Here is a 72,089-nt window from a genome sequence, read left to right as displayed (position 1 = left end):
TGATCATTAACCTGGAGTCAGACATCTGGGACTGTGAAGTCAAGTGGGCCATAGAGAGCATCACTACAAACAAAACTAATGGAGGTGATGGAATTCCAGTTGAGCTATTTCAAATCCTGAAAGATGATGCTGTGAAAGTGCTGCATTCAATATGGCAGCAAATTTGGAAAACTCAGCCGTGGCCATAGGACTGGAAAAGGTCAGTCTTCATTCCAATCCCAAAGAAAGGCAATGCCAAAAATGCTCAAACTACCGCACAATTGCACTCATCTCACACACTAGTAAAGTCATGCTCAAAATTCTCCAAGCCAGGCTTCAGCAACATGTGAACCATGAACTTCCAGATGTTCAAGCAGGTTTTAGAAAAGGCAGAGGCACCAGAGATCAAATTGCCAACATCTGCTGGATCATAGAGAAAGCAAGAGAGTTCCAGAAAGACATGAATTTCTGCTTCACTGACTATGCCAAAGCGTTTGACTGTGTGGATTACAACAAACTGTGGAAAATTCTGAAAGAGATGGGAATACCAGAACACCTGACCTGCCTCTTGAGAAACCTGTAGGCAGGTCAGGAAGCAACAGTTAGAACTGGACATGGAACAACAGACTGGTTCCAAATAGGAAAAGGAGTATGTCAAGGTTGTATATTGTCACCCTGCTTATTTAACTTCTATGCAGAGTACATCATGAGGAACGCTGGGCTTGTTGAAGCACAAGCTAGAATCAAGAGTGCTGGAAAAAATATCAATAACCTCGGATATGGAGATGACAGTACCCTTATGGCAGAAAGTGAAGAGGAACTCAAGAGTCTCTTGATGAAAGTGAAAGAGGTGAGTGAAAAGGTTGACTAGAAGCTCAACATTCAGAAAACGAAGATCATGGCATCTGGTACCATCAGTTCATGGGAAATAGATGGGGAAACAGTGGAAACAGTGTCAGACTTTATTTTTGGGGACTCCAAAATCACTGCAGATGCTGATTGCAGCCATGAAATTAAAAGACGCTTACTCCTTGGAAGGAAAGTTATGACAAACCTAGATAGTGTATTAAAAATCAGAGACATGACTTTGTCAACAAAGGTCCGTCTAGTCAAGGCTATGGTTTTTCCCATGGTCATGTATGGTTGTGAGAGTTGGACTGTGAAGAAGGCTGATCGCTGAAGAATTGATGCTTTTGAACTGTGTTGTTGGAGAAAACTCTTGAGTCCCTTGGACTGCAAGGAGATCCAACCAGTCCATTCTAGGGGAGATCAATCCTGGGTGTTCATTAGAAGGACTGATACTAAAGCTGAAACTCCAATACTTTGGCCACCTCATGCGACGAGTTGACTCACTGGAAAAGAGTCTGATGCTAGGAGGGATTGGGGGTGGGAGGAGACGGGGATGACAGAGAATGAGATGGCTGGATGGCATCACCGACTTGATGGACATGAGTTTGAGTGAATTCCGGGAGTTGGTGATGGACACGGAGGTCTGGCGTGCTGCAATTCATGGGGTCTCAAAGAGTCGGACACGACTGAGCGACTGAACTGAAATGAAACCCCAAGGAAAGTGTTTTTATGTATATATAAAAGTTTTCTTGAAATGTTGAACTGCCTTTGATAATGGATTTTAAGTTTCTTTACATCTGGCGTGATCTGTTCTATGTTTACCTTTGAAATCTTCTTTGTTACTTTGGCTAAGTGAATATATTATTTCACAGTGATCTACATGATTCTCTCTGACTGAGTGTTATAAACCCTTTTGATATTTATTGACAAAACTGCCTAAATAGCTACATTTCTACCTGACTTTGGGATGCTTCAGAGGGCCCCAGAGACATCCCAAAGAGCTATTAAACTACCTGAGTTCATCTGACATGTTAAATTGCAGGGGAAATATTGTTGGAGTTGTGATAAGTCTTCTCAGGATACTGCATGGGTAATGCTATTTATATAGATACCCTAGAAATTATGTGAGATGAGTTCAATTGTGCGGTAGTTTGAGCATTCTTTGGCATTGCCTTTCTTCGGAATTGGAATGAAGACTGACCTCTTCCAGTCCTGTGGCCACTGTTGTGTTTTCCAAATCTGCTGGCATATTGAGTGCAGCATTTTCACAGCATCATCTTTCAAGACTTGAAATAGCTCAACTGGAATTCCATCACCTCCACTAGCTTTGTTCATAGTGATGCTTTCTAAGGCCCACTTGACTTCACATTCCAAGATGTCTGGCTCTAGGTCAGTGATCACGTTATCGTGACTATCTTGGTCGTGAAGATCTTTTTTGTACAGTTCTTCTGTGTATTCCTGCCACCTCTTCTTAATATATTCTGCTTCTGTTAGGTCCATACCATTTCTGTCCTTTATCGAGCCCATCTTTGCATGAAATGTTCCCTTGGAATCTCTAATTTTCTTGAAGAGGTCTCTTGTTTTTCCTATTCTGTTGTTTTCCTCTATTTCTTTGCATTGATCACTAAGGAAGTCTTTCTTATCTCTCCTTGCTATTCTTTGGAACTCTGCATTCAGATGCTTATATCTTTCCCTTTCTCCTTTGCTTTTCGCCTCTCTTCTTTTCACAGCTATTTGGAAGGCTTCCTCAGACAGCCATTTCGCTCTTTTGCATTTCTTTTCCATGGGGAGGGTCTTGGTCCCTGTCTCCTGTACAATGTCACGAACCTACGTCCAGAGTTCATCAGGCACTCTATCAATCAGATCTAGTCCCTTAAATCTATTTCTCACTTCCATTGTATAATCATAAGGGATTTGATTGAGGTCATATCTGAATGGTCTAGGGGTTTTCCCTACTTTCTTCAATTTAAGTCTGAATTTCGCAATAAAGAATTCATGATCTGAGCCACAGCCAGCTCCTGGTCTTGTTTTCGCTAACTGTATACAGCTTCTCGATCTTTGGTTGCAAAGAATATAATCAATGTGATTTCGGTGTTGACCATCTGGTGATGTCCACGTGTAGAGTCTTCTCTTGTGTTGTTGGAAGAGGGTGTTTGCTATGACCAGTGCATTCTCTTGACAAAACTCTATTAGCCTTTGCCCTGCTTCATTCCGTGCTCCAAGGCCAAATTTGCCAGTTACTCCAGGTGTTTCTTGACTTCCTACTTTTGCATTCCAGTCCCCTATAATGAAAAGGACATCTTTTTTGGGTGTTAGTTCTAAAAGGTCTTGTAGGTCTTCATAGAACCGATTAACTTCGGCTTCTTCAGCATTACTGCTGGGGGCATAGGTCTGGATTACTGTAATATTGAATGGTTTGCCTTGGAAACGAACAGAAATCATTCTGTCATTTTTAAGATTTCATCCAAATGCTGCATTTCGGACTCTTTTGTTGACACAATTGCACTCATCTCACATGCTAGTAAGGTCATGCTCAAAATTCTCCAAGCCAGGCTTCAGCAGTATGTAAACCGTGAACTCCCAGATGTTCAAGCAGGTTTTAGAAAAGGCAGAGGCACCAGAGATCAAATTGCCAACATCCGCTGGATCATGGAGAAAGCAAGAGAGTTTCAGAAAAACATCTATTTCTGCTTCATTGACTATGCCAAAGCCTTTGACTGTGTCGATCACAATAAACTGTGGAACATTCTGAAAGAGATGGAAATCCCAGACCACCTGACCTGCCTCTTGAGAAACCTGTATGCATGTCAGGAAGCAACAGTTCTAACTGGACATGGAACAACAGACTGGTTCCAAATAGGAAAAGTTGTACGTCAAGGTTGTATATTGTCACCTTGCTTATTTAACTTCTATGCAGAGTACATCATGAGGAACGCTGGGCTGGAAGAAGCACAATCTGGAATTAAGATTGCTGGGAGAAATATCAATAACCTCAGATATGCAGATGACACCACCCTATGGCAGAAAGTGAAGAGGAACTAAAAAGCGTCTTGATGAAAGTGAAAGAGGAGAATAAAAGGTTGGCTTGAAGCTCAACATTCAGAAAACAGAGATCATGGCATCTGGTCCCATCACTTCATGGGAAATAGATGGAAAAACAGTGGAAACAGTGTCAGACTTTTTTGGGGGGGGGGCTCCAAAATCACTGCGGATGCTAATTGCAGCCATGAAATTAAAAGACGCTTGCTCCTTGGAAGGAAAGTTATGACCAACCTTGATAGTATCTTAAAAAGCAGAGACATTACTTTGCCAACCAAGGTCCGTCTAGTCAAGGCAATGGTTTTTCCCGTGGTCATGTATGGATGTGAGAGTTGGACTGTGAAGAAAGCTGATCGCCGAAGAATCGATGCTTTTGACCTGTGGTGTTGGAGAAGACTCTTGAGAGTCCCTTATACTGCAAGGAGATCCAACCAGTCTATTCTAAAGGAGATCAATCCTGGATGTTCATTGCAGGGACTGATGCTAAAGCTGAAACTCGAATACTTTGGCCACCTCATGTGACGAGTTGACTCACTGGAAAAGACTCTGATGCTGGGAAATGTTGGGGGCGGGAGGAGAAGGGGACGATGGAGAATGAGATGGCTGGATGGCATCACCGACTCTGTGGACGTGGGTTTGAGTGTACTCCGGGAGTTGGTGATGGACAGGGAGGCCTGGTGTACTGTGATACATGGGGTCGCGGAGAGTCGGATACGACTGAGCGACTGAACTGAACTGTACTGAGAAATTATGTGAAATTCATGAAAATCTGATATGTCCTGGTAAAGTGTTGTCAGTTGTAATTCTAGTTATCATGTTAAAGTGTTACAAGTCACAGCAATGACAAGGTTACTTTGTAAATTATAATTTAATTAGATTTTAAACATGCCTTGTATGGTTTCGCTCTCATGCCTGTAGAAAAATACTGCTAGTTCTTCAAGATTTATGGGAAAGACTTTTCTAAGACTAACTGATAAATTTTGTTTGTTTGCTATCTGGGAAATTGGTAACAGACTGGAATTTAGTCTACTCTCTGTGTTAAGAGAACAAATTTTTCTTAGAATGAATCTTTCAATAACAGATTATGAATTTCTTTTCCTTTAAGTAATTCATAGTTGTTTTTAAAATCTTGTGTTACTTTAGTAAAGTAAATGAACGTTATTTAAGATTATGATACATGTAAAAGCTCATTCTGCTTATATATAAACTCTGTTAGAATTGTGCTATCCTAATGTCCTTAAACCATGACAACAGCCTACTCCTAAATTGGGGAATTAAAAATGGGTGAACAATAGCTGAAAATCACAGTCAGGGTTATGGGAAATCCAAGACGGCCACCTGGCTTTTCCCAGCTCTCTGACAAACCTCATTTTTATTTGATGGGTTAAAGCCTTCCTGGCTACAGGATTAATGCCTCCATAATTGAAGAGGAACTAAAAAGCCTCTTGATGAAAGTGAAAGAGGAGAGTGAGAAGGTTGGCTTGAAGCTCAACATTCAGAAAACAAAGATTATGGCATCGGGTCCCATCACTTCATGGGAAATAGATGGGGAAACAGTGGAAACAGTGTTAGACTTTATTTTGGGGGGCTCCAAAATCACTGCGGATGCTGATTGCAGCCATGAAATGAAAAGACGCTTACTCCTTGGAAGGAAAGTTTTGACCAACCTAGATAGCATATTAAAAAGCAGAGACATGACTTTGCCAGCAAAGGTCCGTCTAGTCAAGGCTATGGTTTTTCCCATGGTCATGTATGGATGTGAGAGTTGGACTGTGAAGAAAGTTGATCGCCGAAGAATTGATGCTTTTGAACTGTGGTGTTGGAGAAGACTCTTGAGAGTCCCTTGGACTGCAAGGAGATCCAACCAGTCCATTCTAAAGGAGATCGGTCCTGGGTGTTCATTGGAAGGACTTATGCTAAAGCTGAAACTCCAATACTTTGGCCACCTCATGCGACGAGTTGACTCACTGGAAAAGAGTCTGATGCTAGGAGGGATTGGGAGTGGGAGGAGTTGGGGACGATAGAGAATGAGATGACTGGATGGCATCACCGACTCGATGGACATGAGTTTGAGTGAACTTCGGGAGTTGGTGATGGACAGGGAGGCCTGGCGTGTTGTGATTCATGGGGTCACAAAGAGTCAGACACGACTGAGCGACTGAACTGAACTGAACTGAATGAAAAATCACTGGATATTAAGTTTTGTAAATTTTTAAACTAAGTTTCTAGTTTTGTTAATTAAAGTCTAGTGTTTACTTAGAGTCACTGCTGAGACAGTTCCTTGTTACGTGATATTGCTAAAAGATTTAATTAAATTATTAAAAAGGACACTCTAAGTTTGTTTCTAAGGCTTATCTCAGTAACCAATCTTCAGATAAAGATCAGATGCTCCATAATGTACAACCAGGAGATTGAATCCCAGGGACAGTGGAGCCTGGTTGGTTGTCATCTATGGGGTCACGCAGAGTCGGGCATGACTGAAGCGACTTAGCAGCAGGAGCAGCAGTCATCTAACAAATGAAGTCAGATGACTTGGGGTATGCCAGGCTTTACCTAATGAAAGTTCTTGACTTATAATTCTTACTTATGACTTTACTAATAACTGCTGCTGCTGCTGCTGCTAAGTCGCCTCAGTCGTGTCCGACACTGTGCGACCCCAGAGACGGCAGCCGTCCAGGCTCCGCCGTCCCTGGGATTCTCCAGGCAAGAACACTGGAGTGGGTTGCCATTTCCTTCTCCAATGTCTGAAAATGAAAAGTGAAAGTGAAGTTGCTCAGTCCTATACGACTAGTAGTGACCCCATGGACTGCAGCCCACCAGGCTCCTCTGTCCATACGATTTTCTAGGCAAGAGTACTGGAGTGGCTTGCCATTGCCTTCTCCAATAACTGTTAGCTATGGCTATATTATTTTCTATGTCACTTGCTTCAGAAGATTATTTCTTACTTTAACAAATGTGTGACTGAGCCTGTCATATAATGCTGATATGCAGTTCCATATGAGATCAATGATTGTAATAATGTAACTCTAGATATGGGAAGAAGCAAAAAGAGAGAATATTTTCCTGGACCAAGAGGCTAGTAAGACAGTGGTCCAGAGATTTTTGCTACTTACAAGGCCTGGTCCAATTTTAGCACACTGAGTGGCCCATCGATGGAATCTTCCCTAGACCTGTGAGTGAGCCTTCCAAGCAACGTGGGACACAATGGCCATGAAATGACCCCCAAACATGGTCAAATATCTGGCTATGAAGGGACCCTGCTGACTGGAAGTTGGTACTTGCCAGCTACCTCTACAAAGATTACATCATGACCACTGCAAGCTGCTGACCTTCAACACCCCCTGAAAGGAGTTCAGGGTGGAGATCAGAAAAAATGTACTCAGTGCTCGGGGAAAAACCCAGGAGAAGAAGCCTTCAGATAGTCAGATATTTTCAGGTAAAGATTTTATGAGCCCACATTCTTGCATCTTCTCGTACCTAGAGAAACATTAACGTCATGAACATCTGGTCCTGGTTCTCCTGGTAGCCCCTGAGCAGCTTTTCTACTTCTATTAATTGCTGGGCCACGTACATTTAACTTTCTTGTTAAGTTTGTTTCTTCCAGGATGCAACAAATCTCCAAGTGGTATTATGACAAGAATATTCCCTGACCAACACCTAGACAATGCTGAAACTAGTCACCTTATCATTCCATGGACTCTCATCTCCCTCTGTAAGTGCACCCTGGCAGAGAGCAGGCAAAGGGAACCCAGAACTCCACGACGTCCCTTTTTCAGCAGGAAGTAGTCAGGGACAACAATGTCGCTCCCTATCCTATCAAAAGTGTCGGAATGTAAGGTCGGACCTCAGTGGCCATTGTTGGACTTCTCTTCCCCCTCTTCCCTTTCCCGCCAGAGGGAAAAAGTCCCGCCAGACGCTGACTATTCTGCTCTATTCTCTCATTCCCTCCCCCACTACTGAAGTGTCCTGGTAGAAATCAGCCCTCTCCTAACCTCCCCCTCCTAACCTCCTGTCCAGAAACAGCATTCTGCCCAGAAACAGCAAGAACTATTTTGCTGCGTCAGCACAACTTGAGCAGACTGGGCAACCAACCTGATCTTGCCCCCTGGCTAAGTGACCTATAAGAGACCATCATTCCAAATCTTGCCTAAAGTTATATAAGTTGAATCTTGCCTTTGTTCAGCGCGAACTTCCGCGACCTCACTCTGTTAGGTCTGGGAATCCTGCCCAGGGGCGCCTAGCCATTAAAGCCTGTTACATTATTTATTTGGCATCTGGGTTATTTTATGTAATATCATTGGGCCATTTCAGCCTTACAGTTGATGCCATCCAGCCATCTCATTCTCTGTCCTCCCCGTCTCCTCCTGCTCCCAATCCCTCCCAGCATCAGAGTCTTTTCGAGTGAGTCAACTCGTCGCATGAGGTGGCCAAAGTATTGGAGTTTCAACTTTAGCATCAGTCCTTCCAATGAACACCCAGGATTGATCTCCTTTAGAATGGACTGGTTGGATCTCTTTGCAGTCCAAGGGACTCTCAAGAGTCTTCTCCAGCACCACAGTTCAAAAGCATCAATTTTCGGTGATCAGCTTTCTTCACAGTCCAACTCTCACATCCATACATGACCATGGGAAAAACCATAGCCTTGACTAGACGAACCTTGGTTGGCAAAGTAATGTCTCTGCTTTTTAATACACTGTCTAGGTTGGTCATAACTTTCCTTCCAAGGAGTAAACGTCTTTTCATTTCATGGCTGCAATCAGAATCCGCAGTGATTTTGGAGCCCCAAAAAATAAAGTCTGACACTGTTTCCCCATCTATTTCCCATGAAATGATGGGACCAGATGCCATGATCTTTGTTTTCTGAATGTTGAGCTTCAAGCCAACCTTTTCACTCTCCTCTTTCACTTTCATCAAGAGGCTCTTTAGTTCCCCTTCACTTTCTGCCATAAAGGTGGTGTCATCTGCATATCTGAGGTTATTGATATTTCTCCTGGAAATCTTGATTCCAGCTTGTGCTTCTTCCAGCCCAGCGTTCCTCATGATGTACTCTGTATAGAAGTTAAATAAGCAGGGTGACAATATACAACCTTGAAGTCCTCCTTTTTCCTATTTGGAACCAGTCTGTTGTTCCATGTCCAGTCCTAACTGTTGCTTCCTGACCTGCATACAGTTTCTCAAGAAGCAGGTCAGGTGGTCTGGTATTCCCATCTCTTTCAGAATTTTCCACAGTTTGTTGTGAAACACAGTCAAAGGCCTAGGCATAGTCACTGGTAGGTAGAATAGGAAAAGGGAGTCCAGAATGGCGGTGGATAAAAAACAAGGAAGGGCAGAGCCCGCAAGGATAGAACAAAGGAAGGTCCGAGGACCTCAGAGGACCTCAGATAGAACAAACAGCACTCCTGGCTAGCCCAGTTTACATGAGCAAGCCCAGGGGGAGGAAAAAAATATATAAAAAGAGAAGCCAAAGGGCTGGGGGTCTCTCTCCCATGCGTGTGCGCTCTGTCTCTGTCTCTCTCTCTTCCTCTCTTCTCTTTGGGTCTTTTGGGTCAGCAGGTCCAAACATCCAGGATGTATTTTCCAAATTCAACTGAGCTGTAACTCGGAGCTGTAACACTGTCTGAGAGCTGTGATGCGCCAAGTGCTTTAATGTCCATTGCTTCAAATTTTTGCTGTGACAAGACAGAACTGAGGAAATTACACACTCCCCTGACAACCTTAGTAGATAAAGAAAAGGTGCATATTGGAGTGGTGTTTCTGACAGCGAACTACATGCTCCATCAGCTGTGCAAGTCTCAGCTGCCAGAAAACAGAGAAAGCAAACACGGTAGAGAAGAAGCCCAGAGCACTCAGCCCTGGGCTACCTGGGCACTGACATTTCCAAAATTAGATGTTGTGGCAAAATCTACCGTGTGCTGACTCCTTTTATGCCACCTACAACCAAACAGTATTTCTCAGAAAGGTGTGTGCATTCTTCCTCTGACCATAGTAAGACGAAACATGACAAAGAGACTTCGGAGAAAGTAAATTCCCTTAGGCTAGCATGTAGCACACCTGAGAGTGGGTCACAGGAGTAAATTTAGGATTTTGCTTCTAGTTGGGAGACCCAGGTAGACATCTAGAGATTGCCTTCTCAGAATGTGGCTTCCTAGATATATTTTCCCATAGCTCTGAATTCTTAAGTATTCGTTATAATATATATTCAGTATGACTCCAAGAGTCCCTTTGAAGCCCGATGCTAAAATATTTCTTGTGTTTTCTATGACTTTATATATTTTAGAATTGGCTAAATTCTATCCCAGTGATAATGGGAGTCATAGGAAATTTGCTACATAGTACCTCCTCAGTTGCATCGGTCTAATATATCAACTTGTTTTATTTTTTGTAATGAATTAATAGTTTAGAAGGAATGCTGGTTTCAAGGAGTGCTGTATCATTTAAAAGCAGTATATAGAAAAGCAATTCTTATTCTACTGGGATGCCCAGTCTATTGAGTAACCACATCAAATATGTGTTGTCCATAAATACCAAATAAGTTAGTGCCTTCAATCAGTCATACGATCAGGGCTATAGTAAGAAATCATACGCTGCTTCTTTTTTCACTCCTATCGTGTTTTTTTTTTTTTTTTTTTTTACTTTTCTTTCCTCACCTGTAGAAGTTACCTTTGCATTTACAAAAGATTCTCCGTTATCTCCTAGAATAGTGACTACAAGCTATAAACTCAAAGTGGTTTTTGTGTGTGTGTGTGTGTGTGTGTTTTTCACACCTCTACAAGTGACTTGTTTGCTCTTGTTTCTCAATGAGCTTGGTAGGTCCAAGAAGCAGAAATTCAACTAAAACACCTACACGAATCCTTTCAACACTGGAAGATGTGACACAGGAAAAACACCAAATAAATAGAAGCAACTTCAGACAGTTCATGCAGATCATTTCTCTTCTCAGTCGATAGAAGAACCGGCAGAGTCTACTCCTTCAGGGTCCCAGGTTTTGTACATGTACTGATTTCATAAAGATTTATTCTGTACTCAACCCAGAAAGTTTTATATTCTAAATATTTCTGGAAATACTCCCCTAGTTCAGGCCGGCATCCCCCTTTTTTTTTTCCCCATTATTAATGCTTTCATATTTTTCTCCCTCCATTTATTTGTATGCCCTTCAAATTCCATCTCCTGTAGTGTTTCGAGTCACCTGTCTCAAAAGTACATGTGACCATGAACCACTCATCCAATCATATTAATATCTAGACATCGAAAAGTGATGCATGATGCTTTCATAATCTGACTTCTGCCTGACTCTCCACCTCTCATCCTTTCTGTCCTTTGCTCTGGAATCCTGAACTACTGCTGATGCCCTCCTCACCTGTCCCTGTACTCTGGGCAAATATTTATCTTCTCGTGTGTGTGCCTCTCTCCCCGTCTTGCTGCAGGCTTCCGTGCTCTCCCTCACATTCCCTCTGTTCCCTTGAAATGCCTAAGTCTGCGCTAGGGCAGTATCTCTAGAAAAACCATCACTGACACATTTATTTACATTTTTGCTTAAACTCCAGTGTCTTGTACTGAGCAGGAACCCAAAAAATAATTATTGAGTAAAAGAACTGAAGACTTATGTATACCAGGGTGATTTTTTAAGAGCTTGTCCTCTGCAGTCTAAGAGTCAAGAAGGTAGACATGTGAAGAAATAATTTACATTCAGGTGATGAAGATACACCTGAGAAATCTATAAAGTCCTCAGATAGCTACAAGGAAAGAGATACCTGTTTTTCTGGGGAAAGACAGCTGTCATCAAGGACAACTTTACAAAGCAGGCTGAGACTTAAAAGGTGAAAAGTAGTTTGTTGGGAAAGAAGCATTTCAATTTAAGAAATTGAGAAAAGGAAAAAAAAGTAACAGAAATTTTGTAAACCATGAATAGTGTTGCAGCTGAAGCTTGGTGTGTTGTTATAAAAAGTCCTGTTATGAAGTAGAGAAGAGAAGATATTGTGGCCTTATATGTCTGTCCTGTGTTTTGAAATTTTGTTTGGTTTCTGATTGTTTTTTTCACTGCTGTTTGGATGAATTTGTAAATGAATCCTTGAGATGTTTGTGTGCCTGTTACCTGATGAATTCTGGTATTTCCCAAAAGGTTTCTTGAAGTTTTAGATCATTGGAAGTATTTCTTAAAGAAGTAAATATTCAGCTGAAGATTAAGATTGATATCAGCTGTCATTTGATACAATGTTTTAAATCTATGTTTTGAATATTCTGTCTTTTATCTAAACATTCTAAGTAATTTTAACAAAACTTACAGATTTGTCAGCGGAACTAGACTTAGAAATGACATGAGAGGAAGAACAAGAAAAATGTGATGGAGATGAAAAGAACCATTCACAGGTATGTAAAAATGTAAATTTAAATTTCTGGTTTAATACTGCTTTCTATTCTTTAACAACATAATACAGTTTGCAGCAGAGTTCATAACAAATAAAATTACCTTTCAAAAATAGCCTTTTAGAATCAACAGATGATCGCTCAAGTTTTTATACCACGTCAATGAGAAAACTTAAAATATTTTTAGAATCCATTATAATTTATAGCTTGTCTTTGGAATTGAAGCAAAAAACTCTCCTGACTGTTGTTTTCTTCTTCCATTTTTATAATTTCTTTACATGATGAAGAAGGTGAGATCAAATACTGAATCATATAAGATTAAAGAGTTGAATTTATGAACAATAGAAAAATGATGGTCCCTGACCTAGATACATGTAAAGAGAAATCACTGCCACTGGTCAAGGTTTTCTGTTGAAACTGCCAGTCACTGATGCCAAGACCAAAGATTCATTCTGTCTGATATCTTGGCATAGTTGACTTCAGTTCAGTTCAGTCGCTCAGTCGTGTCCGACTCTTTGTTACCCCATGGACTGCAGCACGCCAGGTCTCCCTGTGTGGCACCAATTCTCGGAGTTTACCCAAACTCATGTCCATTGAGTCAGTGATGCCATCCAACCATGTCATCCTCTGTCGTCCCCTTCTTCTCCTGCCTTCAGTCTTTCCCAGCATCAGGGTCTTTTCAAATGGGTCAGCTCTTCGCATCAAGTGGCCAAAGTATTGGAGTTTCAGCTCCAACATCAGTCCTTCCAATGAACACTCTGGACTGAGCTCCTTTAGGATGGACTTAGGGATGAACATTCAGCGACAGAGTAGGTCATAGAATCAGCCCAACTGCCTATTAAAAGAACTGAACCTTCCAGACTGGACCTTTGTTGTTAGGGTACAAATAATAACTTTATAACTTATTTCCTTTCCAGGTGGGAAATCAGTGAATTTTATTTAAAATGCTTTATCCACTCTCATCGGTGGCTGTTAGGATTTAATCTAACTGAATGTAGGGGCTTCCCAGGCAGCTCAGCTGGTAAAGAATCCACCTTCAGGGCAGGAGACCCTGGTTCAATTCCTGGGTCAGGAAGTTCCCCTGGTGAAAAGGATAGGATACCCAGTCCAGTATTGTTGGGAGACCTGGGTTCAATCCCTGGGTTGGGAAGATCCCCTGAAGGAGGTTGTGGCAACCCACTCCATGTTCTTGCCTGGAGAGGCCCTATGGACAGAGGATCTGGGCAGACTACAGTCCTAGGGGATGCAAAGAGTCACAGACAGGACTGAGCACACACATAACTGAATGTCAGCAGGTAATATGTCTTGATGTGTAACATTATCATAATATATATAATTTGCATTAATTTACGAATTGGTTCCTCTTTCTGATTGGTGTTATTAGATTTTGGCTCCTAATAATATAAAGTTTGTCTGTTCTCCAGATATTTGTCCTTAGAAAAGAAAAAAAAAAAAGCTTTCAAATGTGCTGTAGGGACTCCCTGATCAAGATATAGTGAGGGGAAATATTTTTAAGGGGAGCCAGCCTTTATAGCATTAAAAATCATTTCCTAATTCACTTTTGGTAGATGTGATATACATGATTTAATTCAAACATGCAGGGACAAAATTGGGTTTTGAGTTTATGTTTTTCTCCTATTTTAGGGTAAGGCAAGTTATTTTTTTCTTAACCGGGAAAGGGTAAGGTGAGGACGAGTGCCTTTGGCCAGAAATCATTTCAGCGACTAGTCCCCTTGGAAGCGGAACTGTAGCGAATACACAGCTCCATAGGCGCTATTTCCTGGGACAGGCAATGGAGAACTGGATGGTAACTGAAGAAGAATGGGGAGTTCAAAGGAGTTTCTTGTTTTATATTCAGAGGGTAGCTATTAGCGTATATATGCTGTTGGGAATGAGCCAGCAGAGGACGTGTTTATTGAGTTGAATCTTATTTCCATTTCCAATACTAGAAAGCTTATTGACACTGTGGCATTATCTTTAAACTATTACAGTAAACTAATTGTACATAATACCTCTGTTCATGTATAGTTTTATGGTAAGGACTTGTTCATTGGTTCTGAAGTGTAATATTCTTATGTAATTGAATATGCAGATGATTACTTCAATTAATTCTATCATACATAGATTTTTAAAAATTATAGAATCATGAATATACAAATACTTAGGCTACACTGAATAGGATTGAATCATTCCTTGATGATTCTGGCTGATCGTATCATCGTGAGTAGCTACGGTTTTGTAAGGTACTCTGAAACATCACAGCATATTAACTTCATGTTGTTTATAGATTTTTGGAAAAGGGAGAAATTTTTGCTTATATTCAGTAGAAAAACCTATTGACAATCTTTCATTAATTATTATTTTTGGATCATACAGTTCTAAATGACTAAAACCATTCTTCCCACACTCAGAGTGTCGTTAACACATTTTGTCTGCTCCATAAGTGCATGTCAGATGCATGAAGAAACAGCAGGATGGTTCCATGAATGTCTGTTGATGAATTTATTTACAAAAAGTGAGTCCTTATTACGAGTAGATATCCAATATTGCCTCCATGGAAAGATGTTTGATTTTTTTTTGAAATATGTTAAGATTGGGAAGTTATTATTTATAGTTATTGGTAGACATGGAATAATAATATAGATTCATCTGTTATCATATTACTTAGAAAGACTTATTTAAATCTTACTTTCTCAGTATGTTTTGACAACGCAGTGTTGAGGCCAGATTGCCTGGGTTTGAATTCTGGGTCTGTTGGTGACCTGCTGTGTGGGCGTGGGCAAGATCCTCAGCCTTTCCGGGCTCCATTTCTCCCTAAGTAGAGGGCCTAATGCATTGCCTATCTCCGAGAATTACTATGAGGATTAAAAATGCCTTAAGACATGTCAAGTGCTTATAATAATGCATCGCAGTTGCCTAGGAAGTCCTCAGAAGGCTAATATCATGGTTACTATGGTTTTCTTAAAAATGGACTTCTTTCTTATAAAGAATGAAGGAATACCTCCTAGATAAGTTTTATTGCCATAAAAGGTAGTTCTTATTGAAAATGGCAATAGCCAAAAACCCTGGTATACTGCTTCCTATCAAATAACACAGGTAACGTTATGTTTTTCCTTTTCGTTTGATCTAAATTCAATGCTTTATGAGTATTATTCATATATTTTCATTGTCCATTAATGCTACTCTTATTTATTATTTAATTCTTCAGTAAAAAATTACTTCCCAGTGCAAAGGTTTTATGTAAAAAGGCAAAGTTTAGGTATTGTTTGTATTTTTAAGTATTTAATATTAGCCTGAAAAGAATCATTTGTCATTTTAGGGCTGTATAAGAAAACATCTAATGAGAAGAACACGGTATAATACAAAAGTTAATTATAAAAAATATTCTCCTAGGAAAAAATATTTTGTAAAAGGAATAGTGGCAAAGCAGAAAATCTTCATTTGTTGTAGAGACATACACTTTGAGAACTTAATTTAGAAACACTCTTGATCAAATTATCCTTTTGATAAAAATCTGTCCTTTTAAGAAGTGTCTGTTTTTCGTTTAATGACCAGCTATTTATCACCTTTGTAGTTAGTATATTTTATAAATAGGTTAAGGACACTGGGAAACAGGATTATTTATGTGTAGGTCAAAGCACAGATTAATGCTGTGAGCTACCTGAATGACTTCACTCAGTCATCTGAAAGTGCTTCCCAGGATGGTGATGTCTTTACTCTAAGAATTCCACGTTGCAAGTGGAACCACTTGGCTTGAGGTGTAAAGGTAGGACCGTGGTGTGAATATCAATACGAAGCCTGTTTGTGTATAGTGTAGTAACGCATGCTCACCTTGTCTAGCACTGCTCTAGAGCTACGGATATATTACGGTGCTGTGCATCTTGGAAATATGTTTTGTGTTGAAAGACAGTGACAGAGAGTGTATCCACTGAGCCTCTGATCGTCCTTGCTGTACCTGAATTTATAATGATTATATGTACATGTTTGTAATTATTTTATTTCTCTTTCTCTTCTGCTAGACTGCAAGCCAAACAAGAGCCAGGGTCGTCAGTTTTATCTGGAGAGCTTCCAATACTGTCTTCCACGAGGTCGACACTCAGTCTTTGCTCAGTGTATGGAGATGTGACCATGAAAGGCGCATCGTTTATGCTCAGAGATTCCTCACATCAGTGGGTTTCTATTTCTGTGTGTTTTCTTCTTGTTGCAGATTGTGTTAGCTTGTGGAAAATTCGGGATGCAATTCTTTGGTGTGAAAGATAAATGGAACTTTAAAAAAGCCACTGTGAACTACTCAGAGGAGAAATTAAAAAACTGGAGAATAAGGTTGGCGAGCTTCAGAAAGAACCGTCGCAAAGAAAAGAGGTGAGTCACAGTTAGGGATCAGAAAGTGGAGTGGCAACGAAGGCTCGGCAGCTGGAGCTACTGCACATTCTTAGTTTTAATGATATATTTGAACTGTTATTTACTTTGATACTGCAGAGACGTAGCTGTGTTATAATTTTTAACTTACCCTCTGGGATTTTACAGGGGAGAACACGTTGTTAGTATTGTGGAGTGTGAAATGCATGGAAATAATGTAAGTTCTTAACAGTGAATGCTTCTCATGACTTAATGTATATTTTTCCAAATCCTCATTTTCGTGATCATACAGAAGTCCACCATAAGGGAAACCTCATTCATGATTCAACAGATTGACTTTCGGTTGTTTTTCACTTTTCTGTCTTATGTTTAATACTACAAGGAACATCTTTTCTACAGATTCATTTCTACGTTTCTAATGATTTTGAATTCATTTTCTTTAGTTATAGTGTATTATTTGTTAAAGTATGAGAACGTTTGGAAACGGTCTTTGATCCATATTTCTAAACTATTCTTAAGAAAGTTTAGATTGCTTTTCATCCCCACCCACAGAAGTATTAAGTAGCCATTTTTCTCAAGATAGAAAACAAAAATTTATGCTGTTTTATTCTTAACCCTCTGCATGAAAACAGTGATCATTCTTAAGTGTTCTTCATTGTATTTCCACCCATTTTACTATTTTAAACATTACGAAGAGGGAATGAAAGTTACTGCAGCAGCGAATAGTCTCATGTTTTTTTAAGAAGAGCTCTAAATTTTGCAGACTGACTTTCAAGCAAGAAGAAGAGAATAGAAGCAATGTTGATATGTTATATGAAAATATTAGGGAGCAGTTAGGAAGAAAGGAAGACCAATATAGTAAAGAAGTTGAAATGAAACAGCAACTTGAACTCACTCTCAGAGCACTAGATGGAACTGAAGACGGAGAAATGATCTGAATCAGGTAGAGTAATCGTTGGTGAAACTTTCAAATTTCTAACACCATTTCATCTATATTATTTATACTATCCCTTTTATTTAATATGTATTATTTAGATTTCAAACAAAATGTTATCTCAACCTAGGTATGAACTGTGACATTCAGAGTTTAAGTGATTAGTTTCTTGCCATTCTTGGCTTCCAGTAGATGCTCTGTATGTGTTTTCTGAGTGGAGGAATGGATGTGCTGCTGAAGCTAAGTCGCTTCAGTCGTGTCCGACTCTGTGCAACCCCAGCCCACCAGGCTCCGCCGTCCCTGGGATTCTCCAGGTAAGAACACTGGAGTGGGTTGCCATTTTCTTCTCCAATGCATGAAAGTGAAAAGTGAAAGTGAAGTCGCTCAATCGTGTCCGACTCTTAGCGACCCCAGGGACTGCAGCCTACCAGGCTCCTCCGCCCATGGGATTTTCCAGGCAAGAGTACTGGAGTGGGTTGCCATTGCCTTCTCCGAGGAATGGATGTAACTTGAGCTTAATTATTAACATAATGATTGGCACTTTTGATCCCTTAGACAAAGTAATCTTCTTAATTCCAATCCATGTATTAATTTTGGCTTTTTTAATGTTAAAAGAGGCTAACTTGCCTTGAGACTGTGAAGGAACTAGGTAAATGCTTTGTAAAGAAATTTCCTTTCACAGTACTATATCTGCATGGTTTTGCTCTGTGATAAATTTATCTGACATTTAAATTAAGATCCGAGTTAATCACATGGGATAAAGATCCGTGTGCTTTAAAAGGCTACTTCCTTTATTCAGTTTTATTTCATTGTATATTCTAAGCTTTTAACTGTTTTCCCTTTTTTTTTTAATGTTATGGGCCCAAAAACTTCATATAGTGTCTCTCCAGGTTATGGAAGAGCGACATATGACACTGAGAAGCAGCTTTCTGGAGAACGGAATGCAAGAATCTTACAGGAGGGAATCCTGGCCAATCAGCTTGCCAAACAGAAGCAGAAAGAAATGGCTCATAAGGAAATGAACTCTGAGGTATTTTCTGTAGTCATGTATGTGTGTATGTATGTATCTGTGTATGTATGTATGTTATAAACGAAGAGTATGTACCATAGAAAGTATAGAGGCTTGTGAAAGCCCATACATCTATATTTTGAGGAGGGATGACATTTTTCATGTGTCGGATAAAGTAACATTTGTAATTCTGATCGATTTGTCTACAGCGGTCAGGTAGGGACATAGGATGAGCTCATCCAAGGAGAGGCCTTTAATATTTTCCGTAAGAATTGATCTCAAAATTCTTGCAACTATATCGGAAGAGCCGGCACCCTCCTCCAATTGCACTTTAGGCCAGGAAGACGGCGTGTGCTACCCCCCCCCCCCATCGACTGCGCTACACACCCAAGTCCCTCTGCTTTGCAGTGAGCGTGTGCGTCACTCTGTGCACGTCCTCACCTTCAGTGTCTAACCCAGCGTCCGTTCTTGGCTCCACTGTCATTTCTTTAACTGATGCCCTGTCAATGACCTTTGCACATCATTTACAGTTTTCCAATTTGTAAAAACTGCAAGATCAGTTGTAAAAGCATTTTTGAACACTAAAAAGTAACTTCTTCAGAGTAAACTTATACAAGTCCCGCCTCCTCTGCTCCCCGCCAAGGAAAACCACGCCTCTTGCTCCTAGCAATAGATACTTAGTTTTTGGCACTGATTTCCTTCCTTGATGGATCATTGGGGTGTTTTGTAAGTCTTGCTGATGGTTAGGAGGGAGCGTCTGGGTGGTTCAGAGGCTGTGCTGTGGATGCCGTTCTCATGAGAAAAGCAGCACTGTGCTCTCTGTCATGTCCTATTTCAGTGCAAGGGACTTTTGGAAACAGTGATGGATGCGACATAACATGTATTTAGTGACAAGTAGTAAGTGTTTTTTGTTGTCTTTTGCCCTACCTTACTATTGTAAACATTATGAAAAAGTATTGAAAGTTATGGCAGCAGAAATAATCTCATGCTTGTCTAGGAAGTGCTCTCTAAATTTTACCCATCTCCCATGAGTGTCTGCACCGTGAGTGAAGGTGGAGGCTTATTTTGGATTGATATATTTGTTCTAGAGAAGTGAGTGTGGTTTGATGCAAGAGGACTAGTAGAGTCAGAAAACCTGGTGAAAAGCCTGCAGCTCACTTATATTTCTAACTTCTTCCTTTCCGGGCTCATTACAGCTAATGAGTTAATTGATGTTTGTAGAAGTGCTTAGTGCAACTATCAATAGGTATAATTCTTGTAGTGGACTATTACAATGTTAGAACGGTAGCATATTCTCAAGAAAAAAATTTTTTACAAAATTTAATCCGTTTAGATATGTACAGACATGGGGTCGCAAAGAGTCGGACACGACTCAGCGACTGAACTAAATTGAACTGAACTGAAGCCTCTTTTTTGGGGTTGCTGTATAGGTTAGGTATCAGATGTATTTTTTTTTAAAGCTAAGAAGCAAGTGGTGATGTTTATTGCAGGTATTTGTCATATTTCTTGGGATAATTTTATTTTTCTTCATGTCAATTTAATTTGGGAAATATTTCAGCCTTGAATCATTTATTCTTATGGCCTGTCAACTGTTTAAAAGCATCTACTTGTCATTCACTCATAATTAGGGTCTCAAGTGGTGAGCTTTACCAAAACACTTCTTGATTTACTCTTCCATCTGCTATTTATGATTTACTTAGAACATTTTTGCAAACAATTTGCTCATAATTGTGATTTTCAATTCAATCACTTCAGTTCAGTTCAGTCACTCAGTCGTATCCGACTCGTTATGACCCCATGGACTGCAGCACACCAGGCCTCGCTGTCTGGCACCAACATTTGGAGTTTACTCAAACTCATATCCATTGAGTTGGTGATGCTGTCCAACCATCTCATCCTGTGTCGTCCCTTTCTCCTCCTACCCTCAATCTTTCCCAACGTCAGTTCAGTTCGGTTCAGTAACTCAGTCGTGTCTGACTCTTAGCAACCCCATGAACCGCAGCACGCCAGGCCTCCCTGGCCATCACCAATTCCCACTGTCTACCCAGACCCAGGTCCGTCGAGTCGATGACGCCATCCAACCATCTCATCCTCTGTCATCCCCTTCACCTCCCACCCTCAATCTTACTAAGCATCAGGGTCTTTTCCAATGAGTCAGCTCTTCATGTCAGGTGGCCAAAGTGTTGGAGTTTCAGCTTCAGCATCAGTCCTTCCAGTGAATATTCAGGACTGATTTCCTTTAGGATGGACTGGTTGGATCTCCTTGCAGTCCAAGGGACTGTCAGGAGTCTTCTCCAATACTACAGTTCCAAAGCATCAATTCATCTGAGCTTAGCTTTCTTATAGTCCAACTCTCACATCCATATATGACTACTGGAAAAACCATAGTCTTGACTAGGACAGTGTAATGTCTCTGATTTTTAATATGCTGTCTAGGTTGGTCATAACTTTCCTTCCAAGGAGTAAGCGTCTTTTCATTTCATGACTGCAGTCACCACCTGCAGTGATTTTGGAGCCCAAGAAAATAAAGTCAACCACTGTTTCCCCATCTATTTGCCATAAAGTGATGGGACTGGATGCCATGATCTTAGTTTTCTGAATGTTGAGTTTGAAGCCAACTTTTTCACTCTCCTGTTTCAATTTCCTCTACAGGATCTTTAGTTCTTCTTCACTTTCTGCCATAAGGCTGGTGTCATCTGCATATCTGAGGTTATTAATATTTCTTCCGGCAATCTTGATTCCAGCTTGTGCTTCAACAAGCCCAGCATTTCTAATGATGTACTCTGCATATAAGTTAAGTTAGCAGGGTGACAGTATGCAGCCTTGATGTACTCCTCTCCCAATTTGAACCAGTCTGTTGTTCCATGTCCAGTTCTAACTGTTGCTTCCTGACCTGCATACAGATTTCTCAGGAGGCAGGTCAGGTGGTCTGGTATTCCCATCTCTTTAAGAATTTTCCACAGTTTGTGGTGATCCACACAGTCAAAGGATTTATCATAGTCAATAAATCAGAAGTAGATGTTTTTCTGGAACTCTCTTGCTTTTTCAGTGATCCAGCGGATGTTGGCAATTTGATCTCTGGTTCCTCTGCCTTTTCTAAAGCCAGCTTAAACATCTGGAAGTTCACGTTTCACGTAGTTTGAAGCCTGGCTTGGAGAATTCTCATTTGAAGGATGAATAACTATCGTTTGGATACTCGCATGTCCACTAAGACTGAAGGGTGGCAGGATTTGAGAGCAGCAGGGATGGAGTGAGTCAGGGAGTGGGCTGTAGGGGCTGCGGTCCAGAGGGAGGTGGAGGCCAGGTTATCGAGGCACCTTGAAGACCATGGGACCTCATTTTTTAAATTTCATTTTTCTTTTATGTTGGAATGTACTTGATTTGCAATTTTGTGTTAGTTTCTGATGTACAGCAAGTTGATTCAGTTATATGTATACATATATCCCATCTTTTTTAGATCCTTTTTCCCATGTAGGTGAGCACAGAATGTTGAGTAGAGTTCCCTGTGCTATGCTGGTCCTTGTGGTTAGCCAAGGGCAAAGGTGGGGAGGAGGGATAGATTAGGAGTCTGGAATTAACATAGGCACACCACTAGTTATAAAATAGATAAGCCACAAGGGAATGGCCTCATTTTTTCACTGAGATAGGAATGTATTGGAAAGATTTGAGCACTGGATAGAATATGTGACTATCTCTGAAGTTTATCAAATCTCTAATAAGAAGGGCAAAATGTTCCACTGCGTGGAATTTTCCACCACTTGTCCAATTCTCACATCCGTACATGACTACTGGAGAAACCATAGCTTTGACTAGATGGACCTTTGTCGATAAAGTAATGTCTCTGCTTTTTAATAATGCTGTCTAGGATTGTCATAGTTTTCTTGGAAGAAGCAAGCGTCTTAATTTCATGGCTGCAGTCACCATCTGCATTGACTTGGAGCCCAAGAAAATCAAGTCTGTCACTGTTTTCAATGTTTCCCCATCTATTTGCCATGAAGTGATGGGACCGGATGCCATGATCTTTGTTTTTTCAGTGTTGAGTTGCAAGCCAGCTTTTTCACTGTCTTCTTTCCCTTTCATCAAGAGGCTCTTTTGTTCCTCTTTGCTTTCTGCCCTAAGGGTGTTGTCATCTGCATATCTGAGGTTACTGATATTTCTCCCCAAAATCTTGATATCTGCTTGTGCTTCCTCCAACCCGGCTTTGGCATGATGTCCTCTGATCTAAGTTAAATAAGCGTGGTGACAACATACAGACTTGATGTACTATTTTCCCAGTTTGGAACCAGTCTGTTGTTCCTTGTCTAGTTCTAACTGTTGCTTCTTGATCTGCATACAGATTTTTCTGGAGGCAGGTAAGGTGATCTAGTATTCCCATCTCTTGAAGAATTTTCCACACTTTGTTGTGATTCACAGAGTCAAAGGGTTTGACACAGTCAATAAAGCAGAAGTAGATGTTTTCCTGGAACTCTCTTGCTTTTTCTATGATCCAGTGGATGTTGGCAATTTGATCTCTGGCTCCTCTGCCTTTTCTCAATCCAGCTTGAACATCTGGAAGGTCTCGGTTCACGTACTGTTGAAGTCTGGCTTGGAGAATTTTGAGTGTCACTTTGCTAGCGTGTTAGATGAGATCAAAGTACATATGTTGGCGTTGTGTATTATTAACATCACATAATAGTAAAGTGATTTATAAACTCAGTGACAGAGCATCTCATTAGGCAGTTGTGAGACAACTCCGACAAGAACTGGCTGACACCCTAAGAAAGCTGACACCCTAAAAAGTCTATTTTGGGGGCTTCACTTTAGGTCACGTCACGTTACTGTCCTAACTTAGAAGTTGAGGCACAGGGTTTAAGGAACAGCTGACTTCAACTCACAAGTCAGGTAGGTGTGAAATTTGATGTGTCAACCGTCAACACATAAGATAAAGGGTTTTAAGACACTGATTTTCTTTGTATTTTCATTACAAGTAATTTACTACACTTTTATTATCTTTAAATGCACTGTTTCTTAAACTCTGACTTTCATCCTGCCGTTTGCACTATATCTTTTTTTCTTATATTACATACCCTTAGAAAAGTTGGGAATTGTGCCTCATTCTTCACAGAAGTTGATAGACGTTTTTTAGTGATAGCCATATTACCGTGATAAGGCAAGCCAGATAAAATCAGAGGATAATGTTTAATGAAATGTTCCAGAAAATTGTCATTTCGCATCTTTACTGTTGTGAAGGCTGTAGAATTCTGTATATATTTATTTTGTGCAATTAAGAATAACTTGTGCAGAAAGGGTATTAAGCAAATCAGTTGAAGTCAGGCATTGCCTTCTTTTCTTTTCATTTTATATATATTATAAAGGCATGGAGGTACTCAGATGATGTATAGTACGTTCATCCAAACTGGAGAATTAAGATTATCTAGATCCTTCCACTGAAGTGTTTTAAAAAGCTGTTGAGATATAATTCAGGTATCATGGAATTCACCCCCTCATCATGTGTAGTTCAGTATCTCTTAGTCTAGATGGGTGTCACCTGTGACCACAGTCAATTTTAGAGCATTTCCCTCAGCCCCCATCAGAAACCCTGCATCCCATAGCCACCACCTATACCCCGCCCCATCTTCCTCAGTCCCAGGCAACCCCCAGGCTATCATCCGTCTCTGGAGACGTGCCTGTTCTGGGTATTTTGTGTAAATGGAATCATACAGTCTGTGCTCCTTTGGGATTATCTTTTGTCATTTGGCGTCATGTTTTCGAGGTTCATCCATTGTGATGAACCCCTGGGGGCCCCTGGATGGGTTCTCCAACTAGTTTTGCATTTTCCAGAATGTCATATGAATAGAATTTTGTATCTTGCTTTTTGTTTTTTTAAATATTGTCATCCTTTATATAGATTTTGTTTCTCTCAGGTAAATACCTTGGATGGGTTTCTTCAATTGTAAGTTAAGTGTCTGTTTGCCTTTATAAGATAATGCAAAACTGTTTTCCAAGGTGACTCTACCTTTTTGCATTTGCATTAGCCTTGTGTGAGGTTTCCAGTTGTTCTTCATGCTCATCTGTACTCGGTATTGTCAGTTTTAAAACAAGTGGATATTCTAATCTGTGTGCGGTGCAGTCTCAGTGTAGGCTTAGAAATGCTTCTACCTGTGAGTGCGACCGGACAGTCTTTGTCTTTTCCTGACTCATATCACTAAACGCAATGTTGTCAGGGTTCATATGTGTTGTCACAAATGGCAGGATTTCCTTCTTCCCTGTGGCTGAATAATATTCCATTCTGTGTATTAATACATATGCCGCATTTTTCTTCATTTGCTGATGGATACAGGTTGTTTCCATGTCTTGGCTTTTTTGATTCATGAGTCAGTGAACATGGTACTGATTTCTTAGAGGATTTGATGTCATTTTGCTTCTGTATATACTCAGAAGAGGGTTTTCTGGATGGTAGTTCCGTTTTTAATTTTTTGAGGGTCCTGCATTTGGACTGTTGCCCATAATGGCTCCCAGTTGCCATTCACACCAATGATGCACAAGTGTTCTCTTTTCTCCAGATCTTGCTAACACATATTGTTTTTCATTTGTTGGATCACAGCCATAGTAACAGGCTTCCCTGGTAGTTCAGACAGTAAAGAATCTACTTGCAATGCAGGAGACCCGGATTTGACCCCTGGGTCCCAGAGATCCCCAGGAGAAGGGTATAGCTACTGACTCCAGTATTCTTGGCTAGAGAATTCCAGGGAGAGAGGAACCTAGTGGGCTACAGTCCATGCGGACACAAAGTCAGACAGGACTGAGTGACTACCACAGTCATACAGCCATAGTAACAGGCAGGAGGTGCTATCCGATTACAGCTTTGGTTTGCATTTCCTTGATGGTGAGCTGGTAATTTTGTATGTCTGTTCAGAAGCTTCACCTGTTTTTCAACAGTCAGGTTGTTTTGCTGTTTACTTGTATGAGTTTCCTATATATTTTGGACCAGATTGATGGCTTGCAAATTATTTCCTCCCAGGCCATAGGTTGCCCTTTCATTTTATTGCTTCCTGTTATGACTACCTAGACAGCATATTAAAAAGCCGAGACATTACTTTGGCAACAAAGGTCTTTCTTGTCAAGGCTATGGTTTTTCCAGTGGTCATGTATGGGTGTGAGAGTTGGACTGTATAAAGAAGGCTGAGAGACGGAGAATTGATGTTTTTGAACTGTGGTGCTGGAGAAGACTCTTGAGAGTCCCTTGGACTGCAAGGAGATCCAGCCAGTCCATCCTAAAGGAGATCAGTCCTGGGTGTTCCTGGGTGTTTACTGGCCACCGGATGCGAGGAGCTAACTCATTTGAAAAGACCCTGATGCTGGGAAAGATTGAGGGAAAGTGGAGAAGGGGTGACAGAGGATGAGATGGTTAGATGGCATCACCCATTCAGTGGACATGAGTTTGAGTAAGCTCCAGGAGTTGGTGATGGACAGGGAGGCCTGGTGTGCGGCAGTCCATGCAGTCGCAAAAAGTCGGACACAACTGAGCGACTGAACTAAAGTTGCTGCAAAGAAGCTTTCTATTCTGGTGTAATCCAATTTACCAGTTTTTCCTTTTGTTGCCTGTCTTTCTGGAGTCCTGTCTAGAAAATAATTGCCCACACCAGTGTCAAGTTCTTTGTCTGTTTTTTCTGTTTTCTAGATTTAGGTCTTACCTAAAATCTTTCCTTTGAGTTAGCTTTTGTATATGGTGTGAAATAGGGTCATTTTCATTCATCTGCATGTGAATACAGTTTTCCTAGCATAATTTGTTAAACTGATCTTCCCCATTGTATGCTCTTGGAAGCTTTAGTGGAGATTATTTGACTGTAAAAGTGTGTATTTATTTCTGGAATCTCGATTCTGCACCACTGGTCATTGGTTTTCATGTCTGTACCATGCTGTTTTCATTACTATACCTTTTAATATAATTTGAAATCACACACAGTGATGCCTCCAGCGGTGTTCTTTTTGGGGGGTTCTTTGGCTATTCAGCATCTTTTGCAGTTCCACACAAAGTAGATATTTTTTTTTCCATTTCTGTGAAAAATGCCACTGAAATTTTGATAACAATTGCTCTGAATTTCTAGATCACTGTAGGTAATGTGGGCATTTTTAACAGTATTAGTTCTTCCAGTCCATGGATATGGATATCTCGCCATTGATCTTTGTCTTTCTCATCAATCTCATAAAGATTTGAGGGCATAGATGGTTCACTTCCTTGGTTGAATTTGTTCCTCGGTATTGTGTTCTTTTAGGTGCTATTAGAGATCGGATTGTTTTCCTCATTTCATTTCCAGATAGATTGTTGGTGGTGTAAACGAATACAACTGCTTTTTTGCGTTTTTTGGCATGTGGATTTGTATCTTGCAACTTGATTGGATTCATGTATCCTAATCCTTTTGTGTGTGAAGTCTTCAGGGTGTTTTATGTATAGGATCATGACATCTGCAAACAGAGATAGTTTTACTTCCTTTGTTCCAATTTAAATGTCTTTATGTCTTTTTTTTTTTTTTTTTGGCTAGTACTTCTAGTACTGTGTTTAATACAGTTGACGAGTAGGAAAGCTTTCAGTTTTCCCCATTGATTATGATGTTAGCCATGGGCTTTCATGATCTTAGCCTTGGGGGCTTCCCTGTTAGCTCAGTTGGTAAAGAATCCACCTGCAATGAAGGAGACCCCAGTTCGATTCCTGGGTTAGGAAGATCCACTGGAGAAGGGATCGGCTACCCACTCCAATATTCTTGAGATTCCTTGGTGTTCAGCTGGTAAAGAATCTGCCTGCAGCGTGAGAGACCTAGGTTCTATCTCTGGGTTGGGAAGATCCCCTGGAGAAGGGAAAGGCTACCCACTCCAATATTCTGACCTAGATTATTCCATGGACTGTATAGTCCATGGCATAACAAAGAGTCAGACACGACTGTGTGACTGTCACTTTCACTTTTCGTTCTTTTCATAAGTGGTCTTTACTATATTGAAGAAATTTCTTTTCTATTTTATTGAATTTTTTTTTAAATGATGAATGGGTTTTGAATTTTGTCAAGTGTTTTCTCTGCTTAGTCTTACTTTTAATTTTTACATGAATTTTGGTAGAATTGAGCTTTGAATCCATTTGGTCCTAAGATGGAACGCTGGGCTGGAAGAAGCACAGGCTGGAATCAAGATTGCCGGGAGAAATATCAATAATTTCAGATATGCAGATGACACCACCCTTATGGCAGAGAGCGAAGAGGAACTAAACAGCCACTTGATGAAAGTGAAAGAGGAGAGTGAAAAAGTTGGCTTAAAGCTAAACATTCAGAAAACTAAGATCATGGCATCTGGTCCCATCACTTCATGGGAAATAGATGGGGAAACAGTGGAAACAGTGTCAGACTTTATTTTTGGAGGCTCCAAAATCACTGCAGATGCTGATTGCAGCCATGCTTACTCCTTGGAAGGAAAGTTCTGACCAACCTAGATAGCATATTAAAAAGTAGAGACATTACTTTGCCAAGAAAGATCCATCTAGTCATGGCTGTGGTTTTTCCAGTGGCCATGTATGGGTGTGAGAGTTGGACTGTGACGAGAGCTGATCGCCGAAGAATTGATGCTTTTGAACTGTGGTGTTGGAGAAGACTCTTGGTCCCTTGGACTGCAAGGAGATCCAACCAGTCCATTCTAAAGAAGATCAGTCCTGGGTGTTCATTGGAAGGACTGATGCTAAAGCTGAAACTCCAATACTTTGGCCACCTCATGCGAAGAGTTGACTCACTGGAAAAGACTCTGATATTGGGAGGGATTGGGGGCAGGAGGAGAAGAGGACGACAGAGAAGGAGATGGCTGGATGGCATCACCGACACGATGGACGTGAGTTTGAGTGAACTCTGGGAGATGTTGATGGACCGGGATGCCTGGCGTGCTGTGAGTCATGGGGTTGCAAACAGTCAGACATAACTGAACGAGTGAACCGAACTGAACTGAAGCTAGTTGTTTTGTTGGTTTTTTTAAATTAATATTTAAATCTCCTTATTTGTTACTGGAGTGTTGAGTTTTTCTTTTTTTCTTGTTTTAGTCTTTACAGGGTGTATGTTTCTCAGAATTTATCTATTTCCTCTAAGTTTTCCAATTTGTAATTGTTCATCAGTAATAATGGTTTCTTATGATTATGCTTCTTTATTTCGAAGGTATCTGTTGTAATGTCGCTTTCCTTTCTGTGTTTATTTCAGTTTCCTCTCTTTCCTTCTTACCTTAGGTAAGGATTTATTGATATTGTTTGTTTCTTTTGAAAAATGCACTTCCAGTTCTTGCACATGCACACCAGGTATTCTGGCCCACGGGCAATGTGTTTAGAGTTGTCGCTTAGCAATGATCATTCTGGGATGAACGATTCCAAACCATTGAGCTTCCCAGCTGGGAGGTTGTGGCGGGCCGGCTCTGGCTTACCTGTAGGGTTTAGGGGACTGTGAAGAGCCGAGGGGGAGGTGAGGTGTGTTGGAGCCCATAGGCTCTGCGATGAGGAAGATTTGGGGCTACAGGAGTGAGAAGGGCATGTCGACCTTCAGTTCCTCCATCAGCCCGGGGAGAGACAGAGGTCATCCTAAGTACAAACCATTTTGCATTGTTTAAGTAGCAATGGGGCTTCCCTGGTGGCTCAGATGGTAAAGCGTCTGCCTACAACGTATTAGACCAAGGTTCAATCCCTGGGTCAGGAAGATCCCCTGGAAAAGGAAATGGCAACCCACTCCAGTACTCTTGCCTGGAAAATCCCATGGATGGAGGAGCTAGACAGGCTACAGTCCTCGGGGTCGCAAAGAGTCGGATACGACAAAGCGGCTAAACTGAAGTAGCAGGGCAGAGTGCCTTTATGGCAGCCATACTTGAGGTAACAGAAAGTAACGATGCCCTGTTTGAAGGTGGCAGCTATGGAAGGAGATAGGAAGGGCCTGATGTTTTCGTTGCTGGCAGCAACTGCCTGGTGATCCAGCAGTGTATGAAGTCAGCATCCAGGTTCTGTGGATGCTGTGAGATCTTGACAAAACCTGTCTTAACTGGGTTAAATGTAGGCAGTTTTTAAAAGTAGGGTATTTTCTTAAGAAGGCATTAGGAAAGCTTCATGGAACTCACTATTCATTTTAACAGAGTATCTCTGAGAGCGTTCCACAGAAGTTTGTGGATCATTTATCTGGCGATCAAAGAGGAAAAAATATATTAAATGGACAAGTAGACGGTAAGAACTGTATTTTATAGAAAGGTTATTTGACAGAACATTGATTTAAAATGGGAATATTTTAACAGGCAATAAAGACAGGAAACAACAAGCACCTGTCACATGCGTAGTGAGGCAGAAGACGAGAAGAGGAGGGAAGTTGTGTATCTCATAGGGGTCAGCCACAGATTAAATTGAGAATCCAGTTTAAGGAGCTAAGTTGTTCGTTCCTGGACTTCTTCGATGTCCACTTGTTAAGACTGTCCAGTGCAGGGGTGTAGGTTTGATCCCTGGTCAGGGAACTAAGATTCCATGTGGCACATGGACAAAAGAAACAATTATTAGTTCTGTTTCAAGATACTCTACAACCAAAGGAAGGCCGAGAAATAAGAGGAAAGAGGGAATGAACGATGAGAGAGGCAGAGGGCACAGGGAGGAAATGAAGGAAAAGGAAGGCCATAAGAGAGGTCTTTAGAAAAGGGGAGCATATTTGACAACGGACGGTGAATATGAGGTGAGCTTCCGGCACCAAAACGTGTCAGAGAAGAATAGCAAATTTCCCCCCTCTTCTTGTTGACTCGTTATTAGGAAGACATTCAGAACTGTGGCCCCCGGGCGTGCAGAGCGGTGTGTCATCCTCTGGGGGAGTGTGGGTGTAGGTGCTCAGCTGTAATGTGTGCAAGTTGGTGTCACATGAAGTGTTGCTGCTTTCCAGGATGGGGTCACATGGGACAAAACAAGAGAGCTGGAAAGAAGGAGAAAGCAGGGGGTGTGATGGGGAGACCAAGGCACCCACAGCCTCATAGAAAGTCCACTGGAAGGTTTCCAACTTCTAATGCCATTTCAGTTTGGGGGGATGTGTTCATGTGAGAAAATGGAGGCTGAATTTCAGGAGAATGAATTAAGTGGAAGTCATGTAGAAGCAGACTTCGTATAGACCAGAGTTTCTCAAATTTTAAATAGTCTGGGGACCTTGTGGGAAATGCACATGCTGAGCAGGAGGTCTGAGATTTTGCATTTCTAACAAGCTGTCTGAGTAGCAAGGGTGTAGCCTTGCATTTAGAGAAATCTGGAAGAAGAGCATTGGCTAGTGTGGGCCTAACAGGATCAAGGGAAAGCATTGTTTTGTGTTTCTTTCTGAGCATGTCTATAGCCAGAGGGAAGCAAAGAATTGAAGTAGCATTATAGGTGTGAGATACCATCCCTAAGCAGAGAGGGAGAAAGCAGTGGTGGGGATGAGCCACAGGATGAGTGTAAAGGGGAAGAATTCAGACCACGGAACCAGAGATTCCACTTCACAGAGGAAGGATCTAATGAAAGGAAAAAGGTGGGAAGCAAGGCCTCAGGTGAGTTTGGAGTTGATGAGGAACCTTGAGAGAACTCCTTCCAGAGGCTTCCGTGTATTTGCACTGAAAAGAGATAAGATCATTGTTGTTCCTGACAATACTACAGGAGGCAGGAGGGGGTGCTAGAAGTAGGGTCAACCCCAGCTACTCCAAGTAACTATAGACATCAAAGATGTATGTTGTACTGGTATTTGTGATTCAAATTAGATTAATTTGAATATGGAGGGATTGACTTTTTTTAAGATAACTGATTTTTTGACAGTTGTTTCACAGAAATCCTTTTAATCATTAGCGTGATGTACCCAACCAAACTAAGTTTTGAAACAAAACAGATTGATAGGGTTCATTCCCTAAATGCTAGAATTGCTATTTTCAATAAATAGCTACACTGATTTTAGAACATGCAATATTTTTAACATCTAATAATTCTGTGGCAATTGATTACTTCCTTTTTGATCACTGTATTTCAATGTTGAGAATTTATTGTACATTATTTCGTAGGTGTGTCTTATGTCTTCTTGCATGAGTGGATCGAGAAACGTTAAGATGGCTAAACTAGAGGAGCCAAGACATGCAGGCATACCAGTAGCCCACATGGGTATGGAAAAAAAATGAATATTTTTTTGAACCGTTTTTCTACTAGTGTATATGCGAGCTACTCAGTTCATTCCTCTTTCTCTGATGAGAAATGAATCATACATTGAGCTGAACTGTCATCCCAACTGTGCACTTCTTAAATGACTGGACAGATTAAAGAACATGTTAAATCCCTGTAGTATAATGGTGTAAATGGTACTGCTGTGTTGCATTCAAGATACACTGTTGCATTTTGCCATAGCTTTCACATTTGTCTTCTTGGGGTGATGGTTTGCTCTTCTGATTAAGATCCATTTTCTCCTCATCAGTCAGCATGTTCACGTCGGTCTGTGTGCTCTTTGATAGTTTCTAAAGTCATTGAAAACATGATGTTACTTTTGAAATCTTACTGCCTGTTTTGGTAAACCTGTATTCCTAATTTTTCTTCACTATCTATAATGGATTCATAGTTCTGTCTTGCCGGTGTCCTAACATTCCCCTAAAAACAAGACACTGAAACCAAATGCATTCAATGTCAAGGCTGAGCATGAGGATTCTGCTCGGTACTAACTCTGCATGAATGTACAGCTTGCTTTCATAGTTACATGTAATTAACTCTATGTCCCTTTTGCCTTTTAGATTCTCCTGAGAAATGTCTTAATGTGAAGGTAAAAACGTTTATGCTTTTATCTTGAATTGTGAACTGTGGATTATATCATATGTACATTATTTATTAATCAACTTGTTTCCAAACCCAGTCAGCTCGCAGTCGGAGTGAAAGATTCTGTTCGTAATAAAACAGTCGGAATGAAGGATTAAGAAACATCTCCTTCAGGTAAATTTTGCGATACACACTTAACTCTGGCTCCTGGATTGCAGGCAGATGCTTTACCATTGAGCTATCAGGGAAGTCCCTTCTGAAAGAGGGACACTGAAATATTTGAAATGCTAGCTCTTCGTACTCCTAACTTCTTTTTGCAAATTTAATTAAAGAATTGGACATACATAAGGCAAATGCAATCACAGAAACCTAGTCCATCTGATCACCTGGACCACAGCCGAATATGGTCCACTGGAGAAGGGAATGGCAAGCCACTTCAGTATACTTGCCTTGAGAACCCCATGAACAGTATCAAAAGGCAAAATGACAGGATACTGAATGAGGATTCCCCCAGGTCGGTAGGTGCCCAGTATGCTACTGGACTGCAAGGAGATCCAACCAGTCCATTCTAAAGGAGATCAATCCTGGGTGTTCGTTGGAAGGACTGATGCTAAAGCTGAAACTGAAATACTTTGGCCACCTCATGCGACGAGTTGACTCACTGGAAAAGACTCAGATGCAGGGACGGATTGGGGGCGGGAGGAGAAGGGGACGACAGAGAATGAGATGGCTGGATGGCATCACCGACTCGATGGACAGGAGTTTGAGTGAACTCCGGGAGTTGGTGATGGACAGGGAGGCCTGGCATGCTGTGATTCATGGGGTCACAAAGAGTCAGACACGACTGAGAGACTGAACTGAACTGAACTGAAGGGAAATGTTATCGTTGGTATCCATGTTTTGCAAGAAAAGATATTTGCAAGCATATGAACAAGAAATGTTTAAAATGTAAGCTTGAACTCCAGATGTTTTGGTATATGATTCGATACCCTTACGTGCTTAGTTTGGAATCTCTATTCTCTCAGGAATTCTCAGAGATTAATTATTAGATCCTGAGAGTTTTCCAGTGTCCAAAAATGCTTATTTGAACTCTGACCTTTACTTCGATTAAAGCTTGACTTGCTAACGTGTCAGCTGTACTTCAGCTTATAATAATTTGATTTTAGTGTTGTTACACAGATGAATCTAGCCCAATCAGATGTTTTATTAGCAGCCTCTGTGTGTGTGTGTGTGGTGTCTTTGATTATTAGAAGTAGGAGAAGTAATCATACTTTAGATTCGATAGACATAATCTTTTAAAACAGTGATTCTGAAAGTTGTTGGCTTTAGGATCCTTTTATACTTCTAAAAATTATTGAGCATTCCAAGGAACTTTGTTTAAGTCTATTGTTGTTCACTGTATTGGAAAATAAAAATGAAAAACTTAAAATCCAAGCACACACAAGCATAGTTGCTAATTCCATTAGTCCTCAGTGCTGTGATAGCACATATCGTGTCTCTGAAGTACTCCACTGTGCTCTCAGAACAGAATGAGAATGGAAGGAATGTTTAGTGTTGTTGTGAAAATAGTTCTGACCTCTTGGACCCCCAACCCGATGGGTCTCTGGACTTCAGCGATTCTGAGGGGACACTTGAGAACCATTGTTTTAAACCATTGAAATGGTTGGATGTGACATGATAAAGGGGCCCTTGTGTTGACACAGGGTTTTGAGTTTCCCTTTTACACTTCTTGCTTGTTCCTTTGATTTCTCAAGAATTTTAGATCTGACAGTTTTAGTTTTTTGTGGTGTATTCATTCCTGTCTCATGGCCTTCTGTGCTCTTTGGATCCAGTGTGGTCCTAGACTTACCTATTTTCACACGAAACAATTAGGCACACACCGGGCTATCATTTCTTATATAAGTTTATGATGTTTTTGTTTAGTCGCTAAGTCATGTTCGACCACTGCGACCTCATGGACTGTAGCCCGCCAGGATCCTCGGTCCAAGAGATTTTCCAGGCAAGAGGCAAGAATGCTGGAGTGGGTTGCCATTTCCTTCTCCAGGTTATGATGTTTATCCAAGGCTTTAAAAATGAGTGAAGACATTTGTCCATTGAGGAAGGACCGCCTCAGTGAAATTAAAATGGTTGTTGTTGGTGGTGGTGCTCAGTCGCTGAGCCATGCCCGACTCTCTGTGATGCCATGGACTGCAGCCAGGCCTCTCTGCTCCTCACCAGTTCCCGGAGTTTGCCCACGTTCCTGTCCATTGAATCAGCGATTCTGTCCAACCGTCTCATCCTCTGCCGCCCCCTTCTCTTCTTGCCCTCCCCTTCTCATCCTGCCCTCAGTCTTTCCCAGCATCAGGTGCTTTTCCAGTAAGCCAGCTGTTCGCATCAGGCGCACCAAGTATTGAAGGTTTAGCGTCAGCATCAGTCCTTCCAATGACTATTCAGGGTGGATCTCCCTTAGCATTGACTGGTTTGATCTCTTTGCTGTCTAGGGGACAGGGGACTCTCAAGAGTCTCTCCAGCACCACAATTTGAAAGCATCAATTCTTTGGTGCTCAATCTTCATCATGGTCCAGCTCTTACATGTGACTACTGAAAAAACCAGAGCTTTGCCTGTACGGACCTTTGTTAGCAAAGTGATGTCTTTGCTTTTTAATATGTTGTCTAGGTTTCTACGATTAGTTAAAGTAGTACTACTCATTAAAAGTGTTTTTAAAACCATGGTCTCTAGAACACAGAATATTGTCATGAAAAATTAAACGTAAAATAAATTAGAGATGAATTTTGTTAATAAAATATTTGTGTGTTGAAGGAAAATAATAAGTTCTAATGAAATACAGAGTATGCAATAAAAATTGAGTGAATCAAAGTAATACTAGAAAATAAAACATAGAACAAATGAGACACGCTAGTTAACATCTCTTCATGAATGACAGTGACATGTGAGATGGAGTAACCTCTGAAGGAGTAGTGAGTTTGAGGGGAAGGACGACGTGGAACTGATTCTCTGAAGAAAGACTTTGTACGAGGTAGTCGGTGTTGTATTCTTACTCAGATCCTGATACATGGAGACTTTGTTTTCACATTTTTCAGATTGGGATTCGACTAGTTCGAGCCTCAATAGTGAGACTTGTCAAAGAGCCGGCATTTGAAAGTTGATGATCAGCGTCCGCTGGTGTCCCAATCACTGACCGAAAATCAGTCAGCACCCACAGAACTCGGACAGAAGACCGTAACACATAAAGAAAAAATGAAAAAGGCAGCGGTGTTTCTGGTAGGGAATTCCATGCCCCGTTACCCGTGCCAGTCTCTGCTGCCAGAAAACAGAGAAAGCAAAGAAGGTAATGCAGAAGCCCAGGGCACTCAGCCATGCGACACCTGGGCTTGGCCTTAATGTCCTTCTGACGGTTCCGGATTAGATTTGTGGCAAAACCTACCTTGTGCTGACTCCTTTTATGCAACCTGCAGCCAAGCAATACCTCTTAGCAAGGTGTTTGCATTCTCCGTCTGACCAGAGTAATATAATAAATAACAAAGAGAGTTTGGAGGAAGCAAGTTCCTTTAGGCTAGTATTTAGCATACATCTGAGAGTGGGTAGCCGGATTATATTTAGAACTCTGGGACTCTTTGTGAGTCCTCGGTAGACAAGTAATTATTGAAAAAAATAAAGAATATTTCTACTAAGGTGATTTTTAACAGCTTGTCCTCTGCAGTCTTGAAGCGAAGAGGATTGACATGTGAAGAAATAATTTACACTTCAGGTGTATATCTATCCCTGGAGAAGTCTATAAAGATACCCTAGAAAAATCTACAAAGTACTCAGGTAGCTACAGGAAAGGGACAGCTGTGTATCTGGGGAAACACAGCTGTAATCAAGGGCAACGTCACAAAGCAGGTTGAGTCTTAAAAGATGAAGAGTAATTTGTCTGAAGAGTACAGGGAAGCATTTCAGATGAAGGAACTGAAGAAAGCATAAAAAGTAAGCGGAATTTTGTAACTAAGAATAATAATGCAGTTGAAGCTTGGCGTATTGTTCAAAAGGTACTGTGATGAAGTAGAGAAGAGAATATACTGTGACTTTATCTGTCTGTCCTGCATTTTGAAATTTTGTTTGGTTTCTGATTGTTTTTTTCACGGATGCATGGATGAATTCATGAATGAATCTTTCAGGTGTTTCTGTGCCTGTATCCTGGTGACATCTGGTATTTCCCAAATGGTTTGTTGAAGTTTTTGATCATCGGGAGTATTTCTTAAAGAAGTAAATATTCATCTGAAGACAAAGACGAACTTAAGCTGTCCTTTGATACAATCATTTAAGTCGGTGTTTTAAATAAAGATTATGGGTTTATCTAAATATAATAAGTTCAGTTCAGTCACTCAGTCGTGTCTGACTCTTAGCGACCCCATGAACCACAGCACGCCGGGCCTCCCTGTCCATCACCAGTTCCCGGAGTTCACTCAAACTCATGTCCATCGAGTCGGTGATGCCATCCAGCCATCTCATTCTCTGTCGTCCCCATCTCCTCCTACCCCCAATCGCTCCCAGCATCAGAGTCTTTTCCAGTGAGTCAACTCGTTGCATGAGGTGGCCAAAGTATTGGAGTTTCAGGTTTAGCATCAGTCCTTCCAAAGAATACCCAGGATTGATCTCCTTTAGAATGGACTGGTTGGATCTCCTTGCAGTCCAGTAGCATACTGGGCACCTACCGACCTGGGGGAATCCTCATTCAGTGTCCTATCATTTTGCCTTTTGATACTGTTCATGGGGTTCTCAAGGCAAGTATACTGAAGTGGCTTGCCATTCCCTTCTCCAGTGGACCATATTCGGCTGTGGTCCAGGTGATCAGATGGACTAGGTTTCTGTGATTGCATTTGCCTTATGTATGTCCAATTCTTTAATTAAATTTGCAAAAAGAAGTTAGGAGTACGAAGAGCTAGCATTTCAAATATTTCAGTGTCCCTCTTTCAGAAGGGACTTCCCTGATAACTCAATGGTAAAGCATCTGCCTGCAATGCAGGAGCCAGAGTTAAGTGAGTATCGCAAAATTTACCTGAAGGAGATGTTTCTTAATCCTTCATTCCGACTGTTTTATTACGAACAGAATCTTTCACTCAGACTGCGAGCTGACTGGGTTTGGAAACAAGTTGATTAAAAAATAATGTACATATGATACAATCCACAGTTCACAATTCAAGATAAAAGCATAATGTTGCCTCAGAAACAGTCTCAGAAGACTGAGTTAAGTCATCCAGCCTGTTCACATAATTAATTTGTTTTTTGACCTACACAGAAATAATACTGTCTCACAATGTCCTTAAAATACATGTAAAATATGTTAAGTGTACAGAGGTGATAAATCTCTTTCTCAAAGCAAAAACAGACACTTCTTAAAAGAACAGATTTTTATCAAAAGGATAACTTTATCAGTAGTGTTTCTAAATGATGTGTTCAAAGTAAAGTTCTCTACAACAAAGGAAGATTTTCTATTTTGCCACTATTCCTTTTACAAAGTATTTTTCACTGCTGCTGCTGCTGCTGCTAAGTCACTTCAGTCGTGTCCGACTCTGTGTGACCCCATAGACGGAAGCCCACCAGGCTCCCCCTTCCCTGGGATTCTCCAGGCAATTTTTCACTAGGATAATATTTTTTAAAGTTCATTTTTCTTTTCTTTTTTTTTACTATACCTTCTTCTTTTCATACGGTGTTTTTCTCGCAGGCCTAAAAAACAAATGATTCTTATCAGGCTAATAGTAAATACTCAAAAATACAAACAATACCTAAACTTTTCTTTTTTAGATAAGCTCTTTGCATTGGTAAGTAATTCTCTATAAAAGGATGCAACAATTAGTAAGAGGAGCATTAAACGACAAAGAAAATATATCAGCAATAGTAATAAAGCATTAAATTTAGATCTAAGGAAAAACATAACATTACTTGCGTTGTGTGATAGAAAGCAGTATATCAGGGTTTTTCGCACCTGTCATTTCCAATAAGAACTAACCTTTATGGCAATAAAACCTATCTGGGAGATATTCCTTAAGTCCTTCTAAGAAATAAACCCATTTTGAATAAACATAATATTAGCTTTTTGAGGACTTCCTAGGCAACTGCTATGCATTATTATAAGCACTTGACATGTCTTAAAGGCATTTTAATCCTCACAGTCATTCTGGGAGATAGGTATAAAAAGAAACGGAGCACAGAAAGGCTGAGTAAATTGCCCAAGCCCACACAGCACATCACCAAGAGACCCAGGATTCAAACCCAGGAAATCTGGCTTCAAAACTGCTCTTCCAAAATATGCTGAGAAAGTAATATTCAAACTCTTTTTAAGTAACAGGATGGCGAATGAATCTATAGCATTATTCCATGTCCAGCTATAACTATAAACAATAATTTCTGTATCTTAAAACGTATTTCTCAAAAAATAAAAAGACTTCAGATGTAGGCAAGACTGGAAAACTACTTTCAAAAAAGATTTGTTTTTCATAAAGAAATTCATCAATAGGCATTCATTCACCCATTCTGCTGTTTCTTCACGCATCTGACATCCACTTACAGAGCACGCAATATGTGTTAATCACACTCTTAGTACAGAAAGCATGGTTTTTTGTCATTTAATCTTTATCATCCAAAAGGAATAATCTGTGAAAGACTGCGATCAATTTTTTTTCTATTTTATATAAACAAAATTGTCCCCTTTTCCCTGGAATCTATAAATAACAATGAAGTTAATATGATGTAGTGTTTCACAGTACCTTACAAAATCGTAGGTACTCACGAAGTTACTATCAACTACAATCATCAAGGAATGATCAAATCCTCTTCAGAATAGCCTGTTTGTAAATTCACAATTATGTGATTATTGAAAATCTATGTCTGATAGAATTAACCTAAGTAGTCATCTGCATATTCAATTATATAGGAATATTACACTTCAGAACCAATGAACAAGCCCTTCCCATAAAACTACATATGAGCACAAATATTATGTACAATTAGTTTACTGTAATAGTTTAAAGATAATGTCATACATTCAATAAGCTTTCTACTGTTGGAAATGCAAACAAGATTAAATAAACACGTCCTCCGCTGGCTCATTTCCAACAGCATACACACTCTAGAAGCTCCCCTCTTAACATAAAACAAGAAACTCCTTTCAACTCCACGTTCCTCTTCAATTACCATCCAGTTCTTCATTGCCTGTCCCAATAATATTCCCTATGGAGCTGTTTACATGTATTCATTACAGTCCAGCTTCCAAGTGGGCTATTTACTGAAATGACTTCGGGCCGAAAGCACAGGTCCTCTCCGTAACCTTTCTGTGGTGTTTATCCAGTAGAGTTGAGGATTCTCTTCTCTTGGCCTGTATACTATATTATGCTGCTCTATTTCCAGAAGAAGTATTCAGTGCTAATATTTCTTCCCCTAGAAATAAAGAATCTGTCCGTGTTACCTGCCATCATCTTGATCCACTTTCCTTAAAATGCTGTCATCATTCACATGCAGCAGGCCACCAGTCAGTGAATCGGTCTTTCCAAATATTGGTGCAATCACACATTCTTTATGTGTCCATTTGCCATTGTTCTTTTTCTCTATTTCCTTTCTGGGCACGCGAGGATCGCTACTTTAAAAAATCCACAAAAAAGCCAATGTTTTCAAATATTCAACTAATAAAGAATAAGAAAACAATTCTTGTAAAATTCCAACTCTTACCCATCTTAAGTCATTGATTAATTCACAAAACAGTTATGAAGTACCAACCATATGCAAGAAAACAAATTCTTCCTTCAAACAGATATACAATTATGATACAATATGATATGTAAGAGTTGACATATGAAAGTGATAAGTGGAATAAGGAAGGATTCACAGAAGAAGTGAAGAGAGGAGGCCAAAAGGAAGAGAAAAGCGAGAAATCATTCTACTGGGAGATTAGAATGTGAGCACACAGGTCAGGCACACAACATCTAGGTTGTTTCCTAGGAACCTGGAAGGAAAAGTACAAAACACATGAAAGAAAGTAGAGAGAAGCATCTGGAAAGACATTGGGAAGAACCTCAAGGGCTACACTGAAAACCTGGAGTCCACTGGCTAAACACAATGATTCTTAGACGTAGGAGTCAAAATTAGATTTACACTGTATTTTTTGTTTTGCTTTTAAATACAGTTAGAAAAACCAAGACCAGGAGCTGACTGTGAATCAGATCATGAACTCCTTATTGCCAAATTCAGACTTAAATTGAAGAAAGTAGGGAAAAACACTAGACCATTCAGGTATGACCTAAAATCCCTTATGATTCTACAGTGGAAGTGAGAAATAGATTTAAGGGACTAGATCTGATAGAGTGCCTGATGAACTATGGACGGAGATTCCTGGCATTGTACAGGAGATAGGGATCAAGACCATCCCCATGAAAAAGAAATGCAAAAAAGCAAAATGGCTGCCTGGGGAGGCCTTACAAATAGCTATGAAAAGAACAGAAGCAAAAAGCAAAGGAGAAAATGAAAGACATAAGCATCTGAATGAAGAGTTCCAAAGAACAGCAAGGAGAGATAAGAAAGCCTTCCTCAGCGATCAATGCACAGAAACAGAGGAAAACAACAGAATAGGAAAGATAGGAGTTCTCTTCAGGAAAATTAGAGATATCAAGGGAACATTTAATGCAAAGACGGGATCGATAAAGGACAGAAATGGTATGGACCTAACAGAAGCAGAAGATATTAAGAAGAGGTGGCAAGAATACACAGAAGAATTGTAAAAAAAAAAAAAAAAAAAAAGATCTTGACGACCAAGATAATCACGATGGTGTGATCACTCACCTAGAGCCAGACATCTTGGACTGTGAAGTCAAGTGGGCCTTAGAAAGCATCACGACGAACAAAGCTAGTGGAGGTGATGGAATTACAGTAGAGTTATTTCAAATCCTGAAAGGTGATGCTGTGCAAGTGCTGCACTCAATATGCCAGCAAATTTGGAAAATTCAGCAGTGGCCACAGGACTGGAAAAGGGGAGTTATCATTCCAATCCCAAAGAAAGGCAATGCCAAAGAATGCTCAAACTACCACACTATTGCACTCATCTCACACGCTAGTAAAGTCATGCTCCAAATTCTGTAAGCCAGGCCTCAGCAATACGTGAACAGTGAACTTCCAGATGTTCAAGCTGGTTTTGCCATTCTCCCAAATCAACCCACCCTTGCCCTCTCCCACAGTGTCCAAAAGACTGTTCTATACATCTGTGTCTCTTTTGCTGTCTCGTCAAGACAGCAAAAGGTTGTTGAGTGTTATTGTTATCATTTTTCTAAATCCCATATATATGCATTACTATACTGTATCGGTGTTTTTCTCTCTGGATTACTTCAGTCTGTATAATAGGCTCCAGTTGCATCCACCTCATTAGAATTTATTCAAATTTATTCTTTTTAATTGCTGAGTACTACTCCATGGTGTATATGTACCACAGCTTTCTTATCCTTTCGTCTGCAGATGGACATCTGCAAGTTGGTTTTAGAAAAGGCAGAGGAACCAGAGATAAAATTGCCAACATCCTTTGGATCATGGAAAAAGCAAGAGAGTTCCAGAAAAACATCTATTTCTGCTTGATTGACTATGCCTATGCCTTTGATTGTGTGGATACAATAAAGTGTGGAAAATTCTGAAAGAGATGGGAATACCAGACCACCTGAGCTGACTCTTGAGAAAACTATATGCAGGTCAGGGAGTAACAGTTAGAACTGGACATGGAACAACAGACTGATTCCAAATAGGAAAAGGAGTACGCCAAGGCTGTATATTATCACCCTGCTCATTTAACTTCTATGCAGAGTACATCATGAGGAATGCTGGGCTGGAAGAAGCACGAGCTGGAATCAAGATTGCTGGGAGAAATATCAATGACCTAAGATATGCAGATGACACCACCCATATGGCAGAAAGTGAAGAGGAACTCAAAAGCCTCTTGATGAAAGTGAAAGAGGACAGTGAAAAAGTTGGCTTAAAGCTCAACATTCAGAAAGCTAAGATCATGGCATCTGGTCCCATCACTTCATAGGAAATAGATGGGGAAACAGTGTCAGACTTTAATTTTGGGGGCTCCAAAATCACTGCGGATGTTGACTGTAGCCATGAAATTACAAGACGCTAACTCCTTGAAAGCTAAGTTATGACCAACCTAGATAATATATTAAAAAGTAGAGACATTACTTTGCCCACAAACGTCTGAGTCAAGGCTATGGTTTTTCCAGTGGTCAGGTATGGATGTGAGAGTTGGACTGTGAAGAAAGCTGATCGCCGAAGAATTGATGCTTTTGAACTGTGGTGCTGGAGAAGACTCGTGAGAGTCCCTTGAACTGCAAGGGGATCCACCCAGTCCATTCTAAAGCAGATCAATCCTGCGTATTCACTGGAAGGACTGATGCTAAAGCTGAAACTCCAAAACGTTGGCCACCTCATGTGAAGAGTTGACTCATTGGAAAAGTCTATGATGCTGGGAGGGATTGGGGACAGGAGGAGAAGTGGACGACAGAATATATAATTAAAGTGCTATAAAAACTATTAAGTTATTATCTATCAATTCTAAAAGGGTAATTTTGAAAGTCATTTTACTTGTTATGGACACTGTTACACACTGCATTGTGTTGCTAAAGCAGAGAAAATGGTATTAAACCAGAAATTTCAATTTATAGTTTTACTTACCTGTGAATGGTTCCTTTCATCTCCTTCAACTTTTTCTTGTTCTTCCTCCAATATCACATCCAAGTTTAGTTCTCCTGACAAATCTGCATGTTTAGGTAAAATTACATTGTACAGGAGACAGGGACCAAGACCATCCCCATGGAAAAGAAATGCAAAAAAGCAAAATGGCTGTCTGAGGAGGCCTTACAAATAGCTGTGAAAAGAAGAGAATCGAAAAGCAAAGGAGGAAAGGAAAGATATAAGCATCTGAATGCAGAGTTCCAAAGAATAGCAAGGAGAGATAAAAAAGCCTTCTTCAGCGATCAATGCAAAGAAATAGAGGAAAACAACAGAATAGGAAAATCAAGAGATCTTTTCAAGAAAATTAGAGATATCAAGGGAACATTTCATGCAAAGACAGGCTCGATAAAGGACAGAAATGGTATGGACCTAACAGAAGCAGAAGATATTAAGAAGAGGTGGCAAGAATACACAGAAGAACTGTACAAAAAAGATCTTCACGACGAAGATAATCACGATGGCGTGATCACTCACCTGGAACCTGACACCTTGGAATATGAAGTCAAGTGGGCCTTAGAGAGCATCACGACGAACAAAGCTAGTGGAGGTGATGGAATTCCAATTGAGCTATTTCAAATCCTGAAAGATGATGCTGTGAAAATGCTACACTCAATATGCCAGCAAATTTGGAAAACTCAGCAGTGGCCACAGGACTGGAAAAGGTCAGTCTTCATTCCAATCCCAAAGAAAGGCAATGCCAAAGAATGCTCAAACTACCGCACAATTGCACTCATCTCACACGCTAGTAAAGTTATGCTCAAAATTCTCCAAGCCAGGCTTCAGCAATACGTGAACCGTGAACTTCCAGATGTTCAAGTAGGTTTTAGAAAAGGCAGAGGCACCAGAGATCAAATCGCCAACATCTGCTGGATTATGGAAAAAGCAAGAGAGTTCCAGAAAAACATCTATTTCTGCTTCATTGACTATGCCAAGGCCTTTGACTGTGTGGATCGCAATAAACTGTGGAACATTCTGAAAGAGATGGGAATCCCAGACCACCTGACCTGCCTCTTGAGAAACCTGTATGCAGGTCAGGAAGCAACAGTCAGAACTGGACATGGAACAACAGACTGGTTCCAAATAGGAAAAGGTGTACGTCAAGGTTGTATATTGTCACCTTGCTTATTTAACTTCTATGCAGAGTACATCATGAGGAACGCTGGGCTGGAAGAAGCACAAGCTGGAATCAAGATTGCCGGAAGAAATATCAATAACCTCAGATATGCAGATGACACCACCCTTATGGCAGAAAGTGAAGAGGAACTCAAAAGCCTCTTGATGAAAGTGAAAGAGGAGAGTGAAAAGGTTGACTTGAAGCTCAACATTCAGAAAACAAAGATCATGGCATCTGGTCCCATCACTTCATGGGAAATAGATGGAAAAACAGTGGAAACAGTGTCAGACTTTTTTGGGGGGGCTCCAAAATCACTGCAGATGCTGATTGCAGCCATGAAATTAAAAGACGCTTGCTCCTTGGAAGGAAAGTTATGACCAACCTTGATAGTATCTTAAAAAGCAGAGACATTACTTTGCCAACCAAGGTCCGTCTAGTCAAGGCAATGGTTTTTCCCGTGGTCATGTACGGATGTGAGAGTTGGACTGTGAAGAAAGCTGATCGCCGAAGAATCGATGTTTTGAACTGTGGTGCTGGAGAAGACTCTTGAGAGTCCCTTATACTGCAAGGAGGTCCAACCAGTCCATTCTAAAGGAGATCAATCCTGGATGTTCATTGGAGGGACTGATGCTAAAGCTGAAGCTGCAATACTTTGGCCACCTCATGCGACGAGTTGACTCACTGGAAAAGACTCTGATGCTGAGAAAGGTTGGGGGCGGGAGGAGAAGGGGATGACGGAGAATGAGATGGCTGGATGGTATCACCGACTCTGTGGACATGAGTTTGAGTGTACTCCGGGAGTTGGTGATGGACAGGGAGGCCTGGTGTGCTGTCGTTCATGGGGTCGCGAAGAGTCGGACACGACTGAGCGACTGAACTGAACTGAACTGAACTGATCGTTTTATTCTTGAAGACTGATGATCTTCCAGCAGAGCTGGAAACTGCATCTTCAAAATGTCTGCACCTGGATTCAAAAAATCAAGTTTTTCAACAGGAGTTATTATCTATGAAACTAATGCAAAAGAAATGTAAAAAACTAGAGAGAAGAAAAAGAAGTTGGAGCAAGAAATTGTGACACTCACAAGTCATATAGAAATGAGTGTGATAGAACACCGTCAAGTAGAGCAGTATCAACAGGAGATTGAAGAGAGAGCGAGACAGGATCTCGTAGAGAAATTAAAAGAAGTCAACCTATCTTTGCAGGTTAATTCGTTGATCTGTCATGTGCTTGAAATCAGTTTCACTGTACATTACATTTTGGATGTATACAGTTTATGTGTTTCCTCTACCTCCCTTACAGCAGTTAGTTTTGTAGATTTCTGGAAGGAAGGGGCACTTGTTTTCCCTTTAAATATTTCAGTTTCCAACACAGTTAGCACTAAATTGACCTATCAGAATGATTCTCACTAGAGAATCCTTTTACTTATAAGACCAATTTGTATCAAACAAGACAGTTAGGAAGAAAAGAAAACACTGTGGTTTAGGACTGGTACCATACTCTTGAATCATTCTTAAGTTGTGTTGTTCAGGGTATACAATTTTAAGTTGATCCTCTTATTCTTTGAATTGTCAGGTTATATAAGTACTACTATGACAACGATTCCGCTTTAACTTTATAATTTAGATTTAATTCAGTTCACATTGACGATAATTGCTTTAAACTCCCGCTCTTTTTTTTTTTTTTTACCTTTTAACCCACTCTCTGAATCACTGACTCAAAACTAAAGCGAACAAGTATAATTTTCCAGGTTAATGATTATTTTAAAAATTTTATCTTTTTCATTTTGCCTTAGACACAAGCTGGATCTCAACAGATGGAACTCAGAATTAAAGACTTGGAATCTGAACTCTCCAAAATGAAAACTTTGCAAGAAGATTCTAATAAAGAAGAGTTCAAAAATTATAAGCAAATCTACCTAGTAGAATGTGAAGTCAGAAAGTCATTGCAAGATAAACTAGACAAGTAAGTCAAAACACAGAATCACAGAAACTAAATTTAATTCATTAATTTGTCTCTAAAGCCTAATTTTTATAGAGTAGGGTACATGATATTAGTAGGAAGTGAAAGCTAACTAGATGGTCTCTGCTAAGGGGGCGCCTGAAAACAAACTATTTGTACTGTATCAAGTTTTTCCACACTATGTAAAGGCATACTTATGAAATAGGGGGAAATTAACACATGAATTAAAGGCAGGGTAAATCAGAAAGTGGCTAAAGATAATGTAGTGACCTGACTGAGGGGAGGTGTGGAGGGCGGAAAGGGCAGATCCCACCTGCAGTGCCTAGTCCAGGTGTCCCCACTGTCTGAAAGCAGAGCATTCCTAGGAAGCCTAAGCCAAAACAGCATACAGCAAAGAAGCAGGTACCCGAGGACACGTTCTGCTAGTCGATGCCTAAAATAAGTGTACACATGGGCAGCACAGGTGCTCAGAGAGGGTTCAGAGCTGTGGAAACTTGATGCTGGGACGTGGACTGTGGCTTCCGGGAAAGGAGCTTGGTGGGGCTGGTCTCCCTGCTTGGGGAGCGTGAGGCCTCTCACTGTAAAACGTACACTGAATGCTGCTTAGAGTTTTGGTTTTTAAATGAGACCAGAAATCGTCTTCAGATTTTTTTTTTTTTCCGATCGTCAAAAACAGGTACTGACTGACATAGGCCCTTTGTAGAAGTGAAGTAACATAAAGTGAACTTTGGAAAAGCAGGGGATACTTGTCATTGTTCCTGGGGCTGTTTTAGCCCTTTTGTCACCCATTGACTTTCCTGTCCTCCCCTCGAGATTGTGGCTCTAGGTGATTCCTCAGAGGCAAATGCTTAATTTCTCCAAGAGAAACGTATATACAAGGGTGGTGAAAGGAAGCACTTGAGAATGGCTTTGTGGGATGGCGTGTTTCTTCATCCCTTAACTGTTTCCTGGAGGCAAGTGTGTCCCAGAGGCAGCAGGTGTCACTGTGAGGCCACCTCCCTTTCTCTCTGATGCCCTTTCTCTCCTCTCACAACTGTGACTTGTTACTTGAGGAGCCCCAGATACATGTGTACTTCTTTAGAACAAGATTATAACTGTTATTGTTTACAGTAGGTCTGCTCTGTGTTTTCGGTGTTCAAACAGTTTAATGGGAATTCCATTTACTATATGGCAACTTAAAAAATGTAAGTCATTTAGGGAAGTATGAATGACATTGGTGTTTTCCATTTTCCCCAGGACTCATGACAGGCTGGCAGAGATGAGCACCAAACTTCAGGTGGAGAGACAGCAGAACAGACCTTTACTCAGCACTCTTAGAAGGAGGCCAGTCCTCGAGCCTTCTTCGGTTGGAAATTTCAATCCTACTTCAGGGTTCAATGCAAATCTTATTTTAGGAGCAAAAGTAGGGTTTTCTATCTCAATTCCACGCCCTTCAAATGACAGCATGGAGACTTACTTGACCAAGGTTAGTTCTATTCTGTTTTCTTCATTGGGTTTCAGATTTCTGATATAAATGATCCTTGTTCTTTATTTTTTTTTTATTGGAAACTAATTACTTTACAATATTATATTGGTTGGTTTTGCCATACATTGACATGAATCTGCCCCAGGTGTACATGTGTTCCCCATCTTGAACCCCCCTCCCACCTCCCTCCCCATCCCATCCTTCTGGTTCATCCCAGTGCACCAGCCCTGTGCATCCTGTATCATGCATCAAGCCTGGACTGTTGATTCGTTTCACATATGATAATATACATGTTTCAATGCCATTCTCCTAAATCATCCCACCCTCACCTTCTCCCAAGAGTCCCAAAGACTGTTCTATACACCTGTGTCTCTTTTGCTGTCTTGTATACATGGTTAATGTTACCATCTTTCGAAATTCCATATATATGTGTTAGTATACTATATTGGGTGCTTTTCTTTCTGGCTTACTTCACTCTGTATAATAGGCTCCAGTTTCATCCACCTCATTAGAACTGATTCAAATGCATTCTTTTTGATGGCTGAATAATACTTCATTGTGTATATGTACCAAAGCTTTCTTATCCTTTTGTCTGCAGATGGACATCTAGGTTTCTTCCATGTCCTGGCTATTATAAACAGTGCTGCAATGAACATTGGAGTACATGTGTCTCTTTCAATTCTGGTTTCCTCGGTGTGTATGCCCAGGAATGTGATTGCTGGGTCATATGGCAGTTCTATTTCCAGGAATCCAGTTCTATTTAAGGAATCTCCACACTGTTCTCCATAGTGGCTATGCTAGTTTGCATTCCCACCAACAGTGTAAGAGGGTTCCCTTTTCTCCACACCCTCTCCAGCATTTATTGCATGTAGACTTTTGGAGAGCAGCCATTCTGACTGTTGTATAATGGTATCTCAATGTGGTTTTGATTTGCATTTCTCTGATTATGAGGGATGTTGAGCATTTTTTCATGTGTTTGTTAGCCATCTGTATGTCTTCTTTGGAGAAATGTCTGTTTAGTTCTTTGGCCCATTTTTTGATTGGGTCGTTTATTTTTCTAGCCGAAGCAATCTTGAGGAAGAAGAATGGAACTGGGGGAATTAATCTGCCGGACTTCAGGCTCTACTACAAAGCCACAGTAATCAAGATGGTATGGTACTGGCATAAAGACAGAAATATAGATCAATGGAGCAAAACAGAAAGCCCAGAGATAAATCCACACACATATGGACACCTTATCTTTGACAAAGGAGGCAAGAATATAAAATGGAGAAAAGACAGTCTCTTTAACAAGTGGTGCTGGGAAAACTCGTCAGCCACTTGTAAAAGAATCAAACTAGATCACTTCCTAACACCATACACAAAAATAAACTCAAAATGGATTAAAGATCTAAATGTAAAACCAGAAACTATAAAACTCCTAGAGGAGAACATAGGCAAAACCCTCTCCGACATAAATCACAGCAGGATCCTCCATGACCCACCTCCCAGAATATTGGAAATAAAAGCAAAAATAAACAAATGGGACCTAATTAAAATTAAAAGCTTCTGCACAGCAAAGGAAACTATAAACAAGGTGAAAAGACAGCCTTCAGAATGGGAGAAAATAATAGCAAATGAAGCAACTGATAAAGGATTAATCTCCAAAATATACAAGCAGCTCCTACAGCTCAATTCCAGAAAAATAAATGACACAATCAAAAAATGATCCTTGTTCTTAATGTGGTGAACTTCTGAGTTGTTTTTTTGACTTATGCACACTAAGTAAAACCATAATCAACTGTGATCATCAAGAAGACATTTAATGATTTTTTTGTCCTAGATGTCTCGTTTTTAGGAGATATTTCTTAAATTCTTAAATTTCTTGAAAAGCTGCATTGAAATTCTACTTTAGAAATGAAATCTTATTCTCTAGTAACCGAAAGTGTACTTTCAGAAGTTTGATTGACTTTCCAATTGGTTTCACTTTAGTAGTGGTTCATAATCATTTCCAGGCTCTGCTGCTCCCACCGCAGTTTTTCTACCCCTAAGCATAAGTGACTGACTGGCACCTAAACACTAACGACATATGGATGTTTTTTATTTGAAGGAATCCTAGATAAATACTTTTTTATACATTAAACAAACTTGTAATACTTAATCAAAAGATTAATGTCTGGTTTTAGGTTAACATTTTTTGTTATTTTCTTATACATAAGTACATCTTTAATTGCTATTTTACTCACAGAATTTTGATTTAAATTTCTAAAACATATCTTGCTGAGCAGTTGTAGAATGTTTCTAAGTTTGTAGTTAAAACAAATATTTAACACTTGTAAATGAAGCTCACTTTTGTCTTCGTTTTGACATCACCTGGATGAATGATGACTGAGATAGCAATGATGGGGAGTCTTTAAATTGCAGCTAGTTTTCATTGTGATTAAAATATCCATTTCAGTCAGTGCACACGGGTTTATGGTTTTGATGGTGTTTTTATGATGTTGGTCATGCAGAGAAAAGTAGCCCTTGTTCAATGCAGTCTCAGCCTGTTTTCTCATTTGGCTTCTTGCCATCACAGAAGAGCAACCTGAGGTTTCTTTGACAGCACTGCAGCTATGTTGGGTCTTAGTTCTTGAGAACCATGAACCTGGAGGACGTGCTTTAGCTGTGCAGTCACAGCGGGCCTCCAAACACTTCATCCCAAGTCAGACACTTCCCCATGCAGGCCTAAGAGGAGGAAGCAAATGCTTCATCCTCGTCCCTGGGGCAGGCTGCCTATTGCAGACCCAAGTTCACGGTGCTGTGGGCACATACGTCTTTTCAAAGAGGAGATTGGGAACCAAGCAAGCACTTCGTTCCTTCTCCCAAACACACCCGTTAGGTAAATCTCTCTTCTCATGAGGAGGTTAGGAGTATAAGTCCTCCCCTTGAAACTTCAGGCTAAGGAAATGAAGTTCAACTGCAATTTCTGACCAGATTTAGATTATAGTTGAGATTACACTCATGCTTTTTGTATATACCAACTAATGATGAGAGCTTGGATAGAAATATGCTAAATAGTAAAGAGAGATCTGTTGTGTGTTTTAAATTTTGTCCTCAATAACCCAAAATGTGAATAATTCATTGTTGAGTTATTTTAGCAAGCCAGATTTTATCTAGAGGAAATGAACATCCTTCTAAGGTTGAATCTCTTCATTTTTAGCCTGCTTGATTCCACTAAAGATTCTCTCCTTCAAGTTCCCTACCCTGTGTTTAAAAAATATTTATGCTTTCTAAATTAACTATATCGACTGCCACAAATAGGAATTTGATATTGATTTATTCTTCATGTATTTCAAACACATAATTTGCTTAAAAAGTCATGTCACACCACAAGCATTATTCAACTGAATAACAAGGTTTTGCATGTTCATTTTGTCTATGTTATAGTTAAAACTCTATGTGTTTCTTTCTTAATCTGAGAAAGTAGCTGGCCTAGAACTCTGGACTCACTCAGTAAGAAGGACATGGCCTTTGATACTTCTTTTGTCGAATTAGGAACTTGGACTGAATTAATGACTCTCATACCTTTAAAAAAAAGTTTGTTTTTTTCCCAAAGAAAAGAACCTTTCTCTGAAAAAAAACTTCTGCAGGGAACCGTGTTATATAAAACGGAGACAAGTATAGAGCCTTTTGGCTGAAGAGTGGCCAGAGGCCCTGCAGCTGTGACTTCTCTGTTCCTCAGCCCTGCTGTGACCCCTGTGGGACCCTCCCCTTCTGTGGGGTGTAGTTCAGAAACTAACACTTAGGAGAGACTCCCTCTCACTAAACACCTTCAGAACTGAAACTTGTGGGACACTGTTTCTTGTGTGTAAATTTTCTCACCTCTCTGTCCTTTTGTTAAATGGAAAAGTTTAAAGGAAATCACAGATGTGTTGTCCTTCTTAACATTCGACTTCAGACTACTTCCACAGTTTGAACAGGACCCTCACCTAGAAATCAAAATAAAGGTTTCAGAAATACATATTTAGGGCAGGAGCTCTTAGGGGAGAAGATAGTGATCTTGTGGGTCGTTCTTAGGATTGTGGGACATTCCGTAATTCTTTCAAATTATGTGTACTCGATAGCCTGATGTTTATTGTGCTTTTTATCAGATTAATCTAAATAGAATTCCATAAATATGCTCTATTATCTATAAGCAGAATAAGTAGGAATTCATTTTCTTTTATTTATGTGATATTTTTTTCTACTGAAGTAATCTTGAACTTAGGTCTAGTCTCTAAAAGTACTATAAAAATCACATTTAGTAAGTTTTATGTCATTCCTATGATAGTATCTCTTGTTTATCTTAAACATAAATAATATTTGAGTTATTTCAGATGCAGCGGGAGTTGGACAGTGTATAGTTTACAGTTTACAGCTCGGCAGTTTACAGCAGTTGCCACAATCTCTCAGCTGGGAAGCTCAACGGTTTAGAACCTTTCATCCAAGGATGATCGTTGCCAAAGCAACAGCTGGAAACACATTGCTCATGCACACAGGGGCTTGGCGAGCCAGCCTGACAAGTGTGCATGTCCAAGGGTCGATGCATGTTACAGGATGCTCAGGGCTGGTATGTGGGCATGACCCAGAAGGAGGATAAGGGGAGGAGGGAGGGGGGAGGGGGGTTTGGGAGGGGGAACTCATGTACACCTGGGGCGGATTCATGTCAATGTATGGCAAAACCAACCAATATAATATTGTAAAATAATTAGCCTCCAATAAAAATAAAAATTAAAAAAAAAATAAAGGTGACACAAAGATGAATATAAAAAAAAAGTAAGTTCATTTTCTGAAAGAAACAAACAATATCAATAAACCCTTACTTAAACGAAGAAGGAAAGACAGGAAACGGAAATAAACACAAAAATCAAAGCAGCATTAAAACTATATAACTGTCAAAATAACTATACTACCCAAAGCAATCTACAGATTCAGTGCAATTTCTATCCAATTGCCAATGGCATTTTTCATAGAACTAGAACGAAAAATTTTACAGTGTGTATGCAAACAGAAGACCCCAAATAGCAAAGCCAAAGCAATTGTCAAAGCACTCTGGAAAAAGAAAAGCAAGAGTTGACAGAATCAGGTACCCGGACCTCAGCCTACTCTGCAAGCTTCAGTAATCACAACACTGGTCCCAGCACAAAAGCAGAAATATACTGAATGATCAGTGGAACAAGACAGAAAGTCCAGAGAGAAACCTAAGCACCTATGGTCAGTTAACCTAGGATAAAGGAGGCAAGACTGTACAAAGGAACAAAGACAGCCTCTTCAATAAGTGGTGCTGAGAAAACTCAACAGCTACAGGTGTAAGAAGGAAATCAGAACACTCCCTAACATTATACACAAAAATAAACTCAAAATGGACTAAAGACCTAAATATAAGGACAGGCCCTATAAAACTCTTAGAGGAGAATATAGGCACAACACTCTCTGACCTAAATTACAGCACTATCTTTTTTCATTCACCTCTTAGAATAATGAAAATTAAAAACGGAAAGCAGCAAATGGGATCTAATTAAACTTAAAAGCTTTGGAACAGTGCAGGAAATCATAAACAAGACAGACGACAACCCACATAATGGGCAACACTATTTGCAAATGATGCAACTGACACGGGAGTAATCTCCAACATATTCAAACAGCTCAAAGAGCTCAATATCAAAAACAAACAACCCCATCACAAAATGCGTGTAAGCTCTAAATAAACATTTCTGTAAGGAACACCCACAGACTACCAAAAAGCACATGAAAGGATGCTCCACATCACTAATTATTAGAGAAATGCAGCAATACTACAGTGAGGTATCATTTCACACCAGTCAGAATAGCCACCATCAAAAAATCTATGAACAATAAATGTTGGAGAGAGTGTGGAGAAAAGGGAACCCTCCTACATGGCTTATGGAATGTAACTAGTACACCCACTGTAGAGAACTCGATGAGGTTTCTTTAAAAACTAACTATAAACTTGCCATATGATTCAGCAATCCCAGTCCTGGGCATATATCTGGAGAAAACCATAATTCAAATAGGTACACGCACCCCAACGTTCACTGCAGAACTACTGACAATAGCCAAGAAGTGGAAGCAACTTAAGCATGGATAAAGAAGATGCAGTGTACACACACACACACCCCACACACAAAATTGAATATAACTCAGCTATAAAAAGAATGAAATAATGCCATTTGCAGCAACACAGAAGGATCTCGAAATTCCAATACTAAGTGAAGTAACTCAGAGAGAAACAAACATCACATCACTTACGTGTGGAATCTAATCAAAATAAGCTTATTTACAAAACAGAAACCAACTCACAGATCTCAAAATCAAATTGTGGTTATGAAAGAGCAAACATGAAGGGAGGGATAAATTAGGAGATTGGGGTTAAAACACAGACACTATATTCCAATAGTGATGTACGGATATATGAGAGTTGGACCATAAAGAAGGCTGATGGCTGAAGAATTGATGCTTTTAAACTGTGGTGTTGGAGGAGACTCACGAGAGTCCTTGGACTACAAAGAGATTAAACCAGTCCATCCTAAAGGAAATCAATCCTGAATATTCATTGGAAGGACCGATGCTGAGGCTGAAGCTCCAATACTTCGGCCACCTGATGTGAAGAGCCGACTCATCAGAGAAGACCCTCATGCTGGGAAAGATTGAAGGCATCTATAGATGACAGAAAACAAAATACAAGATTACAATTATATAATCAGCCCACGGTCCCACATGTGGCTGAGTATCAGAGTTTCTGGTTTTCTCATTCTTCATTCATTTACTCAATAACAATCTGCTAAGGTGCTGTGATTCATGCGGTCGTGGAGAGTCGGACACGACTGAGCGACTGAACTGAACTGAACTGAACTGAAGGTGCTGTGACAAACACTGGAATTACAAGATAAAGGTGACCCAGTCTACCCTGAGAAATGATAATGCCATAAACTGGAAAAACAGATGAACAGACAATTTCCACAGGAGTCATAAATACTAAGACAGGTATGCAAGACAGCACAAGGAACACTGAGAAGGGACCGCCGGCTTTGTGTCAATCCTGCCAGCTTCTTGGTGGAGGTGCTGTGGAAGCAGATATCTGAAGGACAGGAGAAAGTACAGGAGATGGAGGGGAGAAGAACGGACAAAGACAGGCAGTGAGGAAGCGCACCTATGGGATCCCACACAGTCTGGCTGGTTAGATGCAGAGCTGAGGGGCAGAGGAGGGTGGTAAAGAGATAAGGCCGCCTATTTTGGCAGGACCCAAATTGATGCTGGTATTTGGAGCTTTTCCTGTGGGCAAGAGATAAACTAGTGACAAAGTCAATGACACAGAAATTATCAAGTCACCCACCGAGTGACAGCTACGCAAACATGACTGCTTGAGTCTGGGTGTTCTAGCCTTAACCACTACCAGACACTTGAGACATTGACGAACTCCATGCTTTCTGAGAACGGTGTCAGGGTGCAGATGACCAGCTCCATAGCAATGGCAATAGTAAAGAAATGATACAGCCAGAAATAAATAGAAATACATAGACCTTTTGAAATTATGTTAAAACTATGGAACATGATGAATAAATGAAGAAGAAGAAGATTTGTCACTATGACTGCTAATGCTTCCACGTTTTTCACTAGCTATGTATAAGAAAAAATTTTTAACATAGCATCTGTTATCCAAACAATGGAAAGAGATCCCATTTATTGTTTAAAGTGTATTTCAGAAATCAATGTCTAAATTTAATTCATACATTTTGGCAACATACCTTCTCTTAGTTCTCTAGTTATACTCCTGGCCAACTCCTGCTGCATCTGAAATAAATAAAATATTATTTATCTTTAAGTTAAGCAAGAGATATTATCATAGGAATGTTATACAGCTTACTAAATGTGACATTTAAATAATACTTTTAGAGACTAGACCTAACTTGAAGATTACTTAAGTAGAAAAATAATCACATAAATAAAAGAAAATGAATTCCCACTTTTTCCGCTTATAGATAACAGAGAACATGTGTATGGAACATTATTTAATCTGATAAAAAGTACAATAAATACAAGTCTATCGAGTACACGTAATCTCGGAGAATTATAGAATGACCCATAATCCTCGGAATGACCCACAAAATCACTATCTTCTCCCCACTAACAGCTCCTGCCATAAATACATACTTCTGAAACCTTTATTTTGATTTCTAGGTGAGGATCCTGTTCAAATGGAGGAAGTAGTTTGAGTCGAATGTTAATAAGGAGAACACATCTGCACTTTTCTTTAAACTTGTCCATTTAACAAAAACACAGAAAGGTGAGAAAATTATACACAAGAAAAAAATGTACCAGCAAGTTTTTATTCTAAAGGTGTTTAGTGAGAAGGATTATCTCATAACTGTTAGTTTCCAAACTATGTCCCATAGAAGGGGATGGTCCCACAGGGGTCACTGCAGGGTTGAGGGACAGAGAAGTCACAAGTGCAGGACCTCTGGTCACTCCTTTGCCTAAAAGGCTTTATACTTGTCTCCGTTTTATATAATATGGTTCCACACAAAAATTTGTTTGTTTTTTTTTTTTTAAAGAAAGGGTGTTTTCTTTGAAAAAAGAAAAAACTACTTTTTTTAAGGTATGAGAGTCATGATTTAGGCAAAGTTCATAATTCTACAAAAGAAGTAACAAAGGCAATGACTTTCTTACTGAGTCCAGAGTCCTATGCCAACCACTTCCTCAGATTAAGAAAAAACACATAGATTTTTAACTATAACATAGAGAAAATGAATATGTAAAATCTTCTTACATAGTTCAATAATGCTTGTGGCATGACATGACATAGTAGCTTTCCAACTAAATCATGTTTTAAAGGCAAGAACAAGAATAAATTATTGTCAAACTCTTATATGTAGCAGTCAGTTGATATAGTTAATTTATAAAGTATAAATTTTTTAAAAACACATGACAGGGAACTTGAAGGAGAAAAGGTTCAAGGTGAGGACTTCTACTCCTACCCTCCTTATGAGAGGTGAGGAGATTTACCTAACGGGTGACTTTGGGAGAACTTCTCCCAAAGTGCTTGCTTGGTTCCAAATCTCTTCTTTGAAAACATGTGTGTGCCCACAGCATCGTGAACTTGGGTGTGCAGTAGGCAGCCTGCCCCTGGGATGGGGGTCAAGCATTTGCTTCTTCCTCTTAGGCCTGCGTGGGGAAATATCTAACTTGGGTTGAAGTGTTCAGAGGCCTGTTGTGACTGCATAGCTAAAGCACGTCCTCCAGTTTCACAGCTCTCAATATGCTCTTCTATGATGGAGAGAAGTCAAATGAGAAAACAGGTTGAGACTGCATTTAACAAGGGCTACTTTTCTGCGCATCACAAACATTAGGAAAACACCGTCAAAACCATAAACCTGTGTGCACTGACTGAAATGGATATTTTAATCACAATGATTAAACAGTGAAAACTGGTTGCAATTTAAAGACTCCCCATCATTGCTATCTTAGATACCATTCATCCAGGTGATGTCAAGATAAAGTGAGCTTCATTTATAATTTTCAAATGTTTGAATTAACTACAAATCTAGAAATAGTCTACAAATGCTCAGCAAGATTTTTTTTTAATTTTAAATAAAAATGCTATAGGTAAAACAGCAATTAAAGAAAATGACAAAAATGTTATTTTTGTAAGAAATGACAAAACTTACGTAAGAAAATGACAAAAAAAGTTAAGCTAAAACTAGAAATTAATTTTTTGGTTTAGTATTATAAGCTTAATTCATAAAAAGGATTTATCTAGGATTACTTCAAACAAAAAGCACCCATATGTGGTTAGTGTTTAGATGCCAGTGATTCACTTATGCTTAGAGGTAGAAAAACTTCACTGGGTACAGTAGAACTTGGAAATGATTATGAACCATTGCCAACTGAAATCAATTAGAAAGGAAGTGAAACATCTGAAAGAATACTTTTGGATACTAGCCAATAAGATTTCATTTCTAAAGTGGAATTTAAACGCAGCCTTTCAAGAAATTTAATAATTTAGTAAGTATCTCTTAAAATCAAGAACTCTGGGACAAAAAAATCATAAAATTTCTGTCTCCTTTATTAGCACAGCTAATTATGACTTTTACTTAGTGTGCATTAAGTCAAATAAACAACTCAGAAGTACACCAAATTAAAAACAAGGATCATTCACATCAGAAATCTGAAACCCAGTGGAGAAAACATAATAGAACTAACCTCGGTCAAGTAAGTCTCCATGCTGTTATTCGAAGGGTGTGGAATTGAGGTAGAAAGCCCTACATTTGCTTTTGGAGTAAGATTTCCATTGAGCACTAAAGGATTATTGAAATTTCCAACACAAGGGGGGCTCCAGGACTGGCCTTGTACTAAGAGTGCTGAGTAAAGATTTGTTCTGTTCTTTCTCCACCTCAAGTTTGGTGCTGATCACTGCCAGCCTCCCATGAGTCCTGGGGAAGATGCAAAACACAGACTTTATTCGTGTTTCCCAAAATGATTTGCATTTTTAAAGTTGCCATACAGTAAATGAAATTCCCAATACACTGTTTGAACACTGAAAGCACAGAGCAAACCTCCTGTAAACAATGATAGCTGTATCCTTGTTCTAAAGAAGCACACATGCATCTGGGGCTCCTCACGTAACAAGTCACAGTTGGGAAAGGAGAGAAAGGGTGTGAGAGAGAAAGGGAGGTGGCCTCACAGTGACACCTGCTGTCTCTGGGACACACCTGCCTCCAGGAAACAGTTCAAGGATGAAGAGACGCCATTCCACAAAGTCACGTTCAAGTGTTTCCTGTCACCACCCTTGTACATACGTTTCACTCATGACCTCGGACAAATTAAGCTTTTGACTCTGAGGAATCATCTAAAGCCACAATCTCAAGGGGAGGACGAGACAGTGAATGGGTTAGACTGAAAAGAGTGAAAACAACCCAGGAACAATGACAAGCATCCCCTGCTTTTCCAAAGTGCACTTTATGTTACTTCACTTATAGGAAAGGCCTGTTTTTGATAATCAAAAAAAAATTTTTTTTTGAAGAGACTTTTTGGTTTCATAGAAAAAGGTTCAGTGTACGTTTTACAGCGAGAAGCCTCGTGCTCCCCAAGCAGGGAGACTGGCCGCACCGAGCTCCTTCTCCGGAAGCCACAGGCCACATCCCAGCATCAAGACTTCACAGGCCTGAACCCTCTCTGAGCACCTGTGCTCCCCATGTGCACACTTATTTTAGGCATTGACTAGCAGCATGTGTCCTCGGGTACCTGCTCCTTTGCTGTATGCTGTTTTGGCTTATGAAAGGCTTCCTAGGAATGCTCTGCTTTCAGACAGTGGGGAAACCTGGACTCGGCACTGCAGGTGGGATCTGCCCTTTCCATCCTCCACACCCCCCCCCTCCAGTCAGGTCACCATACTATTTCTAGCCACTCTGTGAATTATCCTGCCTTTCACCCCTGTGTTAATTGCCCCCAATGTCACAAGCATGCCTTTATGTGGTGTAGAAAAACGTAAAAGGAGACAGTATTAATAGTTTGTCTTAGGGCACCCTCTAGCAGTGACCATCTAGTTAGCTTTCACTTCCTACTAAACTCATGAACTGTGCTCTATAAAAATTAGGCTTTAGAGACAAATTAACCAACTAAATTTACTTTCTGTGATTCTATGTTTTGACTTACTTGTCTAGTTTACCTTCCAATGACTTTCTAACTTCTAGTTCTACTAGATAGAGTTGCTTATATTTTTCTAACTCTGCTTTATGAGAATCTTCTTGCAAAGTTTTCACCTTGGAGAGTTCAGATTCCAAATCTTTAATTCTGAGTTCCAGCTGACTTCTTATGGAAACATTATTCTTCTCTTGTAACTGCTCTAAATTCTCCTGAGACGCTGCTTGTATCTAAGGCAAATTTTAAAAGATAGCATTTTAAAAATAAACATTAACCTGGAAAATGATATTTGCTCCCTTTAGTTTTGAGTCAGTGATTCAGAAAGCAATTTTAAAGATTAAAAAAAAAAAAAGAACAGAAGTTCAAAACAATTATCGTCAATGTGAAGTGAATTAAATGTGAATTATAAAATTAAAGAGGAATTATTGTTATATTGATGCCTAGAATAAGAGGATCAACTTAAAATTTTAAATATTGAACAAGACAACTTAAAAACAATTCAAGAGGATGGTGCCTGTTCTAAACCACAATATTTTCTTTTCCTCTTGGTAGTCTTCTTTTATACCAATTGGTCTGATAAATGAAAGGGTTCTCTAGTGAGAATCATTCTGAAAGGTCAATTTGCTGATAACTGTGATGGAAACGAAAATATTTACAAGGAGAAACAAGTGCCTCCTTCCTTCCAGGAAACCACCAAACCAACTGCTCTAAGGGAAGTAGATTTGGGAGAATGGCATTGAAACATGTATGTTGTCATATGTGAAACGAATCACCAGTTCAGGGTCGATGCATATTACAGGATGCTTGGGGCTGGTGTGCGGGGATGACCCAGAGGGAGGATAAAGGGAGGAGGGAGGTGGGAGGGGGGTTCAGGAGGGGGAACTCATGTACACCCAGGACGGATTCATGTCAATGTATGGCAAAACCAACCAATATAATATTGTAAAATAATTAGCCTTAAAAATAAATAAATAAAGTTGAGACTCCCTAAAAGTCTCAGCAAAAAAAAAAAAACCCAAAACGTAATTTACAGTGAGGTGAATTCAAGCACATGACAGATGAACAAATTAACCTGCAAAAATAGGTTGACTTCTTTAATTTCTCTACGAGATCCTGTCTCTCTCTTTCTTCAGTCTCCCATTTATACTGCTCTACTTGACTGTGTTCTATCATATTCATTTCTACATGATTTTGAGGGTCACTACTTCTTGCTCCAATTTCTTTTTATTCTTCTCTAGTTTTTCACATTTTTTTGCATTCAATTCAGTTCAGTTCAGTCGCTCAGTCGTATCCGACTCTTTGCGACCCCATGAATCACAGCACGCCAAGCTTCCCTGTCCATCACCAACTCCCGGAGTTCACTCACACTCACCTCCATCGAGTCGGTGATGCCATCCACCATCTCATTCTCTGCTGTCCCCGTCTCCTCCTGCCCCCAATCCCTCCCATCATCAGAGTCTTTTCCAGTGAGTCAATTCTTTGCATGAGGTGGCCAAAGTATTGAAGTTTCAGCTTTAGCATCAGTCCTTCCAATGAACATCCAGGACTGATCTCCTTTAGAATGGACTGGTTGGATCTCCTTGAGTTTCATAGATAATAACTCCTCTCGAAGAACTTGATTTTTTCTATCCAGGTGCAGACATTTTGAAGATGCAGTTTCCAGTTCTGCTGTAAGATCGTCAATCTTCAAGAATAAAATAATACTGTCTGGTAATGAGGCAAGTGGACTGAGCACAGCCTAACTTAAGCCCAGGATCAAATACATACGATGGTGTCTGTATTGTAGAATGAAGGACCAGGGATTACTCAGAGAATCCAGAAAGAAGTTCAGACCACCAAGAGCCACAAAAGACATTCTTAACTGTCATCATCTTTGTCACACAGCAATTGTACCTGATTTCACAATCTTTTCTATTGTTTCTCTATAAAATGAATACAGGTCACCTCTTAGTAGAATGTCTCTTACTCCTTCCCCCCATCTTAATGCCCCATGTTTTAAAGAAGTTTGAGGGATACTGTATTGAGTTGTCTAGGGCTGAGTTAATAAATGCTTCCTAAAAGAAGACTGTGAAAATAAGACTCTAATTAATAAATCTTGTAAATATAGATTCTAATCCCATAAGTCTTTTTCTGAACTATGAACAGTTTTTGCTAATTTGAACTGCATTCTAAAGAAAAATAATTTGAAAGGTTAAAGAAATCCCATCTCCTAATAGCTTAGTGAGATGATCCATACATTTTTCTGAATAACAACAACAAAAAATGCCTCATTCTTCTAACCATTTGTTACTTTTCACAGAACAGAATATACCAAACAAAACAACAAACAAAATTTGCGGGAATTTCAGTGACACGGAGTTGGAAAGAACTTTCCTTTAAACAGAATGATTACTCGGTAAGTCGAGGTGAGTGGAGGTGGTGGTATTGAAACTGTCTACAAATTCTTTGACACTTTTCTCTGAAATTCCCTCCCCTTAAATATGTGCTGGCCTCAGTACCTGATTTCTATTGGACAGAGTCTGGGGAAACTGACTTTTGCTCCGTGGGAAAGCCCACCCTTAGCATCAGTCACCACGCTGCGAAGAAGCACAGACCACATACTGAGCACCTTGTCAGTGTCCCCACTGACTGCCCCCAACTAATGTCCCATCCAAAAGCCAGCTCCAGCTGCCAGACGTGTGCATGAACTAATCTTCAGATGAGTCTCGTCCCCACCTTCACGACACCCCAGCTGATGCCGACTGGAAAAGAAATGTGCTGGCCTCACCCACTGAGCCTTGCCCCAACACAAATTTGTGAACAAAGTAAATGCTGTTTTGAGCCACTAGGCTTTGACATGGTTTATTATACAATTTGCTGGCAATAAATACCTGGCACAGATACTGATATCAAAAATTCCAATAAAAAGAACTAAAAGATGTGAGAATGCCTTTCAACCTGGAGATAGGTGAGACCTGAATGGATGCAGAGAAAGAAATTAAAACCCAAAGGGCTTCATGACATTGTAAACTGAATTCTGATGGCCCTTAAAGAGGCTGTTGGTGACAGCTTCTAAGCAAGAGAAGAAAATGACACTGAAACACAGGGGAAAGGAGACTCTTGCTATGAACCAGCTGAAAGTAACATCAATGAGAGGGATAAGCAATCGAAAAAAGGGGGGAGGACTATTAAATACATAGGAGCCAGGCTCAGTTATACTTGGGTTCAGTATCTGTATCTCCTTTACAGCATCTCCACATGACCAGCTGTCACATGGCGCTAAGAGAGCAACAGCTTCTGGGCTAAGATCTAATCTAGGGTGCTGCCAGGAAAACATTTTCTCAAGGTGAAGCCTGTAGATTATAAAACCCTTCATTAAGACCCTGGAAGGACTTAAGGTGGTGCCTCAAATTCCTTTAAAGATCTTAAGGGCATAAAGAATTTTAAAGGCATCATCCTCAAAGCTTCACAAGAAGCCCAAGGCGCAGAGCTTCTCTCAAAAGAGAACCTTGGCAGCAAAGAAACAGTGCTTTGCCTAACAGAGATGAAGACACACAAATGAGAATACACCTTCGGGATTTTCTTAGAAGTTCAATAAGGAGGAAGCTGGCTTAAGAAACATGACTCAGCTACAGACACAGGTCATTTCTTATGAAAAGGACAGCACACAGAGCTCAGAGGGTAGAGCAAAGGAGAAGCACTCCTATGGGCAGGTCCAAGTCCTCATCAAAGAGCTGGCAGCATCAAACTGGACCTCAGAGCTGCTATGCACTACAGTGCCTCCCGTTTCCCATTTCTGAACTGGAGAGTCTAGTCATCCAGCAGAATGGTGGGGGTGTGGGTGGAAGATGACTTGTCCCTTTACTTCTCAAGTCTTAGTACTGACAGGGTTGTGCTCACAGGGTCACACTCTAGAAATCACACCCAGAAACCTCATCCCCATGTGCCATCTGTACCTGATGAAGATGGTAAGACCTCGACTTGAGCCTGGGCCTGACACTGTAACCACTGAGACTTGGGAGGGAATGGTTAGGGAGAAGGGTATGTTTCATTGGAAGGAATATAGACACTGTGGCCAGTGAGTCACTGTGCTAGTGTTTCAATGCACCCACGAGCTTTAACAATTTATTCTGTAAAAAAGGCAGACTATAGGTCAAGTGTAAGCGACTTTCTCCTACTGAACAGAAGATGATGAAAGTGATGCTGTGTGCACTGTGAAGCGAGGTTAGACAAGGCAGCAGAGCTTCTGCCTGGCTCTCAACCTGGGAACCAGGCTCCATGTTGTGAGTAAGCCCAGGCTGCAAAGCGAGCCTAGGTGTCCAGGGTAGGTGTTTCACTTGTCTGCCTTCACCAAAGTCCAGCCAACCACAGATACCAACTATCAGACGTGGGAATGAACACACCTTCACCGGATGCCAGCCCCCAGCCCTCAAGCTGCCCCATCTGAAGCCGAGGGGTTGAGAAGCCAGCTGTCTTGGCCAACTTTTCCTAAGTGTAGATTTTGAATGAAACCAATGTTGTTTATTGAAGCCATTAAACTTAAAGCTGATTAGGAAAAAAACAGAAAAATGGATTTTTGAAAAAGAGAAAATAAAGAAACATAACTTAAATGCAGATAAAAACTTGTCTCCTATAAACTGGAATATAATAAAGGGTGAGATTTTTAATGACAAACAATGTTGATGAGAAGAAGCATATAACTAGAAGAAAGACTTAAGAACTATTCAGGAAGAAGTTTTTCAGGGTTCCCTTCAATTACAATTTCTTACAAATTGGGAGTTGTGTCTCCTGCCTTGAGACACTTGAGAATTTCTGCTCAAGTTTGAAAGCAATGAAGACTAGTAAGCAATGAGACATATGATTTGAACTATAAGAAATAACTAGAAATACTTTAATTACCAAAAATCAGACTTTTGACCTCATCTCAATTTACTGAAATTCTAAAAGATTTGCGTAGCTTTGAGTAGTTACTAATCCAGAACTCATTCTTCACTGTCCTCTCCTCAGAGAAATAAAACACCACGAGATGACACTTCATACTTGCTAGGATGGCTATACTCATAGAGACAAGTAATGACTAGTGTTGACAGGAATGTATAGAAATTGGAACGTTTTACATACTGTGCATAAAAATATAAAATGGTGCAGCCATGCTGGAAAACAGTATGTCAGGTCCTCAAAAGGTTAAACAGAGTTGCTGTGCAATACAGCAATTCTATTCATAACTGTATTCCCAAAAAAAATGAAAAAATATATTCACATGAAAACCTAGACATAAATGTTCACAGCAAACTTACTGACATTAGCCAAAAAGCAGAAACAACCCCAACGGTCCATCAGATGATGAATGGATAAATAAAATGTGGTACACCCATACCATAGAATATTATTGAGCAATAAAAAGCAAGCAAACACTGATACATGTTAGATGTACCTTGAAACTTATGCTAAATGAAAGAAGGCAGTCACAAAGGATCCCATACTGTGTGATTCCACTGATATGAAATGTCCAGAAAAGGGACATCTACACAGTCAGGGAGTGGAGTTATGGTTCCCTCAGGCTAGGAAGATCAGGAAGGGAAAACTGGCACAGGGTGATTATGAAAAGCTGTAAGGTTTCTTTGGAGGGTGATGAAAATGTTCTAATGTGGTAATGCCTGTTTAACCCTTTAAACACAACAGCTACTGAACTGTAGAGTTTAAATAAATGAACCTCATGGTATGTTCATTAGATTTCAACAAACCTGTCACCAAAAAACGGATGACTCGGGGTCATTAATGCTGTCCTGCTCAGCTTCAGACCACCTGCCAGGGTTCAAGACAGAGAGAGTCAAGAGTGTGCCCTTTTTATCTAAAAGTGGTATAGGGAAAAGCTGTCTTTTTCAATGATGTCCAACCTAAAAAATTAGTAGACAAATCTGTGCTTCACTGCTCAAAGCATGGAATGATTTACATTTCCCCAAATTAAGTGATTTGGGGGTTCTAAAACTGATTAAAAATTACCTTATGTTTTAGCATATTAATTTGAATAGCCATTTCAGTTGGACTGGTTTTTAAATCTCCATGGAAACTAAGCTCTCCATTTTCATATTCATGTAACTTCCTTCTTGTCATTTTTAAGAGTTTCTTAAATCTGTAGAAATGTATAGAATGAGTAAGTTCTTTAAGAGCAGATATTTAATAATTAAACAGATATATGTTCTATCAGATAAAACAAATAAATCTATAAATTATAATCCTTTCTCATTGTTCAAATTTAATATTCCTTGAAAGCATAATAACTAAATTCTAATCTTAGATACATATTATGAAGAAAAGTTTTGTCACATTTCAATATACTGTGTGTGATATATGTAATGTATGAGCTCTTATAAATAAGTTAACGTCAATTTTTAGTATGCTAGTGTGAAATATTGTTATTAAATATTAGTTATAAACCAGAGAAAAGTATTCAGAAGAGATATGATATATGAATGTTTTTTGAAAAGACACAAGACACGTTTGTTCCTACTGACCACAGCCTCTACAAAAAGAAAAAAGAGTAGATACAAAAAATCCAACAAGATTCTCGCTCAAAATTGAAAAAGAAACGAAAAGTCTTTGGAGCCTGAGTTAAGTGGGAAATAACCCAGGATGAGAGTTTTAGAAGGAAGAAAATCAGAAGAGAGAGAGAGTGTCCCAGTCTCTTCAAGACTGTTATAAGAGATGTAGAAATCTTGCCCAGCATATTGTTAACAAAATGCAAAGCAATGTAGAGAAAATTAAAAGAAAAATATTAATGAGAATCAGAGAAGAACCCTTTGTATAATCATCCCTTGGCATCCACAGAGGATTGGTTCAAAAATCCCCCAACACTCCGTGGATACAAAATCCACGAATGCGCAAGTCTCCCTACGCACATCTTCCCTATACTTTCAGTCATCCCTAGATCACTCACATTAACTAATACAATGTAAACGCTTTGTAAATAGTTATAAATACAATGTAAACACTATGGAAATAGTTGCCAGCTTCAGACCAATCCAAGTTTTGCTTTTTGGAACTTTCTCCAATGTTTTTCCCCGAATACTTTTGATCTTGGGTTGGCTGAATCTGTAGATGATGAGGGTTAACTTACTCAGCAAAAAAACAGAAGCAGTTTTTTATCTTACTGATCAAAACATGGTCACTAATTTTATTATTGTTTAAGTTACACATAGATTTCTGTATGTACATTTTACAACTAAAATTTGGGGGTAAAAAGAAAATATAAGCCAAATCCAGATACTGTTTAATGTTGTTCAACAATAACACAGGTAGGTTTTTAGATAATAAATTACTTGAATAATGAAGGGAAGGAACACAATAATTAAAAGAAGGCAGGATTACCAAAAAGAACAAAGATAGTTTGCAGAAGTAAAAATTCAGCATAGATGATGAGGAACACAGTGACATTACTATATGCAGAGGCATGGCTATTACGGTTTTAGAAACCATTACAGATAAGTATAACACTGCTGCACTCAAAAACATTTCAGATTGTGCTGACTTTCCACAGTAAACTTTGAAATAGGATAATGTGTTTAATTATGAAAACACACATAAAAAATAAATTTGTGTCTAAGGTTTTAATAAAATAAAATTATACTTTAATTAACAGTTGAGATTATCAGAAGTATTAAAACCTTACCCAGTAATCTCTTTTTCTATACTCACTATTTTTCTTCTTTTCTTGGTCCAAGCTATTTTCCAGTGATTGTTTTAATTCAATATATTTCTTTAATTGTTCCATTTTGTCCTCAGACTCAGAAAAAAAAATTTAAGAAAATTATTTGTAAACACCTAGAGAGACTTATTCTTTCTTAAAAAAATTATTTCTCATGAGTTCACAAGTTAATATGAATTTATAGTAAACATAGTTTTTAAACCTAGTTGATGTCAATAACATATTTCAAAATGGATGACTTTTCTTAAAACAACTTAAAATGATTTTTCATTTCATCATTTTTCTGGAATTTAAATTCCCAACATTTTTTGGTTAAAAACAGAGACTTTTACACATAAAATACTAAATGTTAATGAAAGTTTTTAAAAGAGTGCCTATATTTACATTTTACTTTCTAGAGATGCTCTAAAATAATTTTCATCAATGGTTCAAGATATTCCAGGTTTTGTTAAGTCACATCTTACTAAAAGAATCTTTGAAAAATTCCCATGCAACCCCCATCTCTTAAAAAAAAAAATCCAACAAATGAAAAATACATTCGTTCAGAAAAATGGTTCTGTACAGATGGAGTATTCATTCTTAATGAAGAGAACAAACTACAATATTTAAAATGATTCATTCTCAAAAATGTCACAGAAAGATTTGGATTACAAAAGAAACTCAAAATTCTCAATCAAATCATTACTCAAATTTCTGGACTCAAATAGATGTCTGTGTACCAATGTTCAAAGCAGCATTATTAACAATAATCAGAAGGTGGAATTCCATTGACAGAGGCGTAAACAAAATGTGGTCTATATAAAATATTTCTTTTGGACTGTCACAATTTTTTAAATTAAAATCTTACTATAAAAATCATTAATTTTATGAATTCAGTCGACTTCTTCTATAAAGAGGAATCACAGTACTAGTAGCAAGCAGTATCAATAAAAAATACTATAAGCTAATCAATGAGACTTTTCACATTGTTCAAAATCGTCTTATATATTACTAGTAAAAAAATTAAAATCCTTTCTCAGTATGACAGAAATGAAGATGTTGACTTACCGATCTAGTACTTAACAGGTTTTTCTGAAGCTGTTCAATTTTGCCCTCTTGCTTTTTGACTGTAGTTTGTAACTCGACATTTTCCATTTCAAGCCTAAAATGCAGATTTTAAAATAATTATTTTTATACATAGGGTTTTTTTTTAAGGTTTTTGTTTTGGAAGTCTTTATTGAATTGACTACTATATTGCTTCTGTTTCATGTTTTGGTTTTTTTTGGCTGTGAGGCACATGGGGTCCTAGCTCCCCAACGAGGGATCAAACTCACACCGTCTGCCCTGGAAGGCATAGTTTTAACCCCTGGACTGTCACAGCATTTCTTCACACATAGATTTTGAAAATACCACACTGTTTTTGAACAAATATCTGCTGGTTCAATTACACAGGTTCTTAGCATTTTGAAAAGTAGATGATTTGGCATCTGTACTGTTTTTCTATTTGTGACTAATCGCCTTCCCTGGTGGCTCAGATGGTAAAGAATCTGCTGACAACACAGGAGACCCAGGTTTGATCCCTGAGTCAGGAAGATCCCTTGGAGAAAGGAATGGCAACCCACTCCTGGATTCTTGCCTGGAGAATTCCATGGACAAAGGAGCCTGGAATGCTGTAGTCCATGGGGCTGCGAAAAGTCAGACATGACTGAGCAATTAACACCTTCACTTTTCACTTGTGGATAATGTGCAAAATATGGAAATAATGGAGGGAAATTATCGATCTCAAAACAGCTCAAAGCTGAAACATTACACAGCTTCACGATAATGTGTCTATTATCACTATTGCTCTATTCTCATATTATACTGTTTATCTGCTTTATACTTATTTTCTACGCTGCTTTAAATCGTACTTTTCGATGTGATCCTGTGTTTTCTCAGCACATCTCACAGCCTCTGTAAGTTGATCCTGCACTTCTTGCAACTAAAAAAAAGAAAACAACAACTGATTTAACTACTAATAACCTAGTAAATCCACCATCATTGGTTTTTGTCTCTTTTGTCTGCATATGGTAAACAGCTGCTTTCCTGACATACAGCAGAAATGAGTTGTTACAACAGACACCTTGCAGTTCACAAAGTGAAAATATTTCCTGTCTGCCCTCTACAGGTTACTGACCTCTCCTCTAGCACTCAAACAAAATATCATCCATGCTTTAAATCAGATTTTCTCAAATGAACACACACATTTGTAAACTACTCAAATGGGGAAAGACAGAAAACTACCTTATGGTAAACAAATTTTGTTTTAATCCAGGCTCCACATCTGCCATCACTTTAAATATCCACGTATCTAAATGACCACAGATCTTCCAGTGGTTAAGAGAGCTAACACTGCTGTTGGTGACAACCGGATGCTTCAGGAACTAGTGTGAGAGGCAGTAGCTACACAGGAGCCAGAATGCGTGCGCCTGTGTCACAGTTCCATCAGTTTTGAGCTGTGTGTCCTGGAGCAAATCACTTAACCTTTCTGTATCTCAGTTTCTCCATCCATAAAATGGAGATAATGGTAGCAACAATCTCAGTGGAATCTTTGGAAGATTATACTGCGGAGTTTCCATAATGTACTTTGGAGAAGGAAATGGCTCCAGTATTGCCAGAAAGAAACCCACTCCAGTATTCTTGCTGGAGAATCCCATGGACAGAGGAGCCTGGTGTGTGGCTGTTCATGAGGTCACAAAGAACTGGACATGACTGAGTGACTAACCACATACATAAACTATTTAGAAGAGGACGTGGCACAGAATAAGAACTGTTTGTAATTGGCCTTATTACAGTCGCTGGATTTTTCTCCAAAACAATTTGATATATCAGGCAGATGTCATGCCAACAGAAGTGGTCTTCAACACAAGTCACACTGAAATCACTCTCCATACCATTGCAAGTGGCAGTAAGGGGGAGCATGAGGCCCAAAACATATGTATCCAGTACTTCAAAAATGTTCACTGACTCCACCAACCAAGTAGCAGTATTCTCCACTTATCATAATTTGCAACTTACTTCCTTTACATATTACTCAGTGGAAAACAACCACGGGTTAATATGCAAATAGCACCTCCTGGATGGAGTGGTACAGAAATTACATGACCATCAGAGTGAAGTCACTGCCATGGAAATATTCAGTTCAGTCGCTCAGTCGTGTCTGACTCTGCGACCCCATGAATCCCAGCACGCCAGGCCTCCCTGTCCATCACCAACTCCCGGAGTTCACTCAAACTCGTGTCCATCGAGTCGGTGATGCCATCCAGCCATCTCGTTCTCTGTCGCCCCTTCTCCTCCTGTCCCCAATCCCTCCCAGCATCAGAGTCTTTTCCAGTAAGTCAGCTCTTCACATGAGGTGGCCAAAGTATTGGAGTTTCAACTTTAGCATCAGTCCCTCCAATGAACACCCAGAACTGATCTCCTTTAGAATGGACTGGTTGGATCTCCTTGCAGTTCAAGGGGTTCTCAAGAGTCTTCTCCCACACCACAGTTCAAAAGCATCAATTCTTTGGCGATCAGCCTTCTTCACAGTCCAACTCTCACATCCAAACATGACCACTGGAAAAACCATAGCCTTGACTAGACAGACCTTGGTTGGCAAAGTCATGTTTCTGCTTTTTAATATGCTATCTAGGTTGGTCATAACTTTCCTTCCAAGGAGTAAGGAAATTTCATGGCTGCAATCAGCATCTGCAGTGATTTTGGAGCCCCAAAAAATAAAGTCTGACACTGTTTCCCCATCTATTTGCCATGAAGTGATGGGACCAGATTCCATGATCTTAGTTTTCTGAATGTTGAGCTTCAAGCCAACTTTTTCACTCTCCTCGTTCACTTTCATCAAGAGGCTTAGTGGACAAACCTGTATTCAAATGATACTAATTGATCCTTAAAATGAGAATTATGAGGAAAGTGTTTGTTAAAATGCTCTAAGTAAATAGCATAAATAGCAGTGGGAAGATTAAATCAGGAATAATTTGGCTAAAGCTCACCACTCAAGTCCCAAATTATGATTCAGTGACAAATAGATGTCTTTAAAGAGTTGAGAGGCCATAAGAAAAAATGATCAAGGCTGAAATTTTCCCAAATTAATTCAAATTGGCATGAATAAAACTAAAATTATACCAACAAATATGACAAAAAGGTATGACAAGCTACTGAAGCCAAAGTACAATATATAAAATATAGCATCTGGGAAACCTGGAATTGAGTGTCAAGATAATCCATGTAACTGAAGCTTAATTTCAAAATATTTATTTTAGGTTTGAGCATTTCATTTATCTGCTTCATTATGATACTAAAATGTGATAACATAAAGATTAAAATGATTATAATAATAGTAGAAGAGTAAATTACTAACACTGCAAATGGCAACCGACTCCAGTGTTCTTGCCTGGAAAATCCCGTGGACAGAGAAGCCTCGTAGGCTACAGGCCAGGGGGTCGCAAAGAGTCAGACACTACTGAGCGACTTCACTTTCACTTTATCTATATTAATAATTTAGAACTGAATCTCTTAACATTGCATAAGCAATACTATGTCTCTACTCAAAGTAAAGCATCTCTTGGGTCTAATTTTTATTTGCTGGATACAGGTATGCTTTTAAACTGGTTTAAAGACCATAGATTCACAGCCTATGTATTTTTTATATTCAACTAGATTCAACATTTAGCCAGAATCAAGAATCACTTTGAACTTTCTTTCAGGAAGTCTGAGAATTTCTTCTTCTGGATACTCACTTCTCTTTCTGCTTTCTCATTTTTGTACTGATACGTTCTCTCTTTTAAATGATTCCATTCCTTGATTAACTCCTCACTTCTCTCCTGCAGCATCAGACCTTGCCCTCAAAATATTTATTTTCCTTCCCCTGGTTCTGATTTTTCATTGCACCTATCTCCAGGTTTAGCATGGCAATTTCATCCTGCAGCATGTGGCTTTTGAGCAACAGATCTTTTGCCTCTTCACAACTATCAGAAACCTAAGTGAAACAAAGGAGACTTCTAGCTAGTACTCAATAAAGTGACATTTCATGATTTCCTCTGAAAGACTAACCTCTATGTTTATACAATGAAAAGACTGCACCAAGAATGTCTCCAACTGGAAAAAATAAGGTACGATACAAATCTCAGACATTATACCAGC

The 72,089-nt window shown here is 39.7% G+C and overlaps 1 long non-coding RNA gene across 3 annotated transcripts; it reads left to right on the top strand.

The window, feature by feature from the left end:
* Positions 1-17,349: 17,349 nt before the first annotated feature.
* On the top strand, positions 17,350-35,765 carry LOC148778675 (uncharacterized). 3 transcript variants are annotated; one of them, XR_016037244.1, is made up of 7 exons: positions 17,350-17,533; positions 18,404-18,554; positions 29,652-29,739; positions 31,566-31,662; positions 32,280-32,308; positions 32,399-32,475; positions 35,383-35,765. It is a non-coding gene; the product is annotated as an uncharacterized LOC148778675 (long non-coding RNA). The 3 variants fall into 3 exon arrangements; XR_016037247.1 differs by lacking the exon at positions 29,652-29,739; XR_016037248.1 differs by lacking the exons at positions 29,652-29,739; positions 31,566-31,662.
* The last annotated feature ends 36,324 nt before the right edge of the window (positions 35,766-72,089 follow it).

The sequence above is a fragment of the Moschus berezovskii genome, chromosome 1 (assembly GCF_049115385.1).
Source record: "Moschus berezovskii isolate FMDL1 chromosome 1, NW_MosBer_1.0, whole genome shotgun sequence".
NCBI classification, from domain to species: Eukaryota; Metazoa; Chordata; class Mammalia; order Artiodactyla; family Moschidae; genus Moschus; species Moschus berezovskii.
Note: the sequence above shows the minus strand (reverse complement) of the source record. Positions and strands in the feature narration are given on the sequence as shown.